We start from the raw sequence: 72,089 nt of genomic DNA, 5'->3' as shown, positions 1-72,089 counted from the left end.
TTCTTTAACTAATTTAACCTTGAAAACTAATGGAAGCCTTACCATGTAGAAAACAAATTTATTGCTTTTCAATGAATTTGGCTTTCTTAGTAGAAAGAGACCCTTAGAACTTGAATGACTCATTAACACTAAAATGATCATTCCATTTGCTATCTAGCCAAAAAAAACTATAGGGACAAAAATAAATAAAGACAACAAGACCCCTCTTCACTAAAGGAGAGAAGCTTCTACAAGGATTGTATTTATATCAATTAGACAGGAACCTTCCTAAGATTTAGAAGAGTTATCTTTTTAGGTTAGCTAAATAGCTGGACCACCCCAGATGTTGATGCAGATCTTACTAGAGCCAAGTGGTTCTATAACTTAGCCAGTTGTTACCTGGACCAGTAGACTGGCTGAATGGGTGAATTAGGTTGATGGCTCTAAATTGCCTGATGATATATTTACAATGATTTGACCTTAGTTTGTTCTGAATATTGTCAAATTGAATTTAGTAAACCATAAGCTCTCAATCTCCTGAGATTCACTATTGCATCCATTGAACAGGGTCTTAGGCAGCTAACCCCACAACTGAGCCGGCAAGTTGTCAGAGCTAAACATGGAGAAAGTTAGGACCTATGTTGTATGTGCATGTGTGATCAGTCGTGTCCAACTCTTTGTGGCCCTGTAGACTGTAGCCCTCCAGGCTCCTCTGACCATGGAGTTTTCCAGGCAAGAATACTGGAATGGGTCGCCATTTCCTCCTCCAGGGGATCTTCCTGACTCAGGGATAGAACCCTCATCTCTTTTGCCTCCTGCATTGGCAGAGGGTTCCTTACCGCTAGTGTCACCTGTATTACAGAGCCAAAATAGAGTCAATGTGAACACTATTACCCTGATGATGAACAGTTTTGCCTAACTGCATTTCTTAAATCTGAAATTAGTTGGGAGGAGATTTCTGTTACTGTTTTATTTTTGCTTTATTTTTCCATTACTTGAATATTTTAAAGAAAAGCAGTTGAAACTCTCCAGTTACACAGCAAGTTGAATTGGGAGAAAGGTAAGGCTGTGCCCTCCTGTGTGATAGCTTTCAATTCCTAAGTCACCAGAGGAAAGTTGCCTCTGAGTAGGAAGGAAGGTAGCCAGGGGCTCTAGTTTAATTCTGAAAACATTGTAGTATGAATAGTGTCTGTGTCTGTTTCTCTTACCCATCTGTGTTAAACTTATTAATTTCTCAATTGCTTGTCAGTCATCCAGTGGGTATTCCATTGGCTTTTGTTAAATAAATGGGTTCCTTCATTCAGGGGAGAAAAAGGTGACCCAGACCCAGAGCCCTGTCAGTCTGTATGGATTAAGGTGCAGGGACATTAAGCAGAGGAAGCTGAAGATGAGGAAATCCTGGACCAGGTAGTGTCACTGTGACTTCATTATTTTGTTTTAGTTCAATTACCAGAACACCAGACATCCCTTTATTCAAATAAAAGTACAAAAACACATATCATCGCCAAGTACATTTGACTGTTGGATTATGTACCATTGAAATTGTCCGTATCTTTTCTTCCTGTAACATAAATGATGAATCAGAAATAACAATGGCTTTTAAGTTAGCCATTCTGAAATACTATCTCTGCTTTTGTTGTTGAGCTATTCTGAAAATCAGTTAAGAAGCTTATGGGAACCATTATGAAGTAGATTCTATGGATCAGGAGAATTAAATTTGAATTTTAGCACTGCTTATAATAAAAATAAATTTCTTGCTTATGAATTATATTTTCCCAGGAACTTCTATTTAGGCATCAAGGTAGGCAGGACAGATATATCACTGCCACGTTTCATTGAGAAAGCTGAGCTACAGAAGGTTCAGTGACTTCTTCCTTTCATTTTTCATATGACAGATACTCATTGTGCACCTGCTATAGTTTGTGTCCTTGCCAGACACTGAGAAATTAGTATTAATAGAACAGAAATTATTTCTGCCTTCACATAAATTACTCTCTCTTCCACTGTCAAAAACGTACCACAGTTGTGGCTACTTTTCAGGTCTTTTGATTCTTAACCAAGCAGCCTTTCTAAAGCATCAAGCTGTCTAACAGAGAAGAGAGAGACAGAGCACGATTCCAAAGATAATTAGCAGATAAAAATAATAAGTGATAAAAGTGAAAATTTTCATATACTGCCAGACTTGAACAATAAGTTTCATCTCAATGAAGGCAGTAGGTTTTGTGATGCTAACAATTATTTCAAGATAATTGAATTGTGTAGTAAATACAGAGAATAAGCAAGCTGTTAATCGAACCTCTTCTATCATCTCATGTTTACTTTTATATGATATGAGACTTTACTAAATACCTCCTTCTGGTCAGTAATACACTACTGGATAGTGAGGATTACATGTCCACTGTGGCCCCGGCTTGATTATATGAGTCTAATTTTATTATATTTAAGATTGGTAGATATGTGCATGTGAATTACAACTATAATTTCTGGGAGCAGTTTTGTTCAGGAATAGATGGTAAGAAAAATAACCCACACTTCTTCCTCTCACAAAAGGACCCATGAGTTTCAGAGTAATTGAGAAGCCAGCCCACAGTGAAGCTCGGGCTACAGAATGGCTACTGCCTGGGATTCCCTGCATTGGGGCTTGCAGATCGTGCAGTGGAAGCACAGCCCTGCAATGCAGCCCATGCTGGTCTGGGCATAATCAGCATCTACTTTCTCTGAAAATCACTTCTTTTGGCTCCTGACTTGAACTGCTTTCTTTTTCTACTGAACCTCTATAGTATTTAGTCGTGTCCTCTGCTCTCTTTCTGAATACAGAAACCTGTATCTATTTGTTCTGTTTGAACTCTCCATCATGAGAGTTTGGCCCGAACCTGGTTTCTGTTCTGTAACCTCCCAGAAACAAATATGTCCATTTTAATCAAAATCTTATAGCTCTAGTCATTTTTAAAAAGGAAAATTTTATTTATTTTGTTTTTGGCCACACTGGGTCTTCGTTGCTGCACGTGGGCTTTCTCTAGTCGCAGAGAGCAGGGGCTACTCTTTATGGTGGTGTGTGGGCTTCTCATGCGGTGGCCTCTCTTTGCTGTGGAGCACAGGCTCAAGGCACACGGGCTTCAGCAGTAGCGGCGCACAAACTGAGTTGCCCTGGGGCATGTGGACTCTTCTTGGACCAGGGATCCAACCTGTGTTCCCTGCATTGACAGGCATATTCTTTACCACTGGATCACCAGGGAAGTCCAAAATCTTATAGTTCTAGTAACTTGTTTTAAAATTAGTTTCTTTGGTTGATTTCTTGCTTTCTCCTTTTCAGACATTTAGTCAAGTCCATGCTGTGGTCATCCCTCTCCTATGAGTGTTCCATCAAGGGAAGCTAGCAGCCCGGGCCAGTCTGCCATAGTTCTCCCACAGAATTCTGTGGCTTGTCTTATTTTCCATTTTGTTACATTAAAAGTTGATCTCAACAAAAATTTTATGCATTCTGATAGCAGTGATATTTTATTGCTCAAAATATTAGCTACCTTTTCTTCCCTTCTCCTCTTTCCTCCTTGCCTTCTTCCATCTATTTATTCTTTTCCTTTCTTTATCTCTTACTCTATTTCTCTTTCTTTGTCCAAATAACCAGGTTTATAAAGCCCTCAATAATCTGACCCTTGTTTTATTCTGTCTTCATTGCTTCTCACTTGGTTCCTTATTGACCAGGCTCCAACCACACCAGCTTTCTTTCTGAATATTTAACATGCTAAATTTATTCCTGCCTTGAGGCCTTTGTATTTGTTCTCTAAGCCCAGGATGCCCTTTGATTACTGAGGGGCTGACGCCCTCTTGTCATTCAGTTTAGGAATAACCCCACAAAAGGTATCAGCTTCCTTCCTTCAGTTTAGGAATCACCCCACAAATGGATGTTCCCAAAGTTACCCAATCTAGATCAGTCACCTCTATTATATCTCTCTATTTAAATTGTCTGCAAAGCATGCACCACTGTCTCATAACTGGTACATTCGATTATTTGGTTATTTATTCTTTTCAGTGTTAATCATAAACATTTATTTTTACTTTTTAGTTTCTATTGCCAGACTATAATTTCATTAGAGCAGAATCTTATTTTGTTTACTTCCTTATCCTCAGTGCCTCGAATGGTGCCTGGCGCATATTAGGCTTTTGAATATTTGTTGAATAATTGCATGATGACTGTTCTGACTCTGAAATCTAAAAGACACAGTTTAACACAAGGAGACTAAGTGCTTCCTAGCAGCACTAACAAATATTAAAATTCACTGAAATGTTTGAAGATAGGACATTATATTTTTTAATGTATTGTTTACTCTTCTTTTTAAAAATTCATTCTGTCACAGGAATATTATGATATAACAAAATTGTTAATGCACTGTTTTTTACATTCCAAACAAAAAGTACATATCTAGCTTGGTTATATAACTCTTTATAATAGAATCTGTTACTTCATTTCTGGCAAACTTACATATGTGAAGAATTTGGTAGAAAGAAGTGGTCATTTGTAATTATGTGTTTCTTCATTTGTAATGTCTTAACCCATGACTTAGCAGTCTTAGAAATGTCTGCTTTTTTTCTGCTTGCTATTTCAACAGTGAAGGAGCAGCTTATATTTGTTGCTTGGAAAATAAGACTGAGTATCAAATCTGATTATGCAGTCAAGGACAGAAATGGGAGTTAGATTGGCGGAGAGCAGGATCATAAATAGGAAAAAAATCAGTATGAAGTTTACAGAAAACAATACTATGAATGAGAATTCTGTGCTGGAGGTCAGTCAGTGTTACAAGCTTAGATTATGGAGATGAATATGAATCAAAGTACTACTAGATTTTAACTTGTCATCCTGCTTCACCTTGGGGATACTTCTGTCCAAATTTCTGGCATTGATCAGTTGGTCACCCATATTCACATCATTCTGTCTTCTGGAGTTAGTGATAGGAGAAAAATCATCTGTAGTTTGAACTCTTCCTTTTCAGAATTCTGTGTTAGTCTCTGTAGTGAAGCTCCTGTGCCCCAACCAGAGCCCCACTCAGGAATGGGGGACTTTTCACTTCAGCTGCAGGCAGCGCTGCCAGACAACAACCTCTTCAGAATTTGCCTCACCTCCCTCCTTCCAGAGTATTTCCCATCCCCTTGCTAACAAACAGCATCTAACTAATCCACTGGAGGCCAAGCCTCTCATCATCCTAGCTCCAGAATCCCATGGGATTGATTGAAGCCTTTGTTGACTGCACAGCAGCTTGATCTCCCTTTGTCTGTTCCTGCTTCTTTTAACTCCAAGGGTCTTTAATACATTTCCTGTATGTTAATCTCCACCTCAGTCTGCTTCCTGGAGATCTTGACTGGAGATAGTCACTAAGGCTTTGGTCATGAGAATATTAGCTCTGGATGACCTGTTATAAAGATTTGATCACGGTGCACCAAATGTTAATCATTTCTCATCAGTTAGCCAGCTCTGAATCATTGCAGAGAAGATTATTTCTGAGAAATAGACTGTAACTCACTAGTCTCATTTATCGTGTGTTGAACTGTGAATGCTCATTCTATGCCTTGGCCATAGTTTAATACCCCAAAACTAAACTTCTCGTTAGACTTGCTACTATTACATATTTTAGCAATTAGATGTATACTGAATAAGAACCAATATTATCTGATATAATGGGTCATGAAATGACTAAACAAGAAAACCCTAACACGCTGCATATAAAGTCCATGTTGGAAAATTATGGCTGGTTATTCTTGTCATAGAATGGTTGATAAAACTTGCCTCCCACTACATGACTGCAACACATTTCTGACCAAGTTTCAGAGGGAGAGAGGGAACAGAGATCTCACTAGGCTAAGAATCACCTGGCAGTTTTGTGGAGTATATGCCAGAAAGCTTAGCACGCATACTTTTGTGAAGTACCAAGTTAGAACCAGGAAAATCCAGGGCTACAGAAATTCAGTTTCCAAAAACTCCTACAAAACTTCCTAGTCTATTGCATTCATTCATAACCAATTTTTAACTTGTCTGCATCTCAAAGAGAGGCTTTATAAAGATTGAGATTAAGAACATGGACTTGAGTCCTTTTGCCTGGTTCTGTCAGCTATAAGCCTTTGAATTATGGTGAAGTTTTAACTTCTCTGAGGCTCAGTTTAACCTTTCTGCAAAATAGGGATAACCTCCTAGAATTGTTGAGATAATCCATGTTCTGTTCATGTAAAAAGCACCCAATGATAGTTAGATTCATCATTGGACAATAGGCATCTTGAGCATCTCCAGGGCATGGCGTGATGACCCAGATTTGACCCAGATTTTTTTGTTGGGTGAATGAAAGAATAATATGAAGAAATATATTTTATTACAAAACCAGCTTGGTAAATGGAATGGCACTTGGTGCAGGAAACTAAAAAGTGAACTGCAAAGAGCCAGTGTGATGTTAGAAACAAGATTCACAGAGCACGTGCTTACAGGGAGGTCCCTGAACCAAACTAAGGATATGGATTATCAATCAGTTAGTCTATTATTAAAAATATTTTTGAAAAAGTTTTAAGATATTGATTTCAACATTTTGTTAAGAAACATTCACTTGGTTCTACCAATTCCTCTTTCTCTCAAATTCTAGCCTTTCTTTTAGTCAGTGGTGTGTTAAAAGTCAGTTAACCAGATCTCTGACAAAAAAAAAAAGGAAAAAAAAAACCTAATTGTGAGTATTTCTCAATTTCCATAGTGTAAATCCTCCCACCAGACCCATTTCAAATTACCAGTTGTTCAATACCTAGGTTTTAAAATTCCTTAAGACTGAATCTCAAGAGGCACACAAAATAATTACTTTGCTTTACCAAAATAATGCTTTCACATAATAGATAATGCTTGAATTTCCCAAATATGGTTTTGTTGCCCTGGTCAGTAGTATTTTACATGATGTATCTCACATAACTGTCAATTTATGCTAAGGTTGTAAGTATTTACAGATATGTGAAACTGACATTTGTTTGGTGCCATGTTTCAGGTTCTTAGCTGTGTTTTCTGAATACATTTTTTTCCCAATTGATCCTTATAAGAATCTACAAAGTATCATTATCATCACTGTATTTGCAATAAAACTGAGGCTCAGATTCTAAGTAATTTGCCCAAGAGGGCATAGTTCATTAATGATAAAATCAAATTTGAACTCAAGTCTTTTCCTAAAGTGAGTATTTATTTCTAAACCATCCTTATATATTTGCCCAAGATGAAGACATTGGACAGTTTTTTCCCCATATAATTTTGAGATACGTGAAATAAATTTCATGATGCTTTTGATTAAAATTTCCTTCTCATTATTTGTTGAAAATTCCCCAGGTATGTTGAATAATATAATCCTTGAAATATATTGTTGTAATTAATGTCTCAATTTCTGGATTTTCAGAGGCTTGTCTTAGATCCCTTGGGAATTCTCTAAGCCCGAGATACTAATTTTCAAATTTATTTCTGCTTCTTCAATGGACTGAAGAAACTCATTCTGACATGAGGAAATGTATTCAAGAATATTGCTCCAATATACAGCTTAAGTGCCCTCAGCTGAGATTACAAAACGGGAAGGTCACATACTAACAGTGCTTATTGTTCTGGTCACATTTCAGTAAAGGAAGTTTGATTTTCTCTATTCCTTTTCCAAGAATATCTTCCACCTACAAAAACAATTATTTAAGGCAGCATAAGCCAAGAACAAATAAATCAGTGCCATGGACAACTTTCCTCATCGGAACTGCTTTCAGAAACATAGAAACTCTGTGCAAACACTAATATTATGTTTTCATAAATATCTGCTTAACTGGATGTTTTAGTAATATTATTTACAAAGAACTCAATCTTCTTTCTGGAATTAAACTCATGACTGTGTTGGATACCTCATCAAATTTCTGAATGTATGTGTTATAATCTCCCAGAGCATATGCTTCCACTTATATCTCCTCTTTTTCCATATATAAAAGTATATCATGCAGGCAAACATTTATTTGCAAACTTCTGTAAAGCATCGCAGTCAGCCCCTATTTCTGAATGATGATGTTAATTAGAACAAAAATATTACTAACAGGTAAATTGTGCGGTGTTTGACTCGATGGACGTGAGTCTCAGTGAACTCCGGGAGTTGGTGATGGACAGGGAGGCCTGGCGTGCTGTGATTCACGGGGTCGCAAAGAGTCGGACATGACTGATCTGATCTGGTCTGATACATAGTGCATATGCATATACATTATTTACATACATCAACTCAATTGTATTAATCATCCTACAGTCTTGAGCTGTAGATATTGATAGTCTCATTTTAAAGCTAGATAAAATATTGATCATTGAGATTCTGAAATCTTCCCAAGGGTATGTGATTGATGAGTTCCAGGGCCAAATCTGAACTGAGATCTATATAGCTCCCAAATACTCTTCTTAACAATTGTACTACACTAAAGCACATAGTTTATTAAAGACTTATTCCAGAATCTTAATGTTTACAGTTTCATATACCTACACATTTAAAAAAATCTCACTTAGTGAATTGAATAGTGTTTTGTCATGGGTCTAATGGTTATGAATCTACATTTCCACAAATGCATTTTTCTTCTTTTGTATCCATGCATGAGTAGGAGTTGAAGAAATTTAACCTTCATTGATGGGATCACAAAGAGTTGGACATGACTGAGCACACACACACACACACACACACACACACAACCTTCATTGATTATTTATTAATATGTTCCTTTCTGCTGTGGAGACTTCCCTGGTGGCTCAGATGGTAACGAGTCTGCTTGCAATGCAGGAGACCCGGGTTCAATTCCAGGGTTGGGAAGATCCCCTGGAGAAGGAAATGGCAACCCATTCCAGTACTCTTGCCTGGAAAATCCCATGGGCAGAGGAGCCTGGTAGCTACAGTCCATGGGTCACAAAGAGTCAGACACAACTGAGCGACTTCACTTTCTGTGGTGATGCCTATTTTACATTATGGTGAAAAATATCAGTTTCTTAGACTGTCACTTACTAGGCAAAGATGAAAAAATAGTGTCTTTAAGACATTTTCATTAAAAATGGTTGGCATGGAGTGGGAGGTGAGGGGTAGGCTCAAGAGGGAGGGGCCATATGTATACCTATGGCTGATTCATGTTGATGTATGGCAGAAACCAACACAATATTGTAAAGCAATTATCTTCCAATTAAAAATAAATAAACTTTAAAAATGCTACAAAATAAATTTTAAACTGAAGGTATGAAAGGATGAAAAGGTGTTACCAAGAAACATTTATAAAAGTGTCAACTAATCTCTATAAGAAGACTAAAGCAGTCCATGAATAAACATTATGTAATAATGTGCAAAATGTCTGAGAATGGGTTACCTGTCTAAGCCTGGACTTTGAATAAGTGTTAGTCTGGGTTGAAATGACTCTCCTAAAAACCAGTGTGAATGAAACGACTTGTGGAAAATAATTTTGAGGCAGCATAGCTTCTGCTTGCAAGGACAGCAAGACTAATTACCTGGACACTCCTTCTTCAGTAATTACTCATCCTGATTTCTCTGGGAGTTAATATTCACTGAGCAGTCATGTTAAATATTTGCCTAGTGAAGTGAAGCAGGCTTATTGAAACAAGCAACTTACATTTGTTCAGGGCCTTCACACAAAGTCTAGATCTAGGAAATCACTGAAAGCTAGAATAAACATGTGATATCTCTATTCTAAGTAGAATTTTGAAAAAAAAATTGTCAGGAAATATAGAATTTCTTTATGTTGGATGGTAGAAAAAATTCCTAGTTCTGTATATTTCATAGGTGCTTCAGAGAACTGATTTAGATTTAAAGATTAGATGTACTTTCAGATAAAAATACTTTTGGCACAGATGGATACAATTTGAGCCCAGAAATGAATGACTGGAAATCTGGAAATCTGGCCTGGAGCTAATTGTGATATTAAGAAATTCTTGCTAGGAGAATTTCTTAGAAAATATGCGCATTGCCTTTTTCCTTTAAATGTCAGAAGCACCACAGAATTGAAGGACATAGCTTCCTCAGCAACATGTGACGGGTGAGATAGGTAGGATGGTCACAAGATTTCCAGATGTGTAACCACCGAGCAGTGCCAAGTCCAATATAGGCCCTAGAATTTGGCAAAACCCACAGCTGTTTATGAAGTACAATTACAACAAAATTTGTGAGTCCTAAACTATCACTTTTTTTTTTTGGGTGTTAGTTCTAAAAGGTCTTGTAGGTCTTCATAGAACCGTTCAACTTCAGCTTCTTCAGTGTTACTGGTTGGGGCATAGACTTGGATTACTGTGATATTGAATGGTTTGCCTTGGAAACGAACAGAGATCATTCTGTCGTTTTTGAGATTGCATCCAAGTACTGCATTTCGGACTCTTTTGTTGACCATGATGGCTACTCCATCTCTTTTGAGGGATTCCTGTCCACAGTAGTAGATATAATGGTCATCTGAGTTAAATTCACCCATTCCAGTCCATTTTAGTTCACCGATTCCTAGAATGTCGACATTCACTCTTGCCATCTTCTGTTTGACCACTTCCAATTTGCCTTGATTCATGGACCTAACATTCCAGGTTCCTATGCAATATTGCTCTTTACAGCATCGGACCTTGCTTCTATCACCAGTCACATCCACAGCTGGGTATTCTTTTTGCTCTGGCTCCATCCCTTCATTCTTTCTGGAGTTATTTGTCCACTGATCGCCAGTAGCATATTGGGCACCTACTGACCTGGGGAGTTCCTCTTTCAGTATCCTATCATTTTGCCTTTTCATACTGTTCATGGGGTTCTCAAGGCAAGAAGACTGAAGTGGTTTGCCATTCCCTTCTCCAGTGGACCACATTCTGTCAGATCTCTCCACCATGACCCGCCCATCTTGGGTTGCCCCATGGGCTTGGCTTAGTTTCACTGAGTTAGACAAGGCTGTGGTCCTAGTGTGATTAGATTGACTAGTTTTCTGTGAGTATGGTTTCAGTGTGTCTTCCCTCTGATGCCCTCTTGCAACACCTACCGTCTTACTTAGGTTTCTCTTACCTTGGGCATGGGGTATCTCTTCACAGCTGCTCCAGCAAAGCGCAGCTGCTGCTCCTTACCTTGGATGAGGGGTATCTCCTCACCCCTGCTATTCCTGACCTTCAACGTGGGATAGCTCCTCTAGGCCCTCCTGTGCCTGCGCAGCCACAGCTCCTTGGACGTGGGGTTGGTCCTCCCAGCCACTGCCCCTGACCTTGGACGCGGGGTAACTCCTCTCATCGCCGCCCCTGACCTCAGACTTGGGGTAGCTCCTGGAAGTCAAGAAACACCTGGAGTAACAGGCAAATTTGGCCTTGGAATACAGAATGAAGCAGGGCAAAGACTAATAGAGTTTCGCCAAGAAAATGCACTGGTCATAACAAACACCCTCTTCCAACAACACCAGAGAAGACTCGACACATGGACATCAGCAGATGGTTAACACCGATATCAGATTGATTATATTCTTTGCAGCAAAAGATGGAGAAGCTCTATACAGTCAGCAAAAACAAGACCAGGAACTGACTGTGGCTCAGATCATGAACTCCTTATTGCCAAATTCAGACTTAAATTGAAGAAAGTAGGGAAAACCACTAGACCATTCAGGGATGACCTAAATCAAACCCCTTATGATTATACAGTGGAAGTGAGAAATAGATTTAAGGGCCTAGATCTGATAGATAGAGTGCCTGATGAACTATGGAATGAGGTTCATGACATTGTACAGGATACAGGGATCAAGACCATCCCCATGGAAGAGAAATGCAAAAAAGCAAAATGGCTGTCTGGGGAGGCCTTACAAATAGCTGCGAAAAGAAGAGAAGCGAAAAGCAAAGGAGAAAAGGAAAGATATAAACATCTAAATGCAGAGTTCCAAAGAATAGCAGGAAGAGATAAGAAAGCCTTCCTCAGTGATCAATGCAAAGAAATAGAGGAAAACAACAGAATGGGAAAGGCTAGAGATCTCTTCAAGAAAATTAGAGATACCAAGTGAACATTTCATGCAAAGATGGGCTCGATAAAGGACAGAAATGGTATGGACCTAACAGAAGCAGAAGATATTAAGAAGAGATGGCAAGAATACACAGGAGAACTGTACAAAAAAGATCTTCACGATCCAGATAATCAAGATGGTGTGATCACTCATTTAGAGCCAGACATCCTGGAATGTGAAGTCAAGTGGGCCTTAGGAAGCATCACTACAAACAAAGGTAGTGGAGGTGATGGAATTCCAGTTGAGCTATTCCAAATCCTGAAAGATGATGCTGTGAAAGTGCTGCACTCAATATGCCAGCACATTTGGAAAACTCAGCAGTGGCCACAGGACTGGAAAAGGTCAGTTTTCATTCCAATCCCAAAGAAAGGCAATGCCAAAGAATGCTCAAACTACCGCACAACTGCACTCATCTCACGCACTAGTAAAGTAATGCTCAAAATTCTCCAAGCCAGGCTTCAGCAATATGTGAACCGTGAACTTCCTGATGTTCAAGCTGGTTTTAGAAAAGGCAGAGGAAGCAGAGACAAAATTGCCAACATCCACTGGATCATGGAAAAAGCAAGAGAGTTCCAGAAAAAAAATTATTTCTGCTTTACTGACTATGCCAAAGCCTTTGACTGTGTGGATCACAATAAACTGTGGAAAATTCTGAAAGAGATGGGAATACCAGACCGCCTGACCTGCCTCTTGAGAAATTTGTATGCAGGTCAGGAAGGAACAGTAAGAACTGGACATGGAACAACAGCCTGGTTCCAAATAGGAAAAGGAGTACGTCAAGGCTGTATATTATCACCCTGTTTATTTAACTTCTATGCAGAGTACATCATGAGAAACGCTGGGCTGGAAGAAGCACAAGCTGGAATCAAGATTGCTGGAGAAATATCAAGAACCTCAGATATGCAGATGACACCACCCTTATGGCAGAAAGTGAAGAGGGACTCAAAAGCCTCTTGATGAAAGTGAAAGTGGAGAGTGAAAAAGTTGGCTTAAAGCTCAACATTCAGAAAATGAAGATCATGGCATCTGGTCCCATCACTTCATGGGAAATAGGTGGGGAAACAGTGGAAACAGTGTCAGACCTTATTTTTTGGGGCTCCAAAATCACTGCAGATGGTGACTGCAGCCATGAAATTAAAAGATGCTTACTCCTTGGAAGGAAAGTTATGACCAACCTAGATAGCATATCCAAAAGCAGAGACATTATTTTGCCAACAAAGGTCCGTCTAGTCAAGGCTATGGTTTTTCCTGTGGTCGTGTATGGATGTGAGAGTTGGACTGTGAAGAAGGCTGAGCGCCGAAGAATTGATACTTTTGAACTGTGGTGTTGGAGAAGACTCTTGAGAGTCCCTTGGACTGCAAGGAGTTCCAATCAGTTCATTCTGAAGGAGATCAGCCATGGGATTTCTTTGGAAGGAATGATGCTAAAGCTGAAACTCCAGTACTTTGGCCACCTCATGCGAAGAGTTGACTCATTGGAAAAGACTCTGATGCTGGGAGGGATTGGGGGCAGAAGGAGAAGGGGACGACAGAGGATGAGATGGCTGGATAGCATCACTGACTCGATGGATGTGAGTCTGGGTGAACTCTGGGAGTTTGTGATGGACAGGGAGGCCTGGCGTGCTGTGATTCATGGGGTGGCAAAGAGTCGGACACGACTGAGCGACTGAACTGAACTGAACTGAACTGAAACTATGACTTATACAGTGATAAAAACTGAAGTTTATAACAATGCTATTTGGCTAAAACATTGTGAAAGGAAGACTCTCTGATAAGGCAAAGCATAGGGTGATTTATTAGAACATCATAAATGCATGAATGAGTATGATAAATTTATTCATTTCATCTCATTTATTGCACAAATGGCATGATTAATAACATGATTTCATCATCAAAAGGTCTTGTTTGAATCCCATTTCAGGCAATTACCAGCCATATAATTTTGGGCATTAACTAGCTTCTTTGAACTTGTACCCTTGTCTGTAAAATGGGACACATTAACAGCATATCTACAGAGAGTGAATGCTACTAGATGGGAAAATTCATTGCTCATCATAGTAATAATTCTCAACAAATTATTTTAAGGAAAACTTGAATCATCTGATTTTCTAGGAAGAAGTCTCTAAGAGATAACAATCATTTGATAAAAGCTTCACAAACTATTCATATATATGTGACCTTCCACTCCAATCTGAAGCCACCAGGTTGCATAAAAAAATGATTATTTAGAAAAATGTTAGTTTTAAAAATAAAAGATAAAAAGTTATTGCCAATATGCCTATCGTCTGCTCTCCTATATTTTTTCAAACCTTCCCTGATTAATTAATGATAGCTTAATTATGATATGTTCTTTATACTAAATCTTGGTATCCCCTATTAAAATGCAGATGACTTTATTTCTTCATCCAGATATCATTTATTGAGTACTAACAATGATCCCACGTCCAAGGTCGGGGGCAGTGGCCAAGAGTGCCAGGCTGCGACGGTGCAGGAGCGGCTGACAGGAGCTACCCCACACCTGAGGTCAGGGGCGGCAGTCGGGAGGAGCTACCCCACATCCAAGGAGCAGTGGCTGCTTTGGGGCCGGAGGGCTGAGAGGAGCTACTCCATGTTCAAGGTCAGGAGGGATGGCTGTGAGGACATACCCCTCATCCAAGGTAAGGAGCAGCGGCTGTGCTTTGCTGGAGCAGCTTTGAAGAGATACCCCATGTCCAAGGTAAGAGAAATCCAAGTAAGACGGTAGGTGTTCCAAGAGGCATCAGAGGGCAGACACACAAACCATAATCACAGAAAACTAGTCAATCTAATCACATGGACCACAGCCTTGTCTAACTCAATGAAACTAAGCCATGCTGTGTGGGGCCACCCAAGAAGGGAGGGTCATGGTGGAGAGGTCTGACAGAATGTGGTACACTGGAGAAGGGAATGGCAAACCACTTCAGTATTCTTGCCTTGAGAACCCCATGAACAGCATGAAAAGGCAAAAAGATAGTACACTGAAAGAGGAACTCCCCAGGTCGGTAAGTGCCCATACTGCTAGCATATTGCTGTTCCATGAATCAAGGCAAATTGGAAGTGGTCAAACAGAAGATGGCAAGAGTGAACATCAACATTTTAGGAATCAATGAACGAAGATGGACTGGAATGGGTAAATTTAATTCAGATGACCATTATATCTACTACTGTGGGCAGGAATCCCTTAGAAGAAATGGAGTAGCCATCATGGCCACAAAAGAGTCCGAAATGCAGTACTTGGATGCAATCTCAAAAACGACAGAATGATCTCTGTTCATTTCCAAGGCAAACCATTCAATATCACAGTAATCCAAGTCTATGCCCCAACCAGTAACGCTGAATAAACTGAAGTTGAACGGGTCTATGAAGACCTACAAGACCTTTTAGAACTAACACCCAAAAAAGATGTCCTTTTCATTATAGGGGACTGGAATGCAAAAGTAGGAAGTCAAGAAACACCTGGAGTAACAGGCAAATTTGGCCTTGGAATATGGAATGAATCAGGGCAAAGACTAATAGAGTTTTGCCAAGAGAATGCACTGGTCATAACAAACACCCTCTTCCAACAACACAGAGGACGACTCTACACATGGACATCAGCAGATGGTTAACACCGAAATCAGATTGATTATATTTTTGCAGCCAAAGATGGAGAAGCTCTACACAGTCAGCAAAAACAAGACTGGGAGCTAACTGTGGCTCAGACCATGAACTCCTTATTGCCAAATTCAGACTTAAATTGAAGAAAGTGGGGAAAACCATTAGACCATTCAGGTATGACCTAAATCAAATCCCTTATGATTATACAGTGGAAGTGAGAAATAAATTTAAGGAACTAGATCTGACAGAGGGCATGATGAATCATGGACAGAGGTTCATGACATGTACAGGAGACAGGAATCAAGACCATCCCTAAGAAAAAGAAATGCAAAAAAGCGAAATGGCCTTACAAATAGCTGTGAAATAAGAGAAGAGAAAAGCAAAGGAGAAAAGGAAAGATATACCCATTCGAATGCAGAGTTCCAAAGAATAGCAGGAAGAGATAAGAAAGCCTTCCTCAGGGATCAGTGCAAAGAAATAGAGGAAAACAGCAGAATGGGAAAACTAGAGATCTCTTCAAGAAGATGAGAGATACCAAGGGAACATTTCATGCAAAGATGGGTTCAATAAAGGACGGAAATGGTAGAGACCTAAAAGAAGAGGAAGATATTAAGAAGAGGTGATAAGAATACACAGAAGAACTGTGCAAAAAAGATTTTCACAACCCAGATAATCACGATGTGGTGATCACTCATCTAGAGCCAGACATCTTGGAATGTGAAGTCAAGTGGGCCTTAGGAAGCGTAACTACAAACAAAGCTAGTGGAGGTGATGGAATTACAGCTGAGCTATTTCAAATCCTGAAAGGTGATGCTGTGAAAGTGCTGCACTCAATATGCCAGCAAATTTGGACAACTCAGCAGTGGCCACAGGACTGGAAAAGGTCAGTTTTCATTCCAATCCCAAAGAAAGGCAATGCCAAAGAATGCTCAAACTACTACACAATTGCACTCATCTCACATGCTAGTAAAGTAATGCTCAAAATTCTCCAAGCCAGGCTTCAGCAATACGGGAACCATGAACTTCTAGATGTTCCAGCTGGATTTAGAAAAGGCAGAGGAAGCAGAGACAAAATTGCCAACATCCACTGGATCATGGAAAAAGCAAGAGAGTTCCAGAAAACCATCTATTTCTGCTTTATTGACTGTATCAAAGCCTTTTACTGTTTGGATCACAATGAACTGTAGAAAATTCTGAAAGAGATGGGAATACCAGACCACCTGACCTGCCTCTTGAGAAACCTGTATGCAGGTCAGGAAGCAACAGTAAGAACTGGACATGGAACAACAGACTGGTTCCAAATAGGAAAAGGAGTACATCGAGGCTGTATATTGTCACCCTGCTTATTTAACTTCTATGCAGAGTATATCATGAGAAAGACTGGGCTGGAAGAAGCACAAGCTGGAATCAAAATTGCTGGGAGAAATATCAGTAACCTTAGATATTCAGATGACAGTACCCTTAGGGCAGAAAGTGAAGAGGAACTAAAGAGCCTCTTGATGAAAGTGAAAGAGGAGAGTGAAAAAGTTGGCTTAAAGCTCAACATTCAGAAAATGAAGATCATGGCATCTGGTCCCATCACTTCGTGGGAAATAGATGGGAAAACAGTGGAAACAGTGTCAGACTTTATTTTTTGGGGCTCCAAAATCACTGCAGATGGTGACTGCAGCCATGAAATTAAAAGATGCTTACTCCTTGGAAGGAAAGTTATGACCAATCTAGACAGCATATTAAAAAGCAGAGCCATTACTTTGTCAACAAAGGTCCATGTAGTCAAGGCTATGGTTTTTCCTGTGGTCATGTATGGATGTGAGAGTTGGAATATAAAGAAAGCTGAACATCAAAGAGTTGATGCTTTTGAACTGTGGTGTTGGAGAAGACTCTTGAGAGTCCCTTGGACTTCAAGGAGATCCAACCAGTGCATCCTAAAGGAGATCAGTCCTGGATGTTCATTGGTAGGACTGATTTTGAAGCTGAAACTACAATATTTTGGCCACCTGATGTGAAGAACTGACTCATTGGAAAAGATTGTGATGCTGGGAAAGATTGAGGGCAGGAGGAGAAGAGGACGACAGAGGATGAGATGGTTGGATGGCATCACTGACTCAGTGGACATGGGTTTGGGTAAACTCCGGGAGTTAGTAATGGACAGGGAGGCCTGGAGTGCTGTAATTCATAGGGTTGCAAAGAGCTGGACACGACTGTTTGACTGAACTGTTAGTGTAATTCTTTTTTTCCAAATGTGTGTGTGTGCCTGCTAAGTCTCTTCAGTCGTGTTTGACTCTGTGTGATTCTATGGTCTATAGCCTGGCAGGCTCCTCTGTCCATGGAATTCTCCAGACAAGAATACAAGAATGGGTTGCCTGTTCCCTCTTCCAGGTGATCTTCCTGACCCAGGGATCCAACGTGCTTCCCTTACATCTCCTGCATTGGTAGGCAGATTCTTCACTACTAACCACCTGGGAAACCCACTTTTTCCTAACATAAAGTAATTAATCACACTACGCTCTAACTTTCCCAGACATATAAGATCCATACAGTATGAAATGCACTCCAAATAACTGTAGATAATTTAAATTTAATTTTAACCAGTCTGATATGTTGATGAATATGAAAGGCTACAGAAGCTGAGGAGAAAGGCCAAATCTTGCTGGGTGGGTTTGTGGTTATGGAGCTCACTGGTAATCATAAATGTAGATGTATACCTGGTATTTTTCTGTAGGTAAGTATGGCGGTGTAAATATCAGAAAAATATTCAGACTACTTCTGCCAGAAGAGCTCTGTATCTGGTGAAATTGAATATGTGAGGGAGAGGGACCATCTGCCTGACCTTTACTGTTTATTAAGTCACACCAATATAAAAGACCATTTGAAAAATAAGGCAATCTAGTGGTATCCCTTGCAGTGAGAATCTGTTAAAATCTAGACATATATATATATTTTTAAAATGGGACACACTTTAGAATGTTAAATGCTAGAGGAATTTTAGATGCCTCCATCCCTGTGATAGCATTATGAAGTATATCTAACTTCCATAAAAATTCTACTAAGAAGGGCATGGACTAAAGTCATTTGTGGCAACAAAGGATGATTTTCGCAAGGGATATACCAGGGAGATTAAAGTTTAGTACAAGGAAAATAAATGCGACTACAGAACCAATAATGACATTCACAAACAGGAACAGAGTCATGCTGTTTGTCAATGACTGCAAAACCAAGGGAAACAAAGGCATGGGGAAGAGTCAGGAGGGAGTCAAGAGTTCACCTTAGATAAACAGTGGCTTATTCAAAGTGTCCTGTGAACAGAGCTGACATTTGGTTCACTAAAGCTTAAAAGTGCAGGCCAGGGGCCAGGCACCTGTGTACATATGAAAAGGCATAGCTATAAGTTGTCTTTTTGTCACTTGTTTATGCGCTTGGGCAATTTCAAGAGCCAGAATTTTTTTTTTCACCTATGAGTTCTCCTTATCAGCTGCTCCCTGATGCCAGAATTTTCTCCAAGAGTGTGATTTCATTTTTATTAGAACTTGTGAACGCTGTTCAAATGCAGCCAAAGTTTTGAGCTCTTTTAAATGCTGCTCTTTGACAAAGAATGCTTAAACATTTACCGAAATGAGTACGTGCTAAGGATTTAGATTTTCAGAAGGTTAGAGATGGAAGTGCAGGTTGCCTTCAGAGAGAAGTGGTTGGGAAACGTCACTCATATTGCTAAGGTGTCTTTGAAAGACCAGGTTTAGATAGGAATAGAATAGGATGAGAGTGAACATATGTTAGGTTAGAAGGGAATAGGTTTATGAGCCTACAGACAATAAAGACATTTGACTATTTTATAATTATTTTGGAAGATGGCATCATTAAAAATTGTCCTTTGTGTGTTGTCATTTTCTTAACCTTACAGTTTGGTTCAGTTCAGTCACTCAGTTGTGACCAACTCTTTACGACTCCATGAACCGCAGCACTCCAGGCCTCCCTGTCCATCACAAACTTCTGGAGTTTACTCAAACTCATGTCCATTGAGTCAGTGATGCCATCCAACCATCTCATCCTCTGTCATCTACTTCTCCTCCTGCCCTTAATCTTTCCCAGCATCACTGTCTTTTCCAATGAGTCATTTCTTCGCATCAGGTGGCCAAAGTATTAGCGTTTTCAGCTTCAACATCAGTCCTTCCAATAAACACCCAGGACTGATCTCCTTTAGGATGCACTGGTTGGATCTCCTTGCAGTCCAAGGGACTCTCATGAGTCTTCTCCAACATCACAGTTCAAAAGCATCAATTCTTCAGGGCTCATCTTTCTTTATAGTCCAACTCTCACATCCATACATGACTACTGGAAAAACCATAGTCTTGACTAGATGGACCTTTGTTGACAAAGTAATGTCTCTGCTTTTTAATATGCTATCTAGATTGGTTATAACTTTCCTTCCAAGGAGTAAGCGTCTTTTAATTTCATGGCTGCAATCACCATGTGCAGTAATTTTGGAGCCCCAAAAAATAGTCAGCCACTATTTTCAATGTGTCCCCATCTATTTGCCATGAAGTGATGGGACCGGATGCCATGATCTTAGTTTTCTGAATGTTGAGCTCTTAACCCTTCAGATTGCTAAAAAGCACCTATCCTGAGATAAGCATCATTTCATTCTAAATTAGGCAAATAAATGCCAACTATTTATATTACTGTGTCTTGATGTGTAATTTAGGTGTATGGAGGATTGGCAGGGCATCTTAGAGAAACAACTGAGATAATTGAATGTCTGGGAAATTGATTTTTTTATGTAGGGTAAAGGACTTAAATCTTTTGGTTTGTGTTAAATAGGACCACATAGGATCACGGATTATTGTAAATATTAGAAATTATATTGCACAAAATTAAAGTGGTGGCATGTACCTCTTCTCCATATATATCACCCTACTTAAAGTATGAAGCTTACTTTTGATATTTTTCTAGAGCCATCATTGTAGGCTTTATTTCCTTTCTTCAGGAAGAATTTGTAATACAATAGAGCTTATAATGAGGTGGCAGGGATTGAAATTAGACAATACAAAATACATTTCATATCTTTTAATGTGAAAATTCATTTGCATCTATGAACATTTAATAACACTATTGGATGGAAATGAAAGGATATGCAGATCCTACTTGAATCCCCTTATCATGTGCATTGTCCTGATTTTCCTTTGTATTTGTTTGAGTGAATCTACTCTTTTCCATAATTATTTGATGATTTTAGCCACAATTACAACCAACTAATCATAACACTGCTTCTTTACTATCAGGCATGACTCATTTCCTTGCAGAAAAACTTACTCAATTTCACTGCAGTTTTTTCCCTAGCTCTATTGAAACCATCCTAAAAATTCAAAATTTCAAGTCCTAAAAGATGATGCTGTGAAAGAGCTACACTCAATATGCCAGCAAATTTGGAAAACTCAGCAGTGGCCACAGGACTGGAAAAGGTCAGTTTTCATTTCAATCCCAAAGAAAGGCAATGCCAAAGAATGCTCAAACTACTGCACAATTGCACTCGTCTCATACGCTAGTAAAGTAATGCTCAAAATTCTCCAAGCCAGGCTTCAGCAGTAAGCGAACCATGAACTTCCAGATGTTCAAGCTGGTTTTTAAAAAGCAGAGACATTACTTTGTCAACAAAGGTCCATCTAGTCAAAACTATGGTTTTTCCAGTAGTCATGTATGGATGTGAGAGTTGGACTATAAAGACAGATGAGCGCTGAAGAATCGATGCTTTTGAACTGTGGTGTTGGAGAAGACTCTTGAGAGTTGCTTGGACTGCAAGGAGAGCCAACCAGTCCATCCTAAAGGAGATCAGTCCTGGGTGTTCATTGGAAGGACTAATGTTGAAGCTGAAACTCCAATACTTTGGCTATCTGATGCAAAGAGCTGACTCATTTGAAAAGACCATGATGCTGGGAAAGATTGAGGGCAGGAGGAGAAGGGGATGACAGAGGATGAGATGGTTGGATGGCATGATCGACTCGATGGACATAGGTTTCGGTGGACTCCAGGAGTTAGTAATGGACAGGGAGGCCTGGCGTGCTGCAATTCATGGGGTTGCAAAGAGCCGGACACGACCCAGTGACTGAACTGAACTGAACCCCTGTGTTCAGGCTTTGTTACTGGGTGATTTAGAGGTCTGGCATCTGGGCTACAATAACTTAACTATATCAATTCTTTTAGATATTGTGATTTTAGAGACAACAATATTTTTAAAGGATTGAGATTATTATGCAGCTATTTTTTCAACAGCTGAGAGTTTGTCCTAAAGTGGTTAAGTGGCTAATGTCCTGAAGCTAACAGTTGTTACAGCCAGGACCCTGACTTAGGATGCAGTGTTTCTGTTAACTAGTACTCTGTGAATCATCCTTAACTATTTCCTGAAGTCAAAATTCTACTGATGTCAAAGTTTGTGTTTTATTTGGCCCCAACAAATCAAAACTTCAAAACTTTTTCTTAGCTTTTGAATTTTCCAGGCTACTGGTAACCTGTGTCATCACACTAGTAGCCAGTCCATACTTCCTGCCATCACCCCTCCACAAGCCAAGGGACATGGCTCCAGGGTCCTCTGTCTTCAGTTTTCCTTCCTCTCTTTGTAAGTAGTCCCAGGTGAGTTTTTAAATATGTTAACCTATTCCTCATTTTTTTAAAAAATGAAAGTCTTGTTTTTAGTATGTTTTGCTATGTTTCTTTTAATTGAAGTATAAAGGAGATAAATATTATAGAAGTTACAGGTGTATTGTGATTTACACTTTAAAAAAATATTATATTAACTGTATTCCCTGTGTTGCAAGATATAACCTTGTAGCTTATTTTATACATAAAAATTTGTACCCCTTAATCTACTCCTTAAGTTCCTTTCTTTGTGCTTCATGTAGGGCCAATTCTGTTTGTAGGATCTCAGCCTTTTTCATTTTCTTTCTCTTGATTTTCAGATTCAAACCGACTTCACTAGAATCTGACTTATAAGGATATATATATTTAAACATACAGAGTTATGAGTTTGCCAAAGGTTTTATTCATTGCTCAAATACCTTCCTTCCCATGTCTGAGTAGGGTGATTTAACAAGGAGTTATTCTCTCATCAACTTGATATCTAACTCCAATCTGAATTCTGTCTATTGCCTCTGGGGCCTCCCCAAGAGGTTTCTTTGTTCTAATATTTGGAACCTTTGAATGTTAACTTATTGGCAAAAAAGAAAAAAAAAACATCTTTGAGAGATGTGATTAAGTTTAGAGTTCAAAAATGGAGAGATTATACTGTATTACCTGGGTGGGCCCTGAATGCAATCTTTAATTGTGTCCGACTCTTTGTGATCCCATGGACTGTTGCCTGCGAAGCGCCTCTGTCCATTGACTTTTCCAGGCAAGAATACTGGAGTGAGTTGACATTTCCTCCTCCAGGGGGACTTCCTGACCCAGGGACTGAACTTGGGTTTCCTGTGTCTCCTGCATTGGCAGGCAGATTCTTTGCCACTGAGCACCTGGGAAGCCCCAAATGCAATCACATATACCTTTTAAAGGTAAGATTTGAAAACATACATGGGAGAAAATACTGTAAAAAATAATCAGACAGAGGCTTGATGCTTTATTCCCTGAAGATTAGAATGATGCAGCCACAAGTTACTAGATGCTAATAGCTATAGAAAGAAACTGGGAGGGTCACAGCTCCCCAAAAGCGTATCAAGGGACCATTGACCCTGTGACATATTAATTTCAGCCCAGTCAACTTAATTTTGGACCTCCTGAAATGTGAGGGAATGAATTATTTATTTAAGCCACCAACTTTGTAATTTGTTGCAATAACCAAAAGAAATTGGCACACTTATGCTTAATTTCATGTTAGTTTGTATTATTTTCTAATTTCCAGTAAAGTTCTAACTCTATGTTTCCTTGGTATGCTTTCTCATTCTGCCTCTGATACATTTCAACTGTGTAATCTTGGCAAATCATTTATCTTCTCTGTTATTCAGTTGCCTAACATTTAAATGGAAATAATAATTATATATACTTGCAGGGTTTTTATAAGGGCTTAATAAACTTATATTGTTGGGAGCTTATAACAGTGCCTAGAACTGCAAAGTACTATGTAAATTGATGTTAGATAAATGTGTAAAAAGTAGGTGAAACATTTTAGGGGAAGGGAAATGGGGAGATAGCCATGGAATGATGCTTGTCTCCTCTTTATGTTTTGCTGAAAGTTTTACTTTTAAGTTCAAAGGATTTGTTAACTAAAGAAACCACTCATCACACATAATAAGCAATTTTAATATTTAATAGAGGATTATTGGACTTAATTTAAATACACAGTCATTACAAGTAAAGAAACAGATGCAATAGAGAAAAGTAACAGCACATACATCACCAAATGGAGCTGAATGACATACAGAGTTAAATAGCACTGAGAAGTCCCTTGTTCACAGCAATCTGGAGCCCCAGTTGGGAAAGTGCCGGAGTCCAACTCCAGCAACCAGGGATTCAACCTGAAGAGCTGACGGTGTCGGCCAATGAGACAGCCTCTCAGTTTTCTATGGACTGCCTGTTTATTTCAAGTTTAAGGTTCTCTTTTATACTTTTACAAAAACATTAGGCCAGAGCTTTGACATTTTCAGTTCCCCCTCTCCCAGATTTATTATCTCCATAAATCATTGTTGCTCTTCAAACAGTTCCTGCTTCAGTGATTCTCTCAGAATCAGCCTTATCATCTATTATCTACCTCCTTTAATGTGTCCTATAGTTAACTTGTGATTACATTGTAACTCATGCTACATTCCTCAGTTTACTACTTATCTTCCTAAATCCTGTTTGCCCCTAACATCCTGAGCTCACTATCTCTTAAAAAAGCTTCTAGCTATAGCGTCTCTAAAAATTCCTAACTTCTATAAGCTATAGTAAAATATGCTAACTGTACAACATTCCTTAAATCTTTAACTTCTAACTATTTTAATTATTTCTAAGCCCTAAATTCAGTAAACTCCTTTGCCATAAACATTTTCCTCACAAATAGGCTTCAGATATCAATCCCTCCCATGGCCTCAAGCTATGGCCTATGTGCTCATCCTGGAACACTCTTTTGTAAAAGTCCTTGAACAAATGTCAGTGATCAACTTTATGAATTATTTTCTGAGCAATGCTGCAGAAGGCTTTGTGCCTTCTCATGCTCTTCTCAAGACCAATAAGCACCTTAATATTCCTTTTCAGTCAACTCAGCTGAGGAGAGGAAAAGACAAGTCAGAATTACAAGGCCTAACTCCTTCATCCCGGGATCCGTGCCTGCGGAATGAGGAGAGGGGGCTGGGGACCATGCCTCCATTTTGTCAGTAATGCCTAACACGGCTCCCGACAGGAAAGGGTCCCAGGCAGTGCATCCATCCCATGGGTGAGACTTTGGATTGCAATTTCAAGAGCTCCCACTTATTACCCCAGGCCACAAAGTGTTGTCTTTACCAGATTGTGCACAAAAATGCAGCTCTGGTTTTACTTTAATCTTTTTAAAATACTGTGTTTCACTCTGTAAGTCAAAGGATTTCATTAGACCTCTGGGGGATTGGCCAGACCCTCAGGGACTCAAATTTTAAGACCTATTCCCTTTCTTATCTAAAGTACCACTTGATTTGCTGTGCTTACAGATAGGCATGGAATCCAGACAGTGTCCAGACAGGTCAGAAGCAAGTCAGCTCTCCTACTTCTGAAGGCTGAACAAGACTTCCTCCATTTTAATTTCCTTAACAAAATACTTTCTGTTTACTTTCAGAAGAAACAAATTGGAAACAAAAAATAAAAAAATTATTTTTGTGTTGTATTTTTTATATAGGGTTTATTCAAAAGAAAAGCACATATTGCCATCAGATGTTTAAATCTCTGACAATTATTATTTACATAGTTAAGAAGTAACCTTTTAAAATTGTGAATTGGAAAAAAAAATAAACCATAAATATCATTTCTGTATAAATTAAATCCAATGAAAAAAATCACAAACAAACCTGTATGGTGAGACTGATTATTTAAATGTTTTTTATTGAAATATATTTTTAATGTAACAGAATGGTAGTCTTTGAAAAGAAAATAAATTTTTTTAGCTTTCAGTGATTCTTGTTCCAATTATTCCTGAAAAAGAAAGATAACATATTAGTTTTGTATAAAAAGTATCAAATGGCTATAGAAAATTCCTCTTGTTGCATTATGATTTTAACATTAAGGGACTATATTGAATGGTTATCTATAAATCCATGCTACTATTAGAAGTCACATTTAAGAGATTCAAGTTTGTTTTCCTCTATCTTCTTATAGCTATTATGCATTCTCATAACAATTTTAAAATGCAATGTTAATTCAATGTTATGATTTATTTGCATGCATGCATATATTACATAGAGTATTTTGTGTGGGAGTCTTGGGATCAGATCACCAATCTCCTGATACTGAATGACTTGAAGTAGAATTCCTTCTCTGTCTTAAAAAACTTTTGTAGAAAAGTAGTACTCTTCTTTTACCTGTTATGAATTGTCATTAATATAGTAAGGAAAGAAATATAAATGTTTATTGAAAATATGAAAGTATTAAATTTGTATTAAACCAATACAATATTGTAAAGTAATTAACCTCCAATTAAAATAAATAAATTTATACTTAAAAAATAAATAAAATTAAAAAAATTTTGGAATACCTTGAACTGATTCACTAATAAATACTCTTTTATCTTATATAATAGTAAAATAAAAACCTCAAAGAATATGACAGTAGAAAAGGTTTAACTCAACATTTAAGCCTTAAATTTGTTTTGTAATAGCTACTGTTAAGAGGCATCACCAACAATAGTAAAAGCTATCACATTAGGTCTTCAATTCTACTGTAAGCACTGATGTCATCTTAGCAGAAATCCTGATGTGGTTAACAGTCAAATAAAGCCTTGCCATTTTCCTGTCTAGTGAATATTTATAACAGTCAAATTGGAAAAGATTTATGAAAGGATAAAAGAATGAGGTCACAATAAAGGATAGAAATGGTATGGACATAACAGAAGCAGAAAATATTAAGAAGCAGTGGCAAGAATACTCAGAACTATACAAAAAAGACTATAATGACCCAGATAACCATGATGGTGTGATCACTCACCAAGAGCCGGACAATGTGGAGTGTGAAGTCAAGTGGGCCTTAGGAAGCATCACTACAAACAAAACTAGTGGAGGTGATGGAATTCCAGCTGAGCTATTTCAAGTTCTAAAAGATGATGCTGTGAAAGTGCTGCACTCAATATGCCAGCAAATTTGGAAAACTCAGCAGTGGCCACAGGACTGGAAAACGTCAGTTTTCATTCCAATCCTAAAGAAAGGCAATGCCAAAGAATGTTCAAATTACCATGTAATTGCACTCATCTGATACTCTAGCAAAGTAATACTGAAACTTCTCCAAGTTAGGCTTCAACAGTACATGAACTGGGAAGTTTCAGATGTTCAAGCTGGATTTAGAAAAGGCAGAGGAATCAGATGTCAAATTGAAAACATGTGCTGGATCATCGAAAAAGCAAGAGAGTTCCAGAAAAACATCTATTTCTGCTTTATTGAATATGCCAAAGCCTTTGACTGTGTGGATCACCACAAACTGTGGAAATTCTGAAAGAGATGGGTATACCAGACCACCTTACCTGCCTCCTGAGAAATATTTATGCAGGTCAAGAAGCAACAGTTAGAACTGGACATGGAACAGCAGACTGGTTCCAAATTGGGAAAGGAGTATGTCAAGGCTGTATATTGTCACTCTGCTTATTTAACTTATATGCAGAGTACATCATGCAAAATGCTGGGCTGGATGAAGCACAAACTAGAATCAAGATTTCCAGGAGAAATATCAATAACCTCAGATATGCAGATGACACCACCAGTATGGCAGAAAGTGAAGAAGAACTAAGGAGCCTTGTGATGAAAGTGAAAAAGGAGAGTGAAAAAGCTGGCTTAAAACTCAAAATTCAAAAAACTAAGATCATGACATCCAGTCCCATTACTTGATGGCAAATAGATGGGGAAACAATGAACACAGTGACAGACTTTATTTTCTTGGGCTCCAAAATCACTGCAGATGTTGATTTCAGCCATGAAGTTAAAAGATGCTTGCTCCTTGGAAGAAAATTTATGACAAACCTAGACAGCATATTAAAAGGCAGAGACATTACTTTGCTGACAAAGGTCCATCTAATCAAAGTTATGATTTTTCCAATAGTCATGTATGGATGTGAGAGTAAGACCATAAAAAAGCTGAGTTGCTGAAGAATTGATGCTTTTAAACTGTGGTGTTGGAGCAGACACTTGAGAGTCCTTTGGACTGCAAGGAGATCCAACCAGTCCATCCTAAAGGAGACGAGTCCTGAGTGTTCATTGAAAGGACTGATGTTGAAGCTGATACTCCAATACTTTGGCCTCCTGATGCGAAGAGCTGACTCATTTGAAAAGACCCTAATGCTGGGAAAGACTGAAGGTGGGAGGAGAAGGGGACGACAGAGGATGAGATGGTTGAATGGCATCACCTACTCAATGGACATGAGTTTGAGTAAACTCCGAGAGTTGGTGATGGACAGGGAGGCTGGGTGCTATGGTTCATGGTATCGAAAAGAGTCAGACATGACTGAATGATTGAACTGAACTGAACTGAACTGATACTGCTATCAGACTTAGCTTTTGGAAACAAAGAACTGGTCAAATTATGTAATAAAGGTAAATAAATTCCTTTGGATATAGGAAACAGTCTAAGACATTTAGCAGTGTTTTCAAGGCCCACTTTTCTGAAGTCTTATTTCTTTTTACCCATACTTTCTAAAATAGCTCTTTATCTCCACGTGAGTCATGAACTGTAAGTGTGTATATAGACTGATGGAAGGAGAGTGCTTTGTGTTAAAGAAACATACTAAAGGAACATGTTAATATGTAGAGCATTGGAGCATAAGGATGGCTCTTCAAACTTCTGCGGAGCAGTTCCATGCAAGCATTTAACTTGATCCTGATCTCTATCAGGAATAAGGGTACAAGAAGCAAAGCTTTACCTCCTTCTAGGAAACAACTACTATGCTAATGCTATGCTATGCTAAGTCACTTCAGTCGTGTCCGACTTTGTGCGACCCCATAGATGGCAGCCCACCAGGCTCCCCCGTCCCTGGGATTCTCCAGGCAAGAACACTGGAGTGGGTTGCCATTTCCTTCTCCAATGCATGAAAGTGAAAAGTGAAAGTGAAGTTGCTCAGTCGTGTCTGACTCTTAGCGACCCCATGGATTGCAGCCTAACAGGCTCCTCCATCCATGGGATTTTCTAAGCAAGAGTACTGGAGTGGGGTGCCATTATCCAATTGGTGGCAATACACTTTAGAAATTATTCACTGTTGAATTTAAGCTCTCATTTGTCTGTAGCCTGTGCCCAGGTTTCAGAGTATCTTCCATGTACTTTGAAATTCTTCTTTTCCTTTTTTAAAATAGCCACAGCTCTAAAACTTAGGGACAAAGGGCTTCTATTTTTTTTTTTTTTAAATCATAGTTTTTAAGAAAATTTAGAGGACTATGCTGCTGCTGCTAAGTCGCTTCAGTCGTGTCCGACTCTGTGCGACCCCAGAGATGGCAGCCCACCAGGTTCCTCCATCCATGGGATTTTCCAGGCAAGAGTACTGGAGTGGGGTGCCATTGCCTTATAGTTTTGGTCAAAATAAGTAACAGAAACTGAGTATACCATCTTGTCTGAAATGAACTTAAAAAATACCAAAATATGAGAAGCAACTATTTCTCAAGATCTGAATATCAGTTATGAAGAACAGCAATCCCTAAGAGACAAGAAGCAGAGGAAATGAACCTTATGATTGTCTTAGCTTACTGCTTGCATTGTTTTGAGGCCTTAGTGAAGGGAGATGGAGCCGGGAGTCTAGGAAGACCAAGATAGCTAAAATTCACAGAGTAGAGAATCTGAAGGAAAGAGGAAGACAAAGACATAGATACAAAGATCTAAAAAGGTTATCCTATGCTTATAATGGAGAAGGCAATGGCACCCCACTCCAGTACTCTTGCCTGGAAAAATCCTATGGACGGAGGAGCCTGGTAGGTTGCAATCCATGGGGTCGCTAGGAGTTGGACATGACTGAGCGACTTCACTTTCACTTTTCACTTTCATGCACTGGAGAAGGAAATGGCAACCCACTCCAGTGTTCTTGCCTGGAGAATCCCAGGGACTGGGGAGCCTGGTGGGCTGCCGTTTATGGGGTCACACAGAGTCGGACAAGACTGAAGTGACTTAGCATAGCATAGCATGCTTATAACAGCGTTATTTACAATAGCCAAGATATGGAAGCAAGGTACATGTCCATCAATAGATGAATAAATAAGGAAGGTGTGATTACCTGTATGTATATACACAATGGAATATTAGTCAGCCATGGACTGTAGCCCACCAGGCTCCTCTGTCCATGGAATTCTCCAGGTAAGAATACTGGCATGGATAACCATTCCCTTCTCTAGGGGATCCTCCCATTCCAGGGAGTTAACATGGATCTCCTACATTGCAGGCACATTCTTCACCATCTGAGCCACCAGAGAAACCCCATATATATTGGTAGCTCGGTCATGTCTGACTCTTTGTGACCCCACAGACTGTAGCCTATTGGCTTTTCTGTCTATGGGATTCTCCAGGCAAAAATACTGGAGTGGATTGCCATTCCCTCCATATATATACAAACATATACAAATACTAGTCAGCTATAACAAAGAATGAACTTTTGCCATTTGCAACAATGTGAATGGACCTACGAGTATTATGCTTAGTGAAATAAGTCAGACAGAGAAAGACAAAGTCTCTGTGTTATCAACTTATGTGGAATCTAAAAATTAAAACAAAATACTGTATATAACAAAACAAAAAAAGACAATTATGGAGCACAAACTAGTGGTTATTGGTGGGGAGAAGGAAGGTGGGAGGGAGAAGATAGGGGTATGGGATTAGGAGATACCAACTACTATGTATAAAATAGATAAGCAACAAGAATATACTGTACCACACAGGGCAATATAATCAATGTTTTGTAATAACTTTACATGGAATATAATCTTTAAAAATATCAAATCACAATGATGTGTACCTAAAACTAATATAATATTGTAAATCAACTATAAGTCAATATAAATAAATAAATAGGTTATCCTGAGATATGATGATACTACCTCAGGTCAGGTCAAGAGCCATCTGAAAAGATGAAAAAGTATCTAGTGCTCAAAATGGCACAGTATCTGGCAGGAAAAAACATTTTTATCACACATGCGTGCTAAGTCACTTCAGTTGTGTCTGACTCTTTGCAACCCTATGGATTGTAGCCTGTCAGACTCCCTGTCCATGAGATTCTCCAGGCAAGAATACTGGAGTGGGTTGCCATGCCCTCCTCCAGGGGATCTTCCTGACTCAGGGGTGGAACCTGCATCTCTTATGTCTCCTGCATTGGCAGGCAGGTTCTTTACCACTGGAACCACCTGGGAAGCCCTTGATCACACAGCCAGAGTAAAAAAGCTTAGTTTTCACAGGTCATATGGCTGAGCACTCAGAATGATTTGATCTCTGCAATGGGAAAAATTATCCTTAGATCAAAATGTTTCTCCATTCCTGTTTACTAAAGGTGAAAATCACATGTATACCTGTGGCGGATTCATTTCGATATTTGGCAAAACTAATACAATTATGTAAAGTTTAAAAATAAAATAAAATTAAAAAAAAAAAACTTAAAAAAATAAAGGCGGAAATCACACCAACCTAATGATATCCTAGAATAAATTCTTTCCCTCAATATCAGAAGCAAGGCAAGGCTGTCCATCTAATCAGTTTTATTGAATATTGAACTAAGCAATTTAAGCCAGTATTGTATGCAATATGTAACTGGATATAAATAAATGGTATAAATGGTATTCAGCTTGGAAGTTAAAATGTTCATCAACAAATGAATGGGTAAAAATTATGATATATCCATATAATGTAACATAACTTTGCAAAAAAAGAGACTGAACTATTGATATGCATAACTACATGGATAAATCTCAGAATAATTATGCTTAGTGACAGAATCCAGGCACAAAAGAGTATATACAGTATGATTCTGCTTATACAGCATCCCGGAAATTGCAAACCAATCTGTACCAACAGAAAATACATCAAGAACAAGAAAAAGGGGAGTGTGGGAATATTTAAAACAAACAAACAACAACAACAACAAAAAAAACAGTAGGATACTTCCGGCTATTGTGAATATAGTCTTATCTTGGTGTTTTTTTTCATTGCTGTTCTTCACTCACTAAGTCGAATCGGACTCTTTGCAACCACTCGAACTGCAGCAAGCTAGTCTTTCCCTGTCCTTTACTATCTCTCTGAGTTTGTTCAAGCTCATGTCCATTGAGTCAGCAATGCCAACAAACCATGGGTGTGTATATACATGCCCAAACTTATCGAAGTATACGTTTTTAGTATTTGTAGTTTTTTTTATATCCTATCTCAAAAAAGCTGTTCAAAATATCTCAGTGGATATATGTTTGTTTATAGAGAGACTGTTTCTTTCCTGCTACTATAAATCTCATGCATCACAGGACTAAGACTGAGGCCACTTACCCGGTCAAAAGAAATAGAGGACTGAGGTTCTGGGGCAGCGAGGGCATCTGCTGCAGGCTCGGCTTCATCAGGCTCTGTGATAGTAAGTGGTTGGACATCTGGGACAGTATGTGGGGGTGTAGTAGGTGGGACAAGAATCTCAACTATGTATGTATTTGCAGAAGGTGCAGCTTCATTAGGTGAGTATAAAGGTCCTATAGGTCTACTTGAGACAGGAACAAGGCGGAAAACCCCAGTAGGAGGAAGTTGACCGGAAAAAGGAGATATGGGAAGACCAGCAATACTGTAGAGGGGAGCTCCAAGAGCAGTGAAAACCAGGGGATTTGAGGGTACTGCAGGGTCATTGGGGAGGTTAGTCTTTGTAAGATAGACAGGAGGAGTGAAATCTCTGTCTGGCATGGGACAAGGAATACTTGCAGATGGGTTAACTGGACAAGGAATACTTGCAGATGGGGTAACTGGGTAAGAAATACTTGCAGATGGGTTAAATGGATAAGGAATACTTGCAGATGGGATAACTGGGTAAGAAATACTTGCAGATGGGTTAACTGGGTAAGGACTGCCTATGTTGTCACTGTAATCCTAAAGGAGAGCAAAGTAGTCAATTAAAGATGATTACCTCCATCCTATCTCTATATTACTTATGACTGTGATGACATTTAATAAGTAAAGATTATATTATATAATCTTTTGGGCTTATCACAAAATCCCCAGGGACTAAAGACTTTGCAATATAACTTCTCAATGAATGTAGATTGTTCCTCAATGGTTTGGGATACTTTGTCTTTCTTGATGGATTTTCAAAAACTTTTTAAAAGAATCAAATGAGTGGCTACTTTGTGCTGTCCATGTGCCATGTGTCCACGTGGATAGAACAGACAAGGTTTTTTTGCTTGTGCCAGGGTTGCTATCTCCCAGGTAGGAAGCTTCTTCATTAAAATTTAATATTGTGTATAATATTCTTTCCAATTTTAGGGTCCATTCCTGAATTACTGAGTTAAAATACTTGCTCCTGGATCATGAAGGTAAGATGCATGATACACAAGCAATAGACATTCAGAGTGTTCACAGAGACTGACACATAACAATGATTCATATTGTGATCAGGGAGTTCTAATTCTTATGATTAAAATCTTAATTCTTGTAAGAAATTAAAAGTAGTATCCCATATTGTTTTCATTTTTAAAATTATTTTCTGTTCCTTCGCCATATGTCTAATGGTATTTGGTTAAAACTGTACACATCTGGATCATATGTCTTGGCTTTTCCTTGATAGATTGTTGTGTTGATCTACTGCGTACTTGTGGGTAGATATTATTGTTATTTTCTTAACACTCTCCTGTCATCAGAATTAAGGCAAAAATGACAAAGAACTAAACAAAAATTCTAATGGCAGTAAACTGATGAATGTCTTGGTGTGCTACATAGGGATACTTTGAGTATTTGCTGCACAGAAGTCACCTAACAATTTGGGACATACTCCTCCTGCTACTAATTCCTAGATCATGCTTTCTTCTGCTATGCTTTCATATAGGCAAAATCTTCTCAGATTCATCACTTATTTTGTTGAAGTAAACTCAGTACAATATTGTTATAAAATCTTGTCAAAGCGTGAGAAGGAAACCTGGGCATAGCAAAACTTATATCCACTATAAAGGGGATATACTTGCTTAATGCTTTTGTTCATTGAAAAGAAATAAAATTCTTACAGTAAATATGTCGAGCACAAATATATTTATACTTAATAAACATTTTTCTATCAAATATGAGTTTAATAGGATTGATATTTTAACAGCAATATTAGTCACAAAATTGCATACAAAAAATCAGAGAGTTTTAAAATGTAAAATATACTTCAAGGTAGAAACAAATACATTTCTGTGCGTGTTAGTCACTCAGTCATGTACAACTCTTTGCAATTCCATGGACTGTAGCCCGCCAGGCTCCTTTGTCCATGGATTTCTCTAGGCAAGAATACTGGAGTGGGTTTCCCTTTCCTCCGAAATACATTTATACATAGATGAAAAAAAAAAGTTTTACCTCATCAATAAAGTGGAAGCATTTCTAAAACAAAGGAAAAAGTTAATTCACTATGGTTATTCATTATGGAGCTCCAGAGAGATAAGAAAGGAGAGATAATAAAGACTTTTTAAGTGAAAAATTCAAATAAATACAGGAAAACAGCAGAATGGGAAAGACTAGAGATCTCTTCAAGAAAGTTGGAGATATCAAGGGAAAATTTCATGCAAATATGGGCACAATAAAGGACAGAAGCAGCAAGGACTTAAGAGAAGCTGAAGAGATTAAGAAGAGGTGGCAAGAATACACAGAAAACTATACAAAAAAGGTCTTCATGACCTTGATAACCATGATGGTGTGATCACTTACCTAAAGCCAGACGTGCCGAAGTGTGAAGTCAAGGGGGCCTTAGGAAGAATTAGTAAGAACAAAGGTAGAGGAGGTGATGGAATTCCAGCTGAGATAGTTCAAGTCCTAAAAGATGATGCTGTGAAAGTGCTGCACTCAATATGCCAGCAAATTTGAAAGGCTCAGCAGTGGCCACAGGATTGGAAAAGGTGTTTTCATTCCAATACCAAAGAAAGGCAATGCCAGAGAATGTTCAAACTACTATACAATTGTGCTTATTTCACATCCTAGCAAGATAATGCTCAAAATCCTTCAAGCTAAGCTTCAGCAGTATGTGAACTAAGAACTTTTAGATGTATAAGCTGGATTTAGAAAAAGTACAAGAACTGGAGATCAAATTGCCAACATCTTCTGGATCATAGAAAAAGTAAGGCAATTCCAAAATAATGTCTGCTTTTGCTTCATTGACTATGCTAAAGCTTTTGACTGTGTGGAGCAGAGCAAACTGTGGAAAATTCCTAAAGAGAGGGCAATACCAGACCACCTTACCTGTCTCCTGAGAAACTTTTAGGCAGATCAAGAAGCAACAGTTAGAACTGAGCATGGAACAGTGGACTGATTCAAAATTGGAAAAGGAGTATATCAAGGCTGTATATTGTCACCCTGCTTATTTACCTTTATGCATATTGGAGTTGCTCAGTCGTGTCTGACTCTGCGACCCCATGGACTGTAGCCTACCAGGCTCCTCTCTCCATGGGATTTTCCAGGCAATAGTACTGGAGTGGGTTTCCTTCTCCAGGGGATCTTCCGGACCCAGGTATTGAATCCGGGTCTCCTGCATTGTAGACAGACGCTTTATCATCTGAGCCACCAGGGAAAACATATGAAATGCCAGGATGGATGAAGCACAAGCTGGAATCAAGATTGCTGGGAGAAATATCAACAACTTCAGATGTGCATATGATGCCACTATGACAGCAGAAAGCAAAGGGGAACTAAAGAGCCTCTTGATTAATACAAAAGAGGAGAGAGAAAAAGTTGGCTTAAAGCGCAACATTGAAAAAACTAAGATCATGGCATCTGGTCCCGTCTGTTCATGGCAGATAGGCAGGGAAACAATAGAAACCATGACATACTTTATTTTCTTGGGCTACAAAATCACTGGACAGTGACTGTAGTCACAAAATTAATAGATGCTTGCTTCTTGGAAGAAAAGCTATGACCAACCTAGATAGCATATTAGAAAGCAGAGACATCACTTTGCTGACAAAGGTCCGTATGGTAAAAGCTATGGTTTTTCCAGTATTCATGTATGGATGGGAGAGTTGGACCATAAAGAAGGGTGAGAGTTGGAGAACTGATACTTTTGAATCGTGGTGTTGGAGAAGACTCTTGAGAGTCTCTTGGACTGCAAGTCGATCCAACCAGTTAATCCTAAAGAAATTAACCCTGAATATTTACTGGAAGAACTGATGCTGAAACTGAAGCTCCAACGCTTTGGCCGCCTAATGAAAGAACCAACTCATTGAAAAAGACCCTGATGCTGGAAAAGATTGAAGGCAGGAGGAGAAGGGGCTAACATAGGATGAGATGGTTGGATGCCATCACCAACTCAATGGACATGAGTTTGAGCAAACTCTGGGAGATAGTGAGAGAAGCCTGGAATGCTGCAGTCCATGGGGTCATAGAGTCAGACATAGTGACTGAAAAACAACAACTACATCAGACCTCCAGCAATGGGACTTCACTTCCAGAGGAAGCCTAATCCAGTTTTGTATAATTTGAAAATGTAAACTATTAAGATCATCTGCCTGGAATTCTGGTTCCCTATAATTTTATTCTCCGCCAACCCACTGCCTTTCTGAATTCACTTCTTTTCCTTACTGTTTATTCATTTTAAGATTACACAACTTTTATTATTTTGGCATCTGAAAATTTCTTTTGAAAAGTTTGGCACAATAAACTGCATACTCATTAACATGTCTATGCATCATTATCAACACTATAACTACAATATACAATTGTAGAATCGCTGTCTACACTTATTTGATGATTATACTATTGCTGCAATTTTAAAAGTCCATTTACTTACCCTTGCAAAAGAAACATACATGAGGCAGGCCCAAAGGAGAAACTTCATGTTGGTTGACCCTATGAACATTAATGTTATAAATTGATTGTTTCAGAAAACATACAATATATTTCATATTTTTCTTCTTTAGAATAATAAAAGTATCTATGGCTTTATTAGTCTGACAGAATGGGAAAGACTAGAGATCTCTTCAAGAAAATTAGAGATACCAAGGGAACACATTTCATGCAAAGACGGGCTCGATAAAGGACAGAAATGGTATGGACCTAACAGAAGCAGAAGATATTAAGAAGAGGTGGCAAGAATACACAGGAGAATTGTATAAAAAATATCGTCACAACCCAGATAATCACCATGGTGTGATCACTCATCTAGAGCCAGACATCCTGGAATGTGAAGTCAGGTGGGTGTTAGAAAGCATCACTATGAACAAAGTTAGTGGAGGTGATGGAATTCCAGTTGAGCTATTTCAAATCCTGAAAGATGATGCTGTGAAAGTGCTGCACTCAATATGCCAGCACATTTGGAAAACTCAGCAGTGGCCACAGGACTGGAAAAGGTCAGTTTTCATTCCAATCCCAAAGAGAGGCAATGCCACAGAATGCTCAAACTACCGCACAATTGCACTCATCTCACACACTAGTAAAGTAATGCTCAAAATTCTCCAAGCCAGGCTTCAGCAATATGTGAAGCGTGAACTTCCAGATGTTCAAGCTAGTTTTAGAAAAGACAGAGGAACCAGAGATAAAATTGCCAACATCCACTAGATCATGGAAAAAGCAAGAGAGTTCCAGAAAAACATCTATCTCTGCTTTATTGACTATGGCAAAGCCTTTGACTGTGTGGATCACAATAAACTGTGGAAAATTCTGAAAGAGATGGGAATACCAGACCACCTGACCTGCCTCTTGAGAAACCTATATGCAAGTCAGGAAGCAACAGTTAGAACTGGACATGGAACAACAGAATGGTTCCAAATAGAAAAGGAGTATGTCGAGGCTGTATATTGTCACCCTGCTTATTTAACTTCTATGCAGAGTACATCATGAGAAACACGGGGCTGGAAGAAGCACAAGCTGGAATAAAGATTGCTGGAGAAATATCAATAACCTCAGATATGCAGATGGTGATTGCAGCCATGAAATTAAAAGACGCTTACTCCTTGGAAGGAAAATTATGACCAACCTAGATGGCATATTCAAAAGCAGAGACATTACTTTGCCAACAAAGGTCCGTCTAGTCAAGGTTGTGGTTTTTCCAGTGGTCATGTATGGATGTGAGAGTTGGACTGTGAAGAAAGCTGAGCACTGAAGAATTGATGCTTTTGAACTGTGGTGTTGGAGAAGACTCTTGAGAGTCCCTTGGACTGCAAGGAGATCCAACCAGTCCATCTTAAAGGAGATCGGTCCTGGGTGTTCTTTGGAAGGACTGATGCTAAAGTTGAGACTCCAATACTTTGGCCACCTCATGCGAAGAGTTGAGTCATTGGAAAAGACCCTGATACTGGGAAAGATTGGAGGCAGGAGGAGAAATGGATGGCAGAGGATGAGATGGCTGGATGGCATCACTGACTCGAAGGGCATGGCTTTTGGTGAACTCCGGGAGTTGGTGATGGACAGGGAGGCCTGGCATGCTGCAATTCATGGGGTCGCAAAGAGTTGGACACAACTGAGCGACTGAACTGAACTGAAAACTAAAAAAATAAAAACCTATCAATTCTCTGATTTGATTTTAAGTTACTTGCTTATTTCAGAACCATAAAAATAGCGAAGTTTAAATGTAATTCCAAAACGCACTTTGCAAATATGTATTAGGTGTGTGTGTACTGAATCACAGCAGTCACGTCTGAGTCTGTTAGACGCTATGGACCTTAGCCAGCCAGGATCCTCTGTCCATGGGATTCTCTAGGTAAGAATATTGGAGTGGGTTGTCATGCCCTCCTCCAGGGAATCTTCCCAACCCAGGACCCAGGGATCAAATCTGCATTGGCAGGTGGGTTTTTTTGTTTACCAGTGCAGCCACCTGGGAAGACCAAATATGCACTACTTATCTGATTTTTTTTGCATCAGTTGGTAATTGCAGTGAAGGAATCTTATGCTTTATTTCATTTTAAGTATAGAATACAATTGAAAAACAAATTGTTTAAAAATTAACAGTATAGTCTCTCTTCTTATGTTCAGTTCAGTCTCTCAGTTGTGTCCGACTCTGCCACCCCATGAACCGCTGCAAGCCAGGCCTCCCTGTGCATTACCAACTCCTGGAGTCCACCCAAACCCATGTCCATCGAGTTGGTGATGCCATCCAACCATCTCATCCTCTGTTGTCCCCTTCTTTTCCTGCCCTCAATTATTCCCAGCATCAGGGTCTTTTCAAATGAGTCAGCTCTTCTCATCAGGTGGCCAAAGTATTGGAGTTTCAGCTTCAGCATCAGTCCTTCCAATGAACACCCAGGACTGGTCTCCTTTAGGATGGACTGGTTGGATCTCCTTGCAGTCCAAGGGACTCTCAAGAGTCTTCTCCAACACCACAGTTCAAAAGCATCAATTCTTTGGTGCTCAGCTTTCTTCACAGTCCAACTCTCAATCCATAATGACTACTGGAAAAACCATAGCCTTGACTAGACGGACCTTTATTGGCAAAGTAATGTCTCTGCTTTTTAATATGCTGTCTAGGTTGGTCATAACTTTCCTTCCAAGGAGTAAGTGTCTTTTAATTTCATGGCTGCAATCACCATCTGCAGTGATTTTGGAGCCCCCCAAAATAAAGCCAGCCACTGTTTCCACTTTTTCCCCATATATTTGCCATGAAGGGATGGGACTGGATGCCATGATCTTAGTTTTGTGAATGCTGAGCTTTAAGCCAACTTTTTCACTCTCCTCTTTCACTTTCATCAAGAGGCTAATTAGTTCTTCTTCACTTTCTGCCAGAAGGGTGGTGTTATCTGCATATCTGAGGTATTGCTATTTCTCCCAGCAATCTTGATTCCAGCTTGTGCTTCCTCCAGCCCAGCGTTTCTCATGATGTACTCTGCATATAAGTTAATTAAGCAGGGTGACAATATACAGCCTTGACGTACTCCTTTCCCAATTTGGAACCATTCTGTTGTTCCACGTCCTGTTCTAACTGTTGCTTCCTGATCTGCATACAGGTTTCTCAAGAGGCAGGTCAGGTGGTCTGGTATTCCCATCTCTTTCAGAATTTTCCACAGTTTATTGTGAGTGTTACAAATATTAATTACCTACCAAAATAATTATAATCATTAAAACTTAGAAGAGCCCCTCCATCCTGTGAATTTATTATTGACCACAGTATCTCCAGTTATACATAGTACTGAATAAGAAATGGCAATATGATATTGTTCGGTAGGTAGAATAGGGAAAAGGAATCCAAAATGGCGGTGGCTAAAAGACAAGGAAGGTCAAAGGAAGGTCCGAGGACCAGAGTGAAAACTTCAGGCAGAACAAACAGCACTCCTGGCTAAGCCCAATTTGCATAGGGCAGGCCCAGGTGGAGAAAAAAAACATATAAAAGGAGGAAGCGCTTTCTCATGGCCTCTCTCCCGCGTGCGTGCCCCTGCCCTCCCCCCTCACTCTCTCTCTCTCCCTCCCTCTCCATGCACTCCTCCACTCTCTTATTTTCGAGTCTTGGATTCTCCTGCTATCTTCTAAATAAAATGGAGCTGTAACACTGATTTGCCTAAGAGCTGTAGCATGGTTTGTCCAAGACCCGAGAGCTGTGACGCACCAAGGGCTTTAATGTCCGTTGCTCCAAATCTTTGTTGTGACGAGACAAAGAACTAAGGAACATACACTCGCGTGACAATATCATACTGGTTGGCAGTGCTCAAGTAATGATAGGAGCAACATGAAGTTATTTAGCTTGATACACTCTTGAATCATAATATTGGCTGCAGTGTTTATTCAGAGCAAGAGAATCCTTTCTTCAAGTGCATAATATTCTTTCTGTGGAGTCAATTAATACACATCCCACTACTAAAATCCTCAAAGAAGGAACAAAAAGTGCTCATATACAAGCATAAAATATTTTCCTCATCTTATTCTGAGCTATAACATATGTCTGACATTCAGTAAAGAGAGTTACAAGATACACTGAAAGTCAAGAAAAAATTATGAAGATAAAAAGAAGCCATCAGACCAGAGTCAGTTATATAGATGTTGGAATTCTCCTTCAGGGGATCTTCCCAACCCAGGGATGAAACCCAGGTCTCCCACATTGCACGTGGATTCTTTACCGTCTGAGCCGCCAGGAAAGCCTACGTGTAAATTTCATTGACCCTCTATTTCTGACTGTTACACTGAAAATTAGTATTATTAAGTCCATTACTTTGTGAGTCAACAAGTTAGGAAAACTGCAGATTATGTTTGACAGGTGGAAAGAATAGACATGAACAAACATGAGAGTACTCTTCTGTTATGTACAAGCTAATATCCACAAATGTTAGGTGACCAGAATACAGATAGAGCAGAACATATCTTGCTATTTTGTAATAATGGAAATAGGATACTTTATTCGTTGTTATTGACTGCTGTGCTCTTGGAAATGTCAAGATGTTTAATTTACAAGAGAAATACTTAACAAAGATATGTCACTAACTATTGTTACCATAAGTATGCAATCCACCTCCAAAGTTTTGTAATGTGTTTTCCTGCTTTCATATGTTTTAAGTCTTTTTCAATTATAGGAGACCCTTTAGGTATCTATCTGTACCCATAATATAAACTTGCATCTAGATAGTGTTTGACAAATCCTTGAAGATTATTTGTTGATTGAAAAAAGCAGCTACAATGAATACTGTGTTCCAGTTTAATCTGTGGTAATAAAATATTACCATCAGTCTTCCTTAATGACTCAGTGGTAAAGAATCCACCTGCCCATGCAGGGGACTCAGGTTGGGTTCCTGATCCTGGAAGATGCCTTGGAGAAGGAAATGGGAACCCTCTTCAGTATTCTTGCCTGGGAAATCCCATGATTAGAGAAGTCTGGCAGGCTACAGTCCATGGGGTCAGAAAGAGTCAGACACGACTTAGCGACTAAAACAACAAAATAAATAAAATATTAGGTGTGGAGTATATGGAATATATGGAATTCATTCAAGTGTCAGATAATGTTTTGATTACTGAGGACTTGATGTCTGCTTACACATTGCCACTGATATTGCTTACATTTTAATTTGGAAAGCCAACAAATATAGACAGGGTTTTAGAAGTCAACTGGGTATATCTGTTTAAATTTGGGGAACAGTAATTTAGAGCTGAATTTATCTAAATAATTAAGAGCTGATTTTAATCAGCCGATTGTATGTGGCAATTAAAATGTTTAAAGTGGACAATATGATTTAGGAAAAAATATGTTGAAATTGAAAAGAAGTGGCTGTGGCCAGAGGCCTAGAGAGCATTGATATTTGTGTAGGAGAAAGAAATGGAGTATTTCCAGTAAGAAATAGCTAAATAAAGACAATTGTAAGAATCACCAGGACATAAATATCAATAGATCCAAATAGAATGTTGCCCCTGAAGACAACATATTTTTTTTTGCTAAAATTTCCTCATCCATAAGGTATAATAGTATTAAGAGTTATTAGTAATATAAGAGTATTGTTAATAGTTATAAAGATAATTGAAAGTGAAAGTGAAAGTGAAGTCGCTCAGTTGTGTCTGACTCTTTGCGATCCCATGGACTGTAGCCTACCAGGCTCCTCCGTCCATGGGATTTTCCAGGCAGTAGTACTGGAGTGGATTGCCATTTCCTTCTCCAGGGGATCTTCCCAACCCAGGGATTGAACCCAGGTCTCCCACATTGTAGACAGATGCTTTACCATCTGAGCCACCAGGGAAGTGTGCACATAAGCTGTTCAATAAGTTTCAGATGTTATAATCATTTTTATTACTTTGCCCAGTGAACAACACTGAACAGGATAGAGTACAGGGAAATTTTAAAAAGCACCAGAGGAGCTATTAGTTTCGAACCAGAGAAAGATCACCACAGCCCTTGAGATTTGAAGGAGACAGTTAAAGTTATGTTCAGATTGAGATCAAGTTAGTGAAGTGTAATGCTAGTGAGGTGGATAGTGTTTAGGATTGATAAACTCAATATTTGTCAATACAGTAGAAAGGTAATTTTTTTTTTCAGTAAGATAATTAGGAGTTTAGAGAGAGTTGAAGAAGGCAGCTAACTCTAATGCCAAGACAACAAAGATTGGTAAGCAGTCTTTCATGACTAACATGTTTAGAAATGTTTAAAAAACAAACTTACTTTAGTATTCAGCTGCTTTGCATGAAGTAGCAGTAGAAATTTAGTTCATGGTTGTATGCTTTCCAGTAGCACTAAGTGCAGAGGGACAGAAGAGTTACATGAGTTATCAAAATGATATTAAAAAAAATCAAGGGTTAAGTCTGGGCTGTGTAAGAAAGGAAGTGAGGAGAATAAGAAATAGAATGGAATATATTCAGAGTGTTAAGGGATGGAGTGTTCTATGAAGACAAAGTAAAATTCTCTTAGCTTCTACCCCTTCCACTCTTTCAAAATATATGGCATGTGTACCCTTCTTCTGAGAAACCCTTCAGTGTTCAGCCTGAATAGGAAAAAAAGTGAGGTTAAGAGGGCTTGGATAGAATGGAGTACAATGAGAAGGTTAAGGACTGGAGTAGTCTACTGAATCAAAGAAATCTCCAATTTTCAAATCTTTTCATCAAAGATACATATCATATAATGTCACTTGCTTATGAAAACTCCTCCAATGTCTTCCCATCACAAGCAAATATTTCACAGAAATTTCTAAGCTAAAATAGCTTTCATCTTTATTCTTTCCTCTTTAATTCACTTTTCTTTAAGTTCCCTATCCGTCTGTCTTCTTTGGATATGTCACCCTTCTAGAGTTTTCTTATGTTCCATTCATGAATCCATTTGTTTTTGCTATTTCTCCAGTTGTTAATACCATTAATAGGGGGCTTTGGAAGGTTTATGTTTCCAATGCCTGACTCCCTACTTTAGTGTGACAAGGTGACCAGAGACAGGAGGACTGAAGCCGCTGGTGAACGTTTGGGGTTAATACTGTGGCAGATGATGAGCACAAAGTTAAAAAAAAAAAAAAAAAAAAGAGGTAGACTGATGATTTAATAATACTGTAAACCTAGCTGTGGTTGGAGAATATAATATTTATGAGAAATAAAATTGAATTACTCAGAAAGTGTATGGTTCTTTTGATGGTAGTCAAGGTGGTTCAGAGTTACTGCTAGGACTTTTTTATATTATAAGACTCTTTATATTATAATCCATGAAGCCTTCCCCGGTGGCTCAGCAGAAAAGAATTTACCTGCAATTCAGGAGACCAGGGTTTAATCCCTGGGTCAGAAAGATCCCCTGGAGAAGGAAATGGTTACCCACTCCGGTATTCTTGCCTGGGAAATCCCATGGACAGAGGAGCCTGGTGGGTCATGGGGTCTCAAAGAGTTGAACATGACTTAGCAACTAAACAATAAACAATATTATAATCCACAGCCTCATGGGCCAGTATGAACGATGGAAATGATGATTACACACCAAAGAATGCACTTGAAATTTTATTTTCAGAGGGAAAGAAAAATATTTCTATAACTCAGAAAGAGTAGGGAAAGGATTTTAAATAATCATCAGCTAAGTTTGTATGAAACCACCATATAAACCCAGTATATTCAATATAAACTAACAGGGAGAGTATAAATAATTCAGGAAATACTCTGCGATTTGTCTTATTGATGCACCACTCCAAACATGCTGGTTGTATGAAGTAAAGTGGTAGATATGAAACTGTAGAAGATAGATTTTCCAGTCCAACCTGAAAAGGAAAACAGAATACTACATTACCTATCGATCTATATTCAAGAAATAATGTATGTCTATATACAGAACCCACACATACTCATCCATACTAGTTTAGCAGAATGTTATTATTTTTTTCAAACTTTAAAATTTATTTTGTATTGGGATATATTTGATTAACAATGTTGTGGTAGTTTCAAGTGAACAGCAAAGGGATTCAGCCATGCATATACATGTATCCAAAATGCTATTAATTGTAACTATTATTAATATTTTCTAGTGTTCAGTATGATAACTTAGCACATGGTAGGATTTTAATAACTGTTTGTGAAATAATTTAATGTTTGAGTGAAAACTGATAGCCAGTTTCTTTAACCCAACAAATAAAAGTAGTATTAATATTTATTTATAAAGTGGTAAATATTTACACTTCAGCAACTTTGAAGGAACATTTAATTATTCTTATTTTCTAAATAACTTATTAAACATAAAATGTTATTGCTTCCTGCACCTAAAACCCTTTAACCTAATTGAAATCTAGATTTTAATAAAACAAAATCATTATGCAAAATGACAATGGGCTGATACGTTAAGAAATTGCTAAAATTATTAAATTCTTTAAAACTGACTTGCAGTTTTGGTTTCTCTGTTTCTTTTGTCGTTTTTCTATCAGTTTTATACCTTTTTTTTTTTCTTTGCCATTGCTTTGCTTAGCCTATTTCTAATTATCTGAAAGGACTTACTTTAGGACTTATGTTTGGTGCATCACTGGATCTTTTTGTACTACCACATATTTCTGATGTCTCTAACTTAGCATCTGGTACCTTGTATTGCATTTCTGTGACTTTGTCTAGAATAGAGCTTAATGAGGATAAGTTTGGTACCTTATTTTTGTCTCCTTCATGTCTCTCACATTATGGAACACATGATCATTGTTTTTAAATGCAGAATAAGTATATAAATAATGATAGCAAAGTGAAAAAGGCTATTTATTAAACACAACTGAATATTCAGCTCATACTCATAATGGTTATTCTTTTTTTTCACAGAAAATTATTTTGCGAAGTAGTCTGATCCTTTTCATCATATGGAGGGAAAAAATGATATGACAAAGCAAATCAAGTTTGTGACAACATAACCTAAAGCCAAAAAAGTGTTCTAAAAAAATCCCCTAGTTGGACTTTGTTTGTAGCTTGACATTAATAGTGGAGTGTTTGAATCCTAGAACTGGAAATCTGTGTTGGAGTCTTGGCTTTTCCACTTTTACATGATGATCATGAACAAGTTATTTAATTTCCATGGGGCTCAGTTTCCTTAGGAGAAGGCAATGGCACCCACTCCAGTACTCTAGCCTGGAAAATCCCATGGACGGAGGAGCCTGGTAGGGCTGCAGTCCATGGGGTTGCGAAGAGTTGGACATGACTGAGTGACTTCACTTTGACTTTTCCTTTCATGCATTGGAGAAGGAAACGGCAACCCACTCCAGTGTTCTTGCCTGGAAAATCCCAGGGACGGGGGAGCCTGGTGGGCTGCCGTCTCTGGGGTTACACAGAGTTGGACACGACGGAAGCAACTTAGCAGCAGCAGCAGCAGTTTCCTTATCTCAACGTGGCTAATAATATTGGCTGTGTAGGTTTTTGTGAACAAGAAATTTAATATTTCTTCAGTGATCAATGCAAAGAAATAGAGGAAAACAACAGAATGGGAAAGACTAGAGATATCTGTAAGAAAATCAGAGATACCAAAGGAACATTTCATGCAAAGATGAGCTCGATAAAGGACAGAAATGGTATGGACCTAACAGAAGCAGAAGATATTAAGAAGAGATGGCAAGAATACACAGAAGAACTGTACAAAAAAAATCTTCACGACCCAGATAATCACAATGGTGTGATCACTGACCTAGAGCCAGACATCCTGGAATGTGAAGTCAAGTGGGCCTTAGAAAGCATCACTACAAACAAAGGTAGTGGAGGTGATGGAATTCCAGTTGAGCTATTCCAAATCCTGAAAGATGATGCTGTGAAAGTGCTACACTCAATATGCCAGCAAATTTGTAAAAGTCAGCACTGGCCACAAGACTGGAAAAGGTCAGTTTTCATTCCAATCCCAAAGAAAGGCAATGCCAAAGAATGCTCAAACTACCGCACAATTGCACTCATCTCACATGCTAGTAAAGTAATGCTCAAAATTCTCCAAGCCAGGCTTCAGCAATATGTGAACTGTGAATGTCCTGATGTTCAAGCTGGTTTTAGAAAAGGCAGAGGAACCAGAGATCAAATTGCCAAGATCCGCTGGATCATAGAAAAAGCAAGAGAGTTCCAGAAAAACATCTATTTCTGCTTTCTTGACTATGGCAAAGCCTTTGACTGTGTGGATCACAATAAACTGTGGAAAATTCTTCAAGATATGGGAATACCAGACCACCTGATCTGCCTCTTAAGAAATTTGTATGCAGGTCAGGAAGCAACAGTTAGAACTGGACATGGAACAACAGACTGGTTCCAAATAGGAAAAGGAGTTCGTCAAGGCTGTATATTGTCACTCTGTTTATTTAACTTCTATGCAGAGTACATCATGAGAAATGCTGGACTGGAAGAGACACAAACTGGAATCAAGATTTCCTGGAGAAATATCAATAACCTCAGATATGCAGATGACACCACCCTTATGACAGAAAGTGAAGAGGAACTCAAAAGTCTCTTGATGAAAGTGAAAGTGGAGAGTGAAGAAGTTGGCTTAAAGCCCAACATTCAGAAAACGAAGATCATGGCATCCAGTCCCACCACTTCATGGGAAATAGATGAGCAAACAGTGGAAATAGTGTCAGACTTTATTTTTCTGGGTTCCAAAATCACTGCAGATGGTGACTGCAGCCATGAAATTAAAAGACACTTACTCCTTGGAAGGAAAGTTATGACCAACCTAGATAGCATATTCAAAAGCAGAGACATTACTTTGCCAACAAAGGTTCGTCTAGTCAAGGCTATGGTTTTTCCTGTGGTCATGTATGGATGTGAGAGTTGGACTGTGAAGAAGGCTGAGCACCGAAGATTTGATGCTTTTGAACTGTGGTGTTGGAGAAGACTCTTGAGAGTCCCTTGGACTGCAAGGAGATCCAACCAGTCCATTCTGAAAGAGATCAGCCCTGGGATTTCTTTGGAAGGAATGATGCTAAAGCTGAAACTCCAGTACTTTGGCCACCTCATGTGAAGAGTTGACTCATTGGAAAAGACTCTGATGCTGGGAGGGATTGGGGGCAGAAGGAGAAAGGGACGCCAGAGGATGAGATGGCTGGATGGCATCACTAACTCGATGGACGTGAGTCTTGGTGAACTCCGGGAGTTGGTGATGGACAGGGAGGCCTGGCGTGCTGCGATTCGTGGGGTCACAAAGAGTTGGACACGACTGAGCGACTGATCTGATCTGATGTAGGTTTTTGTGAACATGAAATTTAATATAGGCAAAGGGCTTAGGATTGTGACAAGCATTGCAAGGCCAATAAATTAGTACCACTGTTACTACTGGTTTTTCTGAAACCTACTTTGTCCCATTGCAGAACACATACAAAGAACAAGAAATCCTGAGTGAGACAGAATGCTGAGATTGGAGATGACTTATATACTTCAAGGACAATATCAAGGAAAAAGTGACTACACAAAAAAGCAACATTGATGTATACTTGTTTCCATGACTGTTCATCATGGTTTTCAGGCAGTGTTTAAAATGTCAAAGAGAATCACTAGGAGAAGTAGGTTTTATGTGTTTAAAAAAATAATGATTTTTTCCAGAGAAAATAATGCTTGTTTTAAGCTAACTCGTGTACGAAAACTGTAGTGCATATCTTTCACCAAACTGAAATTCTGGGTCTGAGCTCTAAGGTGACAGGTTAACATCCCTGTGACCATTATGCTTGTGACAATTTCCACCCAGAACTCTTGCTTCTGACTGAATTTATCATCAGCTATAGAGAACCTTCTCTATAATTTATTTTCAAAATATTTATAAAATGCATGCAAATATACAGATCACTTACATTTGTGAATCCAGGAGGTATAAGCAAAATTTAAAATATTTCATAAACCAAGTATGACTTAAAGTTGAAGCTATATACTTCCCATATGGCGTTACTGTTAAGAACCTGCCTGCCAATGCAGGAGATGTAAGAGACATGGGTTTGATCCCTGGATCAGGAAGATTCCTTGGAAGAGGGCATGGCAACCCACTCTAGTATTCTTGCCTGGAGAATACCATGGAAGAGGAGCCTGGTGGGCTATAGTCGATAGGATCACACAGAGTCAGGCATGACTGAAGCAATTTAACATGCATGTATATTACTTAATATTAGTCATCCTTCACACAAAAATCCCAATTATTGTTTAAATTATAAGCCTAAAGCTACTTACCATAACCAGGTAGAAGCAGTTAATTCCAGAATCTTAAAGGTACCTCTTTAAAAAAGAAAGAAATAACATGTTTTAGCTAACTGCTTATAATAACAAACAAAAAGAATATTTACAACTCTGTGGAAATATTTAGAAAAAATTTTGGCACATTATATTCAAACTACAGATACTAAATTCTTATTTTCTCTAATCATGGGGAAGATATCTTTAAATGCTATATGTATATCCAATGAAGTAAATCATATTAAAAAATCCATATAAATGAAGCGACTTGCCCCAAATCAAAAGTTCATTTATGTCTGGTCTTCTGGATTCCAATCTTATATTTTTATATTAAATTCTTGGTTCTCTAGGTTCAATTTCCTGCTCTCTCCCTTATTCCTTATGTTAAAATACATTTCCTCAGTCACATTTTTTAAAAAATGAAACAAAGGAGAAATGTTAATTAGAGTTTGGTCGGGCTACTTTTTGGAATTTCAGATACTTTTGTGAAATGGAAGTAATATTTTCTATGCTGACCCACCTTCAGGAAATGCTGTAGAATCAACTGAAATAAGCAAATACTTATGAAATTTAAATCCAGTGCAAGCACAATGTATCATGCTAATTCTCTCTGCTTATTGTAGCTCTATTCATCCTATATGATTTATAATTCAATTTCCAGCCTAGAACATTCATTTAATTTTGTTTTAGCTTTTACTTTAGAACTTAGAATTTTATTTCCATATTTCATTTCCCTATCTTATTTTTATTACAAAAGACAACTCAGTTTTAAAATTAAAAATAAAAGGGAGAACTCACCACATAGGGAATAACCTTTGTCTTAGGTTGAATCCATGGCTTCATAGCTTTCTGATGCTGATAAACAGTCTTGAGATACTGGGGCAAGGCGAATTTCTGGTAACGCTGGCTGATTTTTTTCTAGGAAAATTATAATTATTCCATTATCCCATGTGTCAGAACACCTAGACCTAACCAAATAAAGTTTTACTTGGATAAATTCTAAATGATACCAAACAGACTTAAGCAAAGTAAAGTTTATTCATATAAAATTATGTTTACTTTTATAAAATAAATGGTAGGTTTAAAAATATTCTTTGGTTATTTCAATCTCTAGTGCCAAAATGCTTAAGTGGGAAAAAAAGAAAAAAAATATTTGTGTAAGAAGGCAAGGGGATAATTTCTTAACAGTGTCTTAGATGGCAGCTTCTTTTCCATACCTCGTGGAAATACCTTGGTCCTTAGAGTCATATAGAATGTGTGATTTAACTCAGTAGAATCTGCAACACTGAGCCAATTGTTAATCTCTGAGTGTCATTTATTTTATAGAAGTAAATGATAATATATTGCCTGTCACCTATTCTGTAATTCAGAGAAGGCAATGGCACCCCACTCCAGTACTTCTGCCTAGAAAATCCCATGGACGGAGGAGCCTGGTAGGCTGCAGTAGATGGGATCGCTAGAGTCGGACACGACTGAGCGACTTCACTTTCACTTTTCACTTTCATGCATTGGAGAAGGAAATGGCCACCCACTCCAGTGTTCTTGCCTGGAGAATCCCAGGGACAGGGGAGCCTGGTGGGCTGCCGTCTATGGGATCCCACAGAGTCGGACACGACTGAAGCGACTTAGCAGCAGCAGCAGCAGCAGCAGCATTCTGTAATTAAATATCCCTCTCCTCTGTGTTCTATTTTGAACCATTTATATGGGTACAACTATAGATTATTATAGAGATTAAACACAGTGGTACCTGTCTTCGGGATAATTTCCTATTTTTACAAAATGAAAAGTCAGTGAGTTTTTAGAATGACGGGTTGGGTGGATACGTGGCAATAGTACAGCTGCTACAATGGGAGAATGTTTTTGCAATAGTTTTCATAAAGTATAAGGAAGACTTATAGAAATTAGAATTTGTTTAAAAAAATGTGAGTTTTTTTGTTTTGCTTTGTTGTTGTTGAGAGGATTGTGGTTCAGTGGTATCCAAGCTGAGTCTGAGTGTGCTCAAATGTTTGTATAAAAATTTACCAGAAAATTTAGGCGATTCTTTTCTTCTTCAGTCAGTTTAGTTTTCTGTTAATAATAAAAATAAACTGCAATAAATACAAAAGCAAATATTATAGGATAGCATGTAATTAATTTTGTTTGAAGAGAAATTACTTACCTTAGTGAATACTTCTGTTGATTCCTTATGGAAAAAAAAAATGAAAATCAGCTTTACTTGAATAGCCCACCAGTAATTTTGTCTGCATCATTACAGTAGAAAACTAGAGCTAATTATTTTTAACAATTCAAGGCTAAATCACTGCTATCAAGTAACAAAGTGCTATTTTATAGAAATTTATTATGAATTTAATGAGTTTGAATATGCATTATCAGAGCATTCTCTGTGTCCATATGACAATTGACTGAAAGTATGTTTTGAGTTTCCATTTACGTATATTTTTCATATAATGTCAAATTCTCATCGAGTATAGCAGATGCAAAGCAAGGGAGTAGAGGAGAGAGGGAGAGGAGGGAAAACTAAAACAAAGCAGGCTCTTGAGGTATGTAGCAGAGCTTGCATATCCTTTCTGGGAAGACCATTGTTTTTTTAATGGCTGTGCCTCCCTGCGTGCTAAGTCACTTCAGTCCTATGTGACTCTTTGCAACTCTATGGACTATAGCCTGCCAGACTCCTCTGTCCATGGGATACTCCAGGCAAGAATACGGGAATGGGTTGCCATACCCTTCTTCAGTCAATCTTCTCAACCCAGTAATCAAATCTGTGTTTCTTGTCTCCTGCATTGGCAGGCTGGTTCTTTAGCGCTAGCGCCATCTGGGAAGCCCTTTTTAATGAGTATGGACTCCCAAATTGAAAGAAAAGGTAAGGCATGCTCCTAAAGCTCTCAATGAGGTTGATGTTGGACTGTGCCTCAGGCCATAAGACTGTGGGCCACAATCCATGTTTCATCCTCTCCTGGGATGTCTTCCCATTGCGTTTTTCCACGACTCATTCTAACACAGCAAGTGTTCTTGTAACTGTGATTTACACAACTCATAACCCAATCCAGTATTCAACCCCCTAAACAACCAGAGAGATTCAGGGTAGAACTATGGTGAAGGCAGTTGACAGGATGTTTATTCGGCATTGGCTTATTTGAAAAATGCCTGTTATTAATGAATCAGGGTCCAGCTGAACATTGTCAAAAGCATGGCTAGAACAGCTACTCAACCCTTTGGATGTACTTCCTTTCAGATCTCTAAAATGACTCTGAATCTGTGTATTTTTCTTACATGTGTTTTTATTTATTTTATTGGCTATTTTGATGTGGCTCTGTTAAAAAATTAAGTATTAGCAAATACCTAATGTGCTTAAAATAATTAACAGCAGAAAAGTGCAATAAACTAGTTGGTTGTTTATTTTAAATGTATATATTTTCTCACTGGATGAACTATTAGAAGATTCTGGGAGAAATAAAAAAATAGTCAAAATTTGGGGACCAAGACAATTGAATTTTTAGCAGTATAATTTTAACATTTGTGGAGTTTTAGTTCTTTCTCATTTTACAAAAAGAATAATAGTATAATAGGTAAAAAAGAATTGAAGTAAAATATCTAGCTCAAAAATAGTAAAAATTTGATTAAAAAAAAAAAGAAGCAGTGGAAATAATATAAAACTTTTGTGATATAGAAAAGTCTTGTTCACATGGAAGGCCTTAATTGAAAGAATTCAAGACAATTGAGAGGAACAGAGTTAAGTGCTGGAAAAATATAATATTTTTAAATAACTTACAAATATAACTCTATTTTATTAAAAGCAGAATGTTTCAGATAAGCCTAATTATTGATATTAGATTTTGAAAATATTAATTAAAATAGCTTCTATAGAAATAATATCTTACCATGTCAACGGTCTTCTTTGAATTTTCCTTAAAAAATAAAAGAATTAGACATTTAATTCCCACTGTATTGTCTATACATAATTTCCTTTTGACTATATTTAGAAATACTCCTCTTTTATAAAGAATAATTCAATTTATTTTTATTGCTTTGTAAATCACTGTTGTATCCCAAGAGTCTAACATAATGTAAAGGGCATAATGCTGGCTAAATGCATATTTCTTAAGTGAATGATGAATGACATATCTCATCAATGAATCAATAAATACATAAATACATTTTATCTGACTGGTATGCATAACCACATTGTCTCCTGATTATATTTATGCAAATAAATAATATTTTATAACTAACAACATAAAAAGTAATTTCTTAACTGTATTTAATGTAAGTGGTTTTGACTTGCTTCCTGAGAGGAGTTGGCAGATACCTTAAGAAAAAATTGAAATGATACATTTTAGTCTTACTTATGAAATTTCGGAGAAGGCGATGGCACCCCACTCCAGTGCTCTTGCCTGGAAAATCCCATGGACGGAGGGGCCTGGTGGGCTATAGTCCACGGAGTCGCTAGGAGTCGGACACGACTGAGCGACTTCACTTTCGCTTTTCACTTTCATGCATTGGAAAAGGCAATGGCACCCCACTCCAGCACTCTTGCTTGGAAAATCCCATGGATGGATGAGCCTGGTGGGCTACAGTCCATGGGGTCGCTAGGAGTTGGACACGACTGAGCGACTTCACTTTCACTTTTCACTTTCATGCATTGGAGAAGGAAATGGCAACCCACTCCAGTGTTCTTGCCTGGAGAATCCCAGGGACCGGGGAGCCTGGTGGGCTGCCGTCTGTGGGGTCGCACAGAGTCGGACATGACTGAAGTGACTTAGCAGCATGAAATTTCTATTTCTCTTTTCTCAAATATTTTATTCGTTATGAAGTAGGAATAAAACTAGGCAATTTCTTGTGTGATGTGAAAATGTGTTTAATTATGTGTGATGTGCAGGAAGACACTTGGATAACAGCAATTTATATGGATCTGAATTAATTTGAGTTCTTATTTCAGAATAATACATTGGATTTCTCCCACTCTGTTTCTAAAATTTAAGATCTATACCAGGTCTCATGGTGTGATAGTAATATTAATGGTGAGTTATAAAAAGAGAAGTAGTAATAGCATTTTGACAAAGTATACTAGCACAGATCCAATCTTTGTATCCTTCAATGTGTACATTTTTGTTCTGCCTTCCCCAGATTTTTCTTAGGGATCTAAAGTTCCAGTTTTTCAATCGGAAAGATTTTTTCAATTTTTATGTAAATCCAGATTTATTGCTTAAGCAACTACATCAAAGACTGTCTAGTACAGTGTATAATAAGTCAATAATATCTTACTAGTTATCAGATTATTGCCTTTGGAGGTAAATGCCTTACCTCACTGGTGGAGAGCTGCTCTCTGTTCTATAACCAAAAAAAAAAAAAAAAAGGACCATGAAAACTTTCATTATTTATTCCTCATATGAGAAAAATTCCTTAAGACAGACTGTTTTATGAAAGAAAGTGGTAGAGAGAACCTGGAACCTAGGTAAATTACTTCATTTCTTTATATTTTCTTAACAAAGCAATCTTTTTGTTACATGAAATTAATGATTACTGTCTCCTCTTAGAGAATTGTTTGAGAAGCCAAGCAAAATGATATAGAAGCAAACTCTTAAGACAGGTATGTTCAATTTAAATTAAATTACTTATTTGTCACTATGGTTGCTATTGTTATTTGTTACTTTACTTGAGCTATTTTTTGTTTGTGATTTAATTTCTGGACTATAAGATTTTTACAGTTGTTCTACTTTCTAAGTTAAAACTTGTCTCTTTGGGACATTTTATCTTTAGACATTTTACAAATCTTTATCCTGAACTCATCCCTCACCAAAAACAAAAAGAAAAACAAATAAACAAGAAACAACATATAAAAAAGCAGCACTCACCAGAGTGGGAGTAATGGGAACAGCATTTCTCTTAACCTGATCCCATGGGTTCAAAACAATTGGACCTTGATACAGATACTGGAGATACTGGGGGAACTTCTGATAAAACTGATTGATTTCATTCTAGAGAGAAAGAAAATTATCAATATTTATTCCAGTATTGAATCTTCTCTATGTGTCAAAAGTAGATTATAGAAGAACCAAGTTTCTTAGAACTTTATTTAATTAGATAATTTATACAACATGGCAAATTTACCTAACAAGGGTTGTTTAGTAACATAAAATTTTCTGTAACTGGGATGGAATAGTTATGTGAACATTCGAGGAGAAGCAGTGGTACGATGACTGTTTACTTGAAGTTATAATTTGTATGAGAACTTTACCAGTGCTTTCTGGTAGTGCTTATCGTCCACAGTAATCTTAACTTCCTGTTAAGAAAACAAAACACTTGTTATAAAAATATACAAAAAGAAAACAAATCTGGGCGATATGAATTTCATTTTATTTGAATGAAAATTAGTTACCTCTGTGGCAACTTCAGCAGATTCCTTCGGGGGAAGAAAAGGAGGATTAACTTAACTTTCATGATTTAGTCTTAGCATTGTACTAGAGTAGAAAGGGCAATTCATTAAGTATATTTAGAATCCAAGCTACTACTACTGAGAAATTACAGTATTTATTCAGTTCAGTTCAGTTTAGTAGCTCAGTCGGGTCCGACTCTTTGCGACCCCATGAATCGCAGCACACCAGGCCTCCCTGTCTATCACCAACTCCCGGAGTTTACCCAAACTCATGTCCATCGAATCGGTGATGCCATCCAGCCATCTCATCCTCTGTCGTCCCCTTCTCCTCCAGCCCCCAGTCCCTCCCAGCAGCAGGGTCTTTCCCAATGAGTCAAGTCTTCGCATGAGGTGGCCAAAATATTGGAGTTACAGTGTTTATTAGAGATTCAATAAGTTGAAAATTCAGAGTCCTCAGTTTCAAAGAAATAACATGTGACTGAAAACATGTTTAATTTTAAAGTTTTCATCAACTCTACATTATTCATTCAATATCAAATGCTTAAGCAGTGTAGACAGGTGACAAACAAGGTTACAAAGTCGGCCTAGTGAGATGTGGCAAACTGAATCCAGCATATCCTTTCTAGATGACACATTGGTATCTATAGGAGGCCATTGGCTCTCCATTCCAGACAGACCCGTGGCCTAGAAAAACACTAAAGCAGCCTTCCTAGATGTTAAGTAGGAAGTCTTCAGGCTGTGCCTCAAGGCTCTGAGCCAAGGCTATGGTTCTCCCTTTCCCAGACAGCTTTCCTCATTGTACTCATTGCTTGGCTATTTCTATCAATACCAGAGCATGTCTTTACTTCTTTCCTCTGGCGTCAGATATTTGATATCTCTGTGAAAGAACACCTATGTACACCAGGGTGTAGATAGTCACTTCCCAGTCTCCCCAGTATGACATTAAGTTTGGGTAAATGATTTCTCCATTGCTCACCCTATTTGCGATGTTAACAACAAATTACTACACACTGCTGAAAATCTATTTTGGATGAACTTGCTATTTGATGTTAAAAGAAAAGGTCTCTTACCTCACTAGATGAGCCGATAGAATATTCCTTGAAAAAAATAATATATACAATATAAATCTGGTTACCAGAAGAAATGCAAACATTATTCTTTGCATGTTAATATTTACTCCGGATATGTCTCTTATTACAAACATGATCATTAGTATGATAAGTTAAAAGGATTAAAATAAAAGCAATGCAACCAGGCTTCTTGGCTGCTTGTTTTTAATCACCTTTAGCAAATAAGTGGAAGAGATAAAAATGATCATATATTTAAATGTAAGTGGCTCAAGAGAATACACAGTGATTTAGGTGGACATTACGCAAGTGGACAGGGAAAAACTGTCATTTTGAAGCAACTTATAAATCATTTTTCAGTTTACTAAAAAAGGAAATTTAAACATGTTCCCATATGCCATTACTAATTTTAGAATATTACATATTGGTAATATGAACAAAAAATGTTCACATGTATAAAAATTTCTCACCTCTTCATTTGCGTTCCTTACAACTTCCTTAAAGAGAGAAGAAAAATAATTAGATGTATTTCCCCTCAGCATTGCTATACTAATTTCTCCTGAATATAAAAGGAAAAATTTCTCTCTCATTAAGAGATGCATTAGACTGGATTCGCTTTCATTGTATGAGTTTTGTATAAGTTATAAAAGAATTTCCTATTTGATGACAGTGGTATTTATTTTTGTTTACTGTGCTTATTGTTGTATCCGCAGCGAGTCTCATAATTATTATTGTATTCCTACAGACTGAGATAATGTTGGGGACATAGTTCTTGTTGAATAAAAGATTTATCAAGTGAATGAATGAATATACAAGATACCTTTAGGCAGGGCATGGATAGGTTTTTCTTTCTCATTTTAATAGTCATTTCTTATTGTGTATTAGGAAAAATACATCAGTAGGCCAACTGACATGCTTTAGGAAGCAAATATGTATTGTTTCTATAATAAATTGATTGAGTCAGTTTTAAGAAAATATTGCAACAGAAAAAGAATTTTAAAAAAGAATAAAATAAGTTTGATACTGAAAAACACTAAAAGATAAGTTCTTCATTCTTCATAGATTCTGGGAATCAAATGTGTTAGTTGATTCATGCAAAGATATATTTTCTTCATTTAATTTAGTCATAGAATTGAGAAGACTAATTTTGGTCTCATTGTTTAAAGATAATCTTGGTTTTCAAGTTTGATTGATTTGAAATATATTTTCCAAATAGAGGTTAATTTCAGTGTAGTTCAAATACTATAATATTTTACTTCACGTTATGCTACAGATGTGAAATCTGTATACCTTGCAGAATGTGGAGCAAAGGTTCTCCTAAAAGAAAACAAAGCCAAAAGGATATAACATTTATTGAAATGTAGTGTAATACATACATCTTGAGCATACAGTTATAGCAAAGAAAATATGATTTTGTGAACAAAAGAGTACAGAATTAAGGAAGAAAAGTAAAGATGATGAATCTTTAACAAGAAATTCTTTCAAAGATATTCTGCTTTAACATTGTGGCTCAAAAATGGCTCTCAAATCTTTTCCCAGAATTCCTTTCATTAGTATATAGCATTTAAACAAAACAATGAAAACATCACCATTTTCACAATCACAATCATAATTCTCTTTTTGACTGAATGAGAAAGAGATCGATGTTTGATAGAAAAGCTGTCTCATCAGTGAAAGATTAATAGTCTAAAGTAATCAAACTTTACCTTGCTGGGATTAATGGCCATATTCTTTTCCTGCTTATATGTCTACAAAATAAATAAATTTATTTTATAACTTTGATTAAATAAAGAAAGTTAAAATATATTATATTTGACTTAAGAATTTGGTACTTACTTCCTGGGAGATGATAGATTCCTTAGAAAAAGAAAGACAACATTACTCATTTACCTAAATTGAATTCATATTAGCTTAATAATATATCAATCTACAACCATTATCTATGGAGTAGATAACATATTAGTCTTTTCCTGAATTACTGAACAAAATTAACTGATGTTTCACACCCTCTACATAACTATTATATTTCATATACCTAACTCATTTTGCATTGTGCTTTGGGTTATGAATATCTGAATCAAAAACTTTACTAAGTATCATCCACAGGGAAGAAAAAATAGGTTTTCTATTTCCTCTGTACAATTTTCAGTGTTTTTTTCATATTATTATTATCACATTTTTTTTCTGTCTTTTGAAGAGAGATTAAAAACATCACAGGAAAACAAGAAACTGCTTAGGTGACACTGGCGGTAACGGTGGGAACCTATTATGTACCCATAGCTGGGAAGTCATTTAGGAAGTAGCATGGAATATGGCTCCAGAAGAGCTTTAGTCCTTTTTGCAGAAACATAGAATGGATCCCTGTCACTGTACTCCCAAAATATTCATCATGACTTGTGAACATACCTCATTAATACTGAGACATCTTCAGAAAAAAATGCACTAATCTAATCTTGGTGACTTGAATGTGAAGATTTTTGGTCTTTATTCCTCTCTATATACCTTTTCGTTATGGTCGCACTTCCAATTTTCTCTAATTCTACAGTTCTAGACTCACTGGAGAAAAATTATTTTAAAGACAATAGTTTAGGTCATATTCTGTTTTTACTAACCTAAAAGATTTTCTGTTGATACTAAAGTATCTTACCTCACTGGAGGAGACATGTTCCATCGTCTACAAACAAAAGCAAATACAGTTCTCAGTTTTATGGTAGATTTAAAATGCCAAGGTATCTCACTATTTTGTTTTGTTTTTATCATTATTCCTGTTTGTTTTGATGGCAAGAGACTTTTAGGAATTTGTTTCTGGAAATGTATGATGTTTAGTTGAATTTTTTCATTATTATTATAACATTATATCCTATAATATTACCAGCAAATCATTTTGTATGTCAAACAAATCCTTTTTATAGCTTAATGTAGTTCTTGCTTTTAGGAAGTGTTGGGTTCTTAGTTTACCCTATCACAGTTTAAAACATAATTTATGTGCACATGAGCTACAGAATCTTAAAATGTTTATAATACCATGATATTTTGTTTTATTTAGTTTTTGTTAATTGCTAGATTTAGTTACTCTTAAGGGAAAGACTGAGGACAATTACTGATTTACAGAGAAGAGTAATTAAGACTAGGAGATTATAAATAAGAAACAATGAAACTTGGTGTAAAACTGACCACTGAAGCTTATTTTATCTTATATTCATCTAACAGGAATTCTTACTGTAGCTAAGCTCTTGGCTTGGCTTTAGAGACTAACAAAGTTTTCAAGATTGATGTGTGAGGTGTGGAAATGGAAAGGAAGCAAAGAACTCTGGTCACCCTGATGATACCGTACATCTGAAAAGTGAAAGTGAATGAAAGCATCTGACTCTGCGACCCTCTGGACTGTGTAGTCCATGGAATTCTCCGGGTCAGAATACTGGAGTGGTTAGTCTTTCCCTTCTCAAGGGGATCTTCCCAACCTTGGTATCGAACCCAGGTCTCCAGCACTGCAGGCGGATTCTTTAGCAACTGAGCCACAAGAAAAGCCCAATCTGAACTGAGTGAGAACTGGGCATGGGAGAGGTGTTGGCAGCACACACTGCAGGGTAAGGGAAGAAGCCCAGTTGCTCCTGAGGGAGCTAACAGATTACAAGCCTGTATCTTCAAAGCGCTTCATGTGAAGCATCTAGTCCTTCTTTATCATTGTATGATATGAATATTTCTGTAACATTCTCACTAGAAGATGTTGCTTTGAGAAATGAAGGGTTGACTTTGCATTAGGTTATCTGGCAAGTCATTTTCAAAGTGTACTGTTTAGTCTCTCAGTTGTGTTTGACTCTTTGCAACTCACGGCCTGTAGCCTGCCAAGCTCTTCTGTTCAAGGAATTCTCCAGGCAAGAATACTAGAGTGGGTTGCCATTTCCTTCTCCATGGGATCTTCCTGACCCAGGGATGGAGCTGGAGTCTCCTGCATTGCAGGTGGGTTCTTTACCACTGAGCCACCTGGGAAGCCCAACTCCTAAAGTTAGCACTATTCAACACATCATTTGCAAAGGATCCTTGTTGCTGAGCTTCTGCAGTCAAGAATGATGAAATTCTGACATATGCTTGAGATGGTTTGGGAATCTACATTTTCTCTGTGACTCTCCTGAACTTTAAAAGAAGTCCTTGTTATGGTTCCATGTTTCTTACTTGTAAGAAGTGATTCTTGGAGTGAAAATATTTCCCCAATAAATTCAAATGTTTACGGAAGAAAGTGTACGTTTTTTAACTTCGAACTAAAACTCTTTCCAATCCTAGAAGGAGAACACTTTAGAAGTGGTATTTTTGTCCATCTTCATAACTTACATAAGGCAGGGCCAAGGCCGTCTTTGATTATAGGTTTCAAAGTTTATACACTCCCTCTCTATTCCCTGCTGTCTACTCCTTATAAACAATTTAATATTCTTATATTTACATAATATATTCTCATCTGTATCTTATTATACTTACATTCTTTGCAAGGGCAACAGCCAAAAGGCAGGTAAAGATGAAGAACTTCATGTTTACTTTGTCCTGTGAGATAGACAAGAAGCTAATTAATAACAGTTTTACTCTCCTTATAATCACACATTTCCTCATTAATTATGTATTAAATTATCTTCAGATAATTAGAAAAGGGCAATGAAGACTGATAAAAGTAGATTCATTGAGAAACACATGGATTTGAATACGATGAGTTCTTTACAAGAAGAAATTAACACAACAAAATGTAAAACCCGGAGAAGGAAATGTAAAATCTTAATTTCTAAATTGTGGAGGCTCATTTGGGCATACCAAATTAGTGGCATAATTGACCCTATGTATAATAGCTAAATTATTTATTAATTTATCCACTTATTCAATGACTACTTGCTATGTCAGGTACTATTCCAGACATAAAGATACAGTGATGAAAAATAATGATGTTTATACTAAAATGCCATATTTTTTTTTACAATTCTTCTTAAATCTTATGGAGAATCATATCAGAAATGCAAAAAACAACAGAAATCTTTTTAAAATCAGATTTCAGGTGAGCCAAAACCTGGAGCCTGCCTCCCTCATAATGGGAAGAATTGGCAGGTGAAAAGAACACTGTGGTGGGGACAAGAAGCCTGCTGATCCCAGCTCAGAAGCCTGCTGATCCCAGCTCAGCCTGGGACAGGCTTCTGAACCTTGAGCAAGTCACTGAACATCACTGAACCTGACAGAATAACCACCAAACGAGATTTTTAACTAAGAAGATTTGATTTCTAAGATCCCCTCCAGCTCAATCTCTAATACTATGACCACATATAAGTCCCCAAGGTTTGCTGACTACGTATCAATGCAACTTTTCCAGTGCACAAACAAAGAACTGAAAAGTGAAATAAAGTTATTCTAATGACTTTTTGACATATAATAGTATTTTACTCTGTAGATCTACAAATTTGAAATCAATTATTTTTAAACAGCAAGATTTTATTTGACTCAAAATTGTTAAATTTGCTGGTGATCTTTGCCTGTGCAAATTTGGAGAATGTGTATGCGTGGGAATTATTCTCTGTCTTAAGATTAGCATTGCCTGCTTTTGTTATTAATTTATCATTCCTACTAAAGAATCCCAGATATTCTTGTTTCCTCTTACAGGATAATGCACATGACATTAACTTTATAAGCATTTCATAATGACAATGTTTTCAAATAAGATGATAAATATATTAAATTTTATAATTTAAATTTTTGAAATAAGTTCATTATATATAGCCACTTACCTCAATTTTACTTAAGATATTTTATTTTCCATGGATGAAAGAAACTGGAACATGCACAAATATTAACTAAGAGTTAAAGAAATGCTTATATCATGTTGATAAATGAGAACCATAGAAATAGTGGTAGTTATGAAGCATCTGCTATTGTCAGACATTGTGCTAGGTATGTTGTAAATTCTTTCTGTAGTCTGGGGAACAACTTTGTTAGGTACACGTGTCTGATTAATGGATGAGGAAAGTGATCCAGGAGGTCATACATCTAATGTGCAGCACCCTGGATTTTCAAAAACCTCATGATGATTAGCTCATCCTTAAAATAAGATTGTGGCATTTCATCATAAGATAGAGCAGTATAACAATTTCTAGCATCTGTATGTTAATTTTTTTAAGAAGCACTGAAAAGGAGATAAATCAGTAGCTATATTAGCTATCAAACAATTTCTCAAAGAATCTTAAGGTACACTGACATTAGTTTCTTTAAAAAATACTTTTTGGAACAATGCTATTAGGTTTTACAATATTACAAGGTACATAGAATAACAAAAAGATAAATGAAAATATTACCTCGTTTCCTAAAAGGAAGACAAGTAGTCCAGGCAATGGAATATCTCTGATGGATTGGCACAACACTATTTATACCTTGTTCCTCCATAATATGGTAATTCTGTGGTTTGAAATACCTGAACAGAATTTGAATTCTAAGAAGTCATGACGATTAGAATTGCTTTTCTATCGAATTTTTATACCCCATATTCCTCGGAATGCTTCTACTCAGTTTGATTTAGAACATGGTATCAGGTAATGTGGGATTTATAATATGTCATGATTATCTATATTTCATGTTTGTGTAGCTCAGCTCTTCCACATTTTAATACTAGCTATGAGGCTCAGCATAAGGCTTTTTTTGTTTATTTTTTGCCTAGACGTACCACAGAACCTCTTCTAGTCACGACCACTTTAAATAAGCATCTAAAATTGTATTTTGGAAATGTTAATTAAAATTTCATTAATAAGTGAAAAATACATTCTTCCTATTCACTGCTTATCATTTGCCAACTCTAAAAATAGGATTAGCCATATGCAAGTCTGTGTAATACACTGGGAAACTCAGCTCTCCTACTAGCTAGCAGTAAATTTTATAAGTATTTACTTTTTTAACTTTTCTCATTAGTTTCAGAATCTGTCAAATAATACTATCTATATTTAATCCAATTTATAATATTGTCTTAAGTTAAAGTCGTTCAGTCATGTCCGACTCTTTGTGACTCCATGGACTATACAGTCCATGAATTCTCCAGGCTAGAATACTGGAATGGGTAGCCTTTCCCTTCAGGGTTTCTTCCCAACCCAGGGATCAAATCCAGGTCTCCTGCATTGCAGGCAGATTCTTTACCAGCTGGGCCACCAGGAAAACCAATATTAAAATAATTAGAAATAATTTATATAAAGTGAATTGGTAACTACATGCTACCTACATTTTTTCGTGCCAGTTTATCTTCTATTGCTTAGATAATTATCAACAGCTTTCTAATACATCTTGTAACCTCTCATCTGTTCTCTCCAAAATGCATTTTCCATTAACTTCCTCAAAAATATTTTCTTTCTAAAATCAATGTAACAATCATTTTTCCTGAATCAAAATATTTCTGAGGTTTTGTATACTGTCCAGGGTAATGTTCAAGATATTTAATGTAGAATTCAAGGTCATTCAAAATCTTTTCAGGAATTTTTTCTGCCCTCATTTCTTGACATGTCATATTCCACAATCTTTCCAGGGCACCATGAAATGTCCATGATCATTCTGGAAATGCCTTTCTATCACATTATCTACCTTGTAAATGACAATCTGTTCCTAAATATTTGGTTGAGATTTGAACTATCTGTGAAAAGGTCTCCCAAATCTTCAACATACTTGAACTTTTTAATAAATGTGACAAATGAAATAGTTAAACAGATACTGAAGTTGGAAATGTAGTTAAGATTGTTTTCTTTATTTCATGAGTAATTCTTGAGTACACGCCAGGAATTTTCTAAGCATCTAGGAGAAAGCCATAAACAAATGAAAAATCTCTGCTTTCAAGGAGCTTATATTTCAACTGGCTGAGAGAGATGATTCCATGACAAATAACACATCATTGGTTTTATCATCATGCATGGTAAGGGGAAAATTGGAGAAAGAGTATAGGAAGTATTAATAGGGATGAGGTGGTCACTCTTAGATAGTGTGACCAAGGAATGTCTCCATGAGCAAAACAGCAAAAACTTGAAGGAAGTAAACATTTTACTGTAGATAGTTCAGGAAGAACACATCTGCAAAGGCCCTGATTTATGAGTCAGCTTGGCAAATTTGAAAAATATTGGATAAAGCAACATGGCTGAAAAATAGTAAATTTAGTTGAAACAAAGTCAGAGGGGAAAATGGGACCCATAATGCAAGGTTCTTCAATATTGAAAGGATTTTAAGAAAACTGTTACACTGATTGGAAGATGCTGTCAAGTAGAAGACAATTTGGGATTATCTACTAAAAGTAGACTGAAGGGGCAAGAGAAGAAATATGATCACTTTGGAGCCTACTGTAATAATATAGGCATGTGATTATGTCAGCAGATGGAATAGTGAGAAATGGTAGCATTCTAGATATACTTTGAAACTTAGAGAATGTAGAATTTAATAGATTAAAGGTGAGGTGTGAGAGAAAGGAAAAGGTCAATAATTACTCCAGATTTTTGGCTTGATCATCTAGAATAATGTAGTTACTACTTACTGGTATGGCAGATGTTGAGGGAGGATCTGGTTTGTGGGAAAACCATTAGGAGCTTAGTGGTTTTTTTTTTCTTAATTAATTTATTTTTTTTATTTTTAAAATTTTCCTTTATATTGGAGTTACGATGAGGAGCCTGGTAGGCTACAGTTCATGGGGTTGCGAAGAGTCAGACACGACTGAGCAACTTCATTTTCACTTTTCACTTTCATGCACTGGAGAAGAAAATGGCAACCCACTCCAGTATTCTTGCCTGGAGAATCCCTGGGACAGGAGCCTGGTGGGCCGCTGTCTATGGGGTCGCACAGAGTTGGACACGACTGATGTGACTTAGCAGCAGCATACTTTTAGAAGCTTAGTTTTATAAATGTTAAATTTGAAGTTCCAAGTAGAAGTTTAGGTTGAAATATAAACAGTATACAATAATACAAAATTATCTAGTGGGATTGATTTCTTTAATCATTGAAGAATGATTAAAGAACAGACAACAAAGATCTTACTGTCATGATTTCAGTATTTTCTATTGCTACTGATTACATTATTTTGTCAACAAAGGTCTGTCTAGTCATGGCTATGGTTTTTCCACTAGTCATGTATGGATGTGAGAGTTGGACTACAAAGAAAGCTGAGCACTGAAGAATTGATGCTTTTGAACTGTGGTGTTGGAGAAGACTCTTGAGAGTCCCTTGGACTGCAAGGAGATCCAACCAATCCATCGTAAAGGAGTTCAGTCCTGGGTGTTCATTGGAAGGACTGGTGTTGAAGCTGAAACTCCAATACTTTGGCCACCTGATGTGAGGAGCTGACTCATTTGAAAAGAACCTGATGCCGGGAAAGATTGAGGGCAGGAGGAGAAGGGGACGACAGAGGATGAGATGATTGGATGGCATCACCGACTCAATGGACATGAGTTTGGGTAAACTCCGGGAGTTGGTGATGGACAGGGAGGCCTGGCATGCTGCAGTCCATGGGGTCTCAAAGAGTCGGACACAACTGAGTGACTGAACTGAACTGATGTACAGCTAAAATGAGAACATAAAGAAAAGGAAGCTCTTACCACACTTAGAAATAAAAGACCTGGAGTAGATGAGAAAGAAAGGAAATTCTAAAATACTGAAAGTCCTATATTATTTCAGTGGGCATATATGTGTTGTCATATGTTCAATACATTGCAATGATTATATCAGTAGTTCATTAAGACACTTATAGACAGAAATGTCCTTAAATATAAGAACCAGGTAGTCCAGAAAGAAGATAATGTATAGAGGGAGTTTGTGCAAAGTTGAAGGAACAGAGAGTTAGGTCATAAGTAATCAAAAAGGTCAACAACCCTGAGGATGGAAACAGAACTTGAATGCAGGTTAATAAGAAATAAAGATAATTTAAGATATGTTATCTTATAAATGTTACTAGTTGATTAGTGAATACTGGCTCATTGGAAATAACATGGAAAATTTCAGTAATTTCTGTCTAAAACAAAGTGGTCTCTGGCAGAAAAAAACAACACTAGCAATGTGAGCTATGAGGAATGACATGAGAAATGTATCTAATCTTTATTTCTAAAAAGAATTTTAATTCAATGTATTTTTGATATGCTTTGAGAAACCTATGAATGAAATCTTCAGTTCAGTTCAATCGCTCAGTCGTGTCCGACTCTTTTCGACCCCATGAATCGCAGCACGCCAGGCCTCCCTGTCCATCACCAACTCCTGGAGTTCACTCAGACTCACGTCCATCGAGTCAGTGATGCTATCCAGCCATCTCATCCTCTGTCGTCCCCTTCTCCTCCTGCCCCCAATCCCTCCCAGCATCAGAGTCTTTTCCAATGAGTCAACTCTTTGCATGAGGTGGCCAAAGTACTGGAGTTTCAGCGTTAGCATCAGTCCTTCCAAAGAAATCCCAGGGCTGATCTCCTTCAGAATGGACTGGTTGGATCTCCTTGCAGTCCAAGGGACTCTCAAGAGTCTTCTCCAACACCACAGTTCAAAAACATCAATTCTTCGGTGCTCAGCCTTCTTCACAGTCCAACTCTCACATCCACATATGATCACAGGAAAAACCATAGCCTTGACTAGACAGACCTTTGTTGGCAAAGTAATGTCTCTTATGGAAACTCAAATCATATTTAATATATTAATCTCTATTTTTAGTGTCAAAATATTACTTTATTATGCAGAAAAATCCCTTTTAAACTAAATGTCTGTTATATATTGGAAGAACTGTATGCATGTATAGCACAGGCATAATATAATGCCTGGAGGCCTACATACAAATTTAAAAATCCTGTTACCTCTGAGGAGCTATGGATGGGAACGAAATTGAGTAACAACAATGAAGCTTCAGTTGCAGTGATAATTTTCTTTTTTCTATTCATGAACTAAAGTATTTTAATAAAGTATTATTTATGTGTGATGAAATGTACATGTTTTAACTGTACAGGTGGATCATTTACCAGGGTCGAAGTGTGTTACTTTTCTATCACCCCATGAAGTTTCCTCCTGCCCTGTCCCACTTGATCACCTCTCTCAGAAAATGTCAGTTAATCTGAAATGATCAATAATTCATTTTTTTTCTGTTTTCATTTGTATGTAATCATAGAGCATATACTGTATGACATCTAGCTTCTGTCTCATGACATAATGTTTTTGAGGTTTATCCATGTTGTTGCAATTATTGCTGATTCATCTATTATAAAAATGCTATTGAACGACACCCTGGCTGTTTCTAGTTTGGGACTATTATAAATAAAGATACTATAATATTATTTGTACAAGGATCTTTGAAGACAATTTTTTTTTTTTTTTGTCTCGGGTAAGACAGAGGAATGGTATAACCTTATCATATGGTAGATGCACATTGAATATTTTCATAGCATGTCAGACAGTTACTTGCAATTTTAAACTCAGAATAGAGCATATGTTAGCATTTGGAGTAAAGCCACTAATCTTGAATGACTTTCCTAGTAACTAGATACATGGTATACTCAAGGTGGAATGTTCTCTAATTTTACCAGAAGAGGAAGAGGATTCAAGGAAGTCGTGTGATGGGCATAAAGACACAGTTGGACTCAAGCCAGGAAGCATTGACTTTTATTCCAGTGATTTTTATATTCAAGAGTACTCCGTTCTGTTACCCCACTTCTTTATTGAGCAATCTTCTTCGATTTTGATTTTGAGCCAAATACATCTCAGTATGTGTGTATGAAAGTATATTTTTTCACCAGAAAATTTTGTGATCTAACTTGAGCAAAATATTTGTGTGAAAAAATTTAATAGACAACATTAGGGGTTACTAAAAAGTAGCTTAGAACACAAATATATTAGATATTTTATTGTAATTAATAAGAATTAGATCCCATCAGTGTAGTTAATAAGAATTTATCTTTTCAATTTTGTCATATACTTATATGAGGACCACCTTGTCAACCACCAGAACAAAAATAAAGATAGTGAATAAAAACCTAAATTTATTTGAATCCTGATAAAGTAGATATAATAAAGTAATAATTCATTCATTCCTTGTCAAACTTGTATGGATCATACAATGTGCTAAAGAATTGTGATACTAGTGATATACAGAAAATTAAGACTATATTCCCTGATTTCAGGAACATATTTTCTAATAAACTCATACTAGATAAGTTAAACAAAATATTGTAGTGGTAGTATATTCAAAATGTTATGAGAATATGGAAAATGTTCATATCAACCAAATCAGATAAGCAGGGACATCTAGGAAAGGATCAGAGTAAATGTAGTGCTATGTCCTACAAAATGAGGGGAGTCACAGAGGAAGGAGGTGAGGAAAAGGAAGGTGTCAGAAGCCTGAACAGACAGGAAAATGAGAGGGTAGCCAAATGAGGAGCAAAAATTTTGAGTTCAAGAGAAAGAGAGGCAAGAATTGAGGGTAGAGTTTTCTGGGAGGCAAAACATTTTATGTCTCCTCTTGGGGGCTGAGAGTGGCATGGAAGACTCTTCATCAGCATGTGAGGTGGAAGCACTGAATTTTGTATTAATTACTGAAAAATTATTACAGAGAAAGATTTAAAGTGGAGTAAAATAGCAGACAGCATTGCCATTATGGGGGTGTGTGAAAGAAAGTACAATTATAAGGACTGATTTGTTGAAATCACTGATGATGTTGATTAAGGAACAGATTGAAGAAATGTTTAAAAGAATAAACGACAGACTATTAAACAACCAATCAAAAATGCAGGCTGTTTTGTGTGTCTGCTATAAGAAATGGAATTGGAGGAAACAATTAAATTGTCCCAAAATTCTATTAAAAAGAAAATAAGAGCTTAATCTGGCTCTATTTGCTATAATCCCCTCGCTCAATTGTATGCCAGTGAATTCAGAGCCAGCAAGTTAAATATGAACTATATTTGAATTATACACATAAAAATTAAAATATATTGTGAGGAATATTTAATAATTAAAGAATTTATAAAATTGATATTTAACAATTGAAAAATGTAAAAGAAACAATAGATTTCTCTTGAACTTTTTCTCTCAAGAATGATACAATATTGCAGAACCATATTGCACCTGAAAAGTAAATAGTACATCTCTGCTAAAAATTTAATAAAGACATGAAGAGTGATATAGTGACTTATATGTTGTTTTTTGCTGCTATTTAGTCACTAAATCATGTCTGACTCTTTTGAGACCCACTGAGCCACCAGGGAAGCACAGTATGTTGTTTTACTTGCTTTTTATCTGTCAGTTTCTCTTATTTATTCACATAAAGAACACTGGATGTTATTCAGAATGTGAAGTATTTAGAAGAGCTAGTGGAGGTGATGGCATTCCAGTTCAGCTATTTAAAATCCTGGAAGATGATGCTGTAAAAGTGCTGCACTCAATATGCCAGCAAATTTGGAAAACTCAGCAGTGGCCATAGGACTGGAAAAGGTCAGTTTTCATTCCAATCCCAAAGAAAGGCAATGCCAAAGAATGCTCAAACTACCACACAATCACACTCATCTCACACGCTAGTAAAGTAATGCTCAAAATTCTCCAAGCCAGGCTTCAGCAATACGTGAACTGTGAACTTCCAGATGTTCAAGCTAGTTTTAGAAAAGACCGAGGAACCAGAGATCAAATTGCCAACATCTGCTGTATCATAGAAAAAGCAAGAGAGTTCCAGAAAAACACCCATTTCTGCTTTATTGACTATGCCAAAGCCTTTGACTGTGTGGATCACAATAAACTTTGGGAAATTCTGAAAGAGATGAGAATACCAGACCACATGACCTGCCTCTTGAGAAACCTATATCAGGTCAGGAAGCAACAGATAGAACTGGACATGGAACAACAGACTGGTTCCAAACAAAAAAAGGAGTATGTCAAGGCTGTATATTGTCACCCTGCTTATTTAACTTCTATGCAGAGTACATCATGAGAAACACTGGACTGGAAGAAGCACAAGCTGTAATCAAGATTGCCAGAAGAAATATCAATAACCTCAGATATGCAGATGACATCACCCTTATGGCAGAAATTAAAGAGGAACTAAAAAGCCTCTTGATGAGAGTGAAAGAGGAGAGTGAAAAAGTTGGCTTTAAGCTCAACATTCAGAAGACCAAGATCATTGCATCTGGTCTCATCACTTCATGGGAAATAGATGGGGAAACAGTGGAAACAGTGGCTGGCTTTATTTTGGGGGGCTCCAAAATCACTGCAGATGGTGATTGCAGCCATGAAATTAAAAGACGCTTACTCCTTGGAAGGAAAGTTATGACCAAGCTAGATAGCATATTGAAAAGCAGAGACATTACTTTGCCAACCAAGGTCCGTCTAGTCAAGGCTATGGTTTTTCCAATGGTCATGTATTGATGTGAGAGTCGGACTATGAAGAAAGCTGAACACTGAAGAATTGATGCTTTTGAATTGTGGTGTTGGAGAAGACTCTTGCAAGTCCCTTGGACTGCAAGGAGATCCAACCAGTGCATCCTAAAGGAGACCAGTCCTGGATGTTCATTGGAAGGACTGATGCTGAGGCTGAAACTCCAATACTTTGGGCGCCTCGTGTGAAGAGTTGACTCATTGGAAAAGACCCTGATGCTGGGAGGGACTGGAGGCAGGAGGAGAAGGGGATGACAGAGGATGAGATGGCTGGATGGCATCACTGACTCGATGGATGTGAGTCTGAGTGAACTCCGGGAGCTGGTGATGGACAGGGAGGCCTGGTGTGCTGCAATTCATGGGGTCGCAAAGAGTCGGACACGACTGAGTGACTGAACTGAACTGAATGAAATTTTCCAAGATGCAGGCACTGTTCAGATCTTTAAACCATGTCATGACATAGGAAAAGATGCAATCACATTTATTTTACTTTAGTATAGGGTTAAAATTAGAATAGAAAAGAGATCTAGAGAAAGTGATCTTTTTCTGCCAAAATATACTATTTGCTAACTATGGTTTTTCCAGTGGTCATATATAGATGTGAGAGTTGGACTATAAAGAAAGAACGCCTAAGAACTGATGCTTTTGAACTGTGGTGTTGGGGAAGACTCTTGAGAGTCCCTTGACCCTCAGGGAGATCCAACCAGTCCATCCTTTAGGATGATCTCCTTTAGGAGATCAGTCCTGGGTGTTCATTGGAAGGACTGATGCTGAGCTGAAACTCCAATATTTGGTCACCTGATGCAAAGAGCTGACTCATTTGAAAAGAACCTGATGCTGGGAAAGATTGAGGGCAGGAGGAGAAGGGGATGACAGAGGATGAGATGGTTGGATGGCATCACCGACTTGATGGACATGGGTTTGTGTGGACTCTGGGAGATGGTGATGGATAGGGAGGCCTGGAGTGTTGCGGTTCTTGGGGTTGCAAAGAGTTGGACATGACTGGGTGACTGAACCGAACTGAACTGAACTTTGGAAAATCAAATTCAAAGAATACATTTAAAATCTTTTGAAAATTAAATTTTCCTTTTTCAGCAATTGAGATAGTAGATAAAATGATTGAATAAATAGGAATGAATAACTAATGTGAGCATTATTTATGTAAAATAAAGTTTTTAATGATGGAAATAAAAATGTAAAGAGTTGGCAAAGGTAGATATGAGAATAAAATAACATAGGAAAGTTCATGTCAACCTTAAAGACAAAGTAATTTTGCAAAACCACCATGTTAGAAATAACACATTAATTCTGAATTTATCTTGAGGTTAAAATACAATTAATTTTAATGAGTATATATTAGACTTTCA

The 72,089-nt window shown here is 37.6% G+C and overlaps 1 protein-coding gene across 1 annotated transcript; it reads right to left on the bottom strand.

Annotated features, from left to right (window-relative positions):
- Positions 1-25,722: 25,722 nt before the first annotated feature.
- On the bottom strand, positions 25,723-60,882 carry LOC113894643 (alpha-S2-casein). Its single transcript, XM_027545311.1, has 17 exons — positions 60,832-60,882; positions 59,006-59,032; positions 58,195-58,215; positions 58,065-58,106; positions 57,649-57,675; positions 56,829-56,855; positions 56,362-56,388; positions 55,295-55,318; positions 55,154-55,198; positions 54,771-54,893; positions 54,220-54,246; positions 52,797-52,823; positions 51,077-51,100; positions 50,941-50,985; positions 49,717-49,836; positions 32,233-32,814; positions 25,723-25,728 (listed from the first exon to the last, which is right to left on the bottom strand). The coding sequence occupies exons 1-17, from the start codon at positions 60,880-60,882 to the stop codon at positions 25,723-25,725; spliced, it is 1,245 nt and encodes a 414-aa protein (XP_027401112.1).
- Between the last annotated feature and the right edge of the window lie 11,207 nt (positions 60,883-72,089).

This window comes from Bos indicus x Bos taurus, chromosome 6, assembly GCF_003369695.1.
Source record: "Bos indicus x Bos taurus breed Angus x Brahman F1 hybrid chromosome 6, Bos_hybrid_MaternalHap_v2.0, whole genome shotgun sequence".
In the NCBI taxonomy this organism is placed as follows: Eukaryota; Metazoa; Chordata; class Mammalia; order Artiodactyla; family Bovidae; genus Bos; species Bos indicus x Bos taurus.
Note: the sequence above shows the minus strand (reverse complement) of the source record. Positions and strands in the feature narration are given on the sequence as shown.

Bases quoted from the DNA above. Each gene is read 5' to 3' on its own strand.
- LOC113894643 (XM_027545311.1), bottom strand. From the start codon at position 60,882: ATGAAGTTCTTCATCTTTACCTGCCTTTTGGCTGTTGCCCTTGCAAAG. The intron at 58,216-59,005 runs GTAAGATACTTT...TCTTTTTCTAAG, and splicing joins AACATGTCTCCTCCAGTGAG to GAATCTATCATCTCCCAGGA. The intron at 55,199-55,294 runs GTAACTAATTTT...TTTTCTTAACAG, and splicing joins CTGCTGAAGTTGCCACAGAG to GAAGTTAAGATTACTGTGGA.